Source organism: Physcomitrium patens, chromosome 16 (genome assembly GCF_059467195.1).
Source record: "Physcomitrium patens ecotype Gransden chromosome 16, ASM5946719v1, whole genome shotgun sequence".
Taxonomy (NCBI): Eukaryota; Viridiplantae; Streptophyta; class Bryopsida; order Funariales; family Funariaceae; genus Physcomitrium; species Physcomitrium patens.
In genome coordinates, this window is record NC_143425.1 from 5,372,902 (window position 1) to 5,443,918 (window position 71,017).

General features: G+C 35.3%; 5 protein-coding genes and 1 long non-coding RNA gene across 20 annotated transcripts; 5 read left to right on the plus strand and 1 right to left on the minus strand.

The window, feature by feature from the left end:
- The first annotated feature begins 24,870 nt into the window (after nt 1-24,870).
- Nucleotides 24,871-28,885, plus strand: LOC112293059 (omega-amidase, chloroplastic). Of its 4 annotated transcripts, none has more exons than XM_024542108.3 (11): nt 24,871-24,995; nt 25,682-26,015; nt 26,132-26,248; nt 26,566-26,790; nt 26,988-27,081; nt 27,220-27,294; nt 27,408-27,486; nt 27,638-27,653; nt 27,857-27,937; nt 28,144-28,226; nt 28,544-28,885. In XM_024542108.3, exons 2-11 carry the CDS (start codon nt 25,704-25,706, stop codon nt 28,629-28,631), a joined length of 1,170 nt encoding a protein of 389 aa, XP_024397876.1. In that variant the 5' UTR covers nt 24,871-24,995; nt 25,682-25,703; the 3' UTR covers nt 28,632-28,885. The 4 variants fall into 4 exon arrangements, with proteins under 4 accessions (XP_024397876.1, XP_024397875.1, XP_024397878.1 ...); XM_024542107.3 differs by lacking the exon at nt 24,871-24,995 and adding an exon at nt 25,028-25,252; XM_024542110.3 differs by lacking the exon at nt 24,871-24,995 and adding an exon at nt 25,037-25,224.
- Nucleotides 28,886-30,519: 1,634 nt separating this feature from the next.
- LOC112293289 (uncharacterized) lies at nt 30,520-33,918 on the plus strand. Of its 3 annotated transcripts, none has more exons than XM_090256778.1 (3): nt 30,520-30,759; nt 31,494-32,180; nt 32,438-33,918. In XM_090256778.1, exons 2-3 carry the CDS (start codon nt 31,736-31,738, stop codon nt 33,094-33,096), a joined length of 1,104 nt encoding a protein of 367 aa, XP_090112904.1. In that variant the 5' UTR covers nt 30,520-30,759; nt 31,494-31,735; the 3' UTR covers nt 33,097-33,918. The 3 variants fall into 3 exon arrangements, with proteins under 3 accessions (XP_090112904.1, XP_024398312.1, XP_090112903.1); XM_024542544.3 differs by having other exon boundaries at nt 31,503-32,180; XM_090256777.1 differs by lacking the exon at nt 30,520-30,759 and having other exon boundaries at nt 30,771-32,180.
- A 1,935-nt stretch (nt 33,919-35,853) lies between these two features.
- LOC112293759 (exosome complex exonuclease RRP44 homolog A) lies at nt 35,854-43,421 on the plus strand. Of its 3 annotated transcripts, none has more exons than XM_024543566.3 (24): nt 35,854-36,413; nt 36,689-36,826; nt 36,941-37,098; nt 37,243-37,298; nt 37,433-37,552; nt 37,910-38,031; nt 38,219-38,462; nt 38,546-38,693; nt 38,789-39,029; nt 39,165-39,321; nt 39,404-39,472; nt 39,614-39,739; nt 39,920-39,972; nt 40,164-40,270; nt 40,464-40,518; nt 40,818-40,917; nt 41,053-41,164; nt 41,424-41,544; nt 41,654-41,713; nt 41,900-42,005; nt 42,241-42,336; nt 42,507-42,588; nt 42,702-42,767; nt 43,024-43,421. In XM_024543566.3, the coding sequence occupies exons 1-24, from the start codon at nt 36,360-36,362 to the stop codon at nt 43,232-43,234; spliced, it is 2,802 nt and encodes a 933-aa protein (XP_024399334.1). In that variant the 5' UTR covers nt 35,854-36,359; the 3' UTR covers nt 43,235-43,421. The 3 variants fall into 3 exon arrangements, with proteins under 3 accessions (XP_024399334.1, XP_090112905.1, XP_090112907.1); XM_090256779.1 differs by having other exon boundaries at nt 36,108-36,417; XM_090256781.1 differs by having other exon boundaries at nt 36,149-36,579.
- A 554-nt stretch (nt 43,422-43,975) lies between these two features.
- Nucleotides 43,976-46,374, plus strand: LOC112293761 (uncharacterized). 2 transcript variants are annotated; one of them, XM_024543571.3, is made up of 2 exons: nt 43,976-45,644; nt 45,872-46,374. In XM_024543571.3, the coding sequence occupies exon 1, from the start codon at nt 44,242-44,244 to the stop codon at nt 45,511-45,513; it is 1,272 nt and encodes a 423-aa protein (XP_024399339.1). In that variant the 5' UTR covers nt 43,976-44,241; the 3' UTR covers nt 45,514-45,644; nt 45,872-46,374. The 2 variants fall into 2 exon arrangements, with proteins under 2 accessions (XP_024399339.1, XP_024399340.1); XM_024543572.3 differs by having other exon boundaries at nt 43,987-45,644; nt 45,881-46,374.
- Nucleotides 46,375-46,376: 2 nt separating this feature from the next.
- On the minus strand, nt 46,377-53,187 carry LOC112293760 (uncharacterized). Of its 2 annotated transcripts, XM_024543569.3 has the most exons (17): nt 52,422-53,187; nt 52,152-52,302; nt 51,629-51,700; nt 51,176-51,250; nt 50,973-51,041; nt 50,601-50,765; nt 50,301-50,369; nt 49,983-50,132; nt 49,765-49,836; nt 49,213-49,392; nt 48,872-48,960; nt 48,498-48,641; nt 48,077-48,195; nt 47,664-47,871; nt 47,275-47,524; nt 46,950-47,100; nt 46,377-46,813 (listed from the first exon to the last, which is right to left on the minus strand). In XM_024543569.3, exons 1-17 carry the CDS (start codon nt 52,618-52,620, stop codon nt 46,457-46,459), a joined length of 2,520 nt encoding a protein of 839 aa, XP_024399337.1. In that variant the 5' UTR covers nt 52,621-53,187; the 3' UTR covers nt 46,377-46,456. The 2 variants fall into 2 exon arrangements, with proteins under 2 accessions (XP_024399337.1, XP_090112908.1); XM_090256782.1 differs by lacking the exon at nt 49,765-49,836 and having other exon boundaries at nt 52,422-53,117.
- A 5,140-nt stretch (nt 53,188-58,327) lies between these two features.
- LOC149987613 (uncharacterized) lies at nt 58,328-59,384 on the plus strand. Of its 6 annotated transcripts, none has more exons than XR_016506949.1 (3): nt 58,328-58,479; nt 58,699-58,745; nt 58,877-59,384. It is a non-coding gene; the product is annotated as an uncharacterized LOC149987613 (long non-coding RNA). The 6 variants fall into 6 exon arrangements; XR_016506950.1 differs by having other exon boundaries at nt 58,880-59,384; XR_016506951.1 differs by having other exon boundaries at nt 58,328-58,471; nt 58,694-58,745.
- The last annotated feature ends 11,633 nt before the right edge of the window (nt 59,385-71,017 follow it).

A 71,017-nucleotide genomic window follows, 5' to 3' on the forward strand; every position in this document is an offset into this window, starting at 1 on the left:
TATCCATCTTTCAAATCTTAAAAAGGATTTTTTAAAACCTTGATATAAATTAAGTCTCTCTATCCAATATAATGTCTTTAGGCAATCTGTAATAGTGATAGATATTGTTAAAAAAACGTTTAGTCATTTCTTCATCTAAAATAGATTTTGTACATGATGCAAAATATGTGAGCTTTATAAAACAATTTATTACTACAAATATAGAATTACACAAATCTGAGAATATAAGATCTATCATAAAATTGATAGAAATGAAAGACCATGGTATTTTTAAATAGATAATGGCTAAAGAAGTCCATAAGGTTAATAGTAAGGAATTTTGGATCTTAAACAAATATTTCATGATTATACAGTCTTTCACTGCCTTCTATATTTGAAGCCACCAAAAATCTCTCTATATTAGCTCCAAATTCTTGTTATATCCAAAATTCCAGATTGCTGGAAAGTCATAACGAGTTTGAAGAACACATAAATGTGCTTCACCTTCTAAAATATATAATCATCCTTCAAAATAGAATAGATTGTTCTTGAATTCAAACTTGGAAGTATTATGAGACTTAGAAGAATTATTCTTGATATTATAGACAATAAGATTAAAAGATATATTTGATTGAATTTGCTTGACAAAAGTTGAGTCAAGAGTCAAAGTTGATTTTATTACTTGAATGTGAAAATATTTTGGCTTCAAAAAAATTGTTCTTTGTAGATTAAAAGATGTGTCTCCTTCTTTTGATTTAAGATAAGAACATCTTGAAAAGCTGTCCAATAAACCTTGTTGTTTTTTATGTCAATAAGTTATCTTGAAATCAAATCTTGATGAAAACTTGCTTCAACAAGCTTAGGGATAATTCAAAACATGTGTCGACATGAAATACTTGAGGTTCTTGTGATCTATATATATAGTGCCTTAACTCAAGGTGCCTTCTAAATAATGATGCCATTGTTGAAATAAATCCACAATTGCAAAGAACTCTTTGTGACAGATCTCATAATTAATCTTGATTGCTGAAAATTTTCTAGAATGAAAAGCTACATGATGGAATTTGTCATTTACTCCCATCTGTGATAACACTACATCTAAAGTAAAGTCATGTGGATCTGTTTCCATGAAAAATGCCTTGAAGAAGTCAATACAATATAAGATTGGTACAGAAATAAATTCTTTTTTTAAAGCATGAAACAATATTATAACTTCTTTAATCCACTCAAGTTTGTTTTTACAATTCAAATGTATAGATAAAGTTGCAACTTAAGAAACATTCTTAATAAAGATCCAATAGTAATTAATAAAGCCCAAAAAACATTGCAAATCTCTTATTGTTCTCAGAATCTTTTAATCCATAATAGTCTTGACTTTCTTTGGATCTATGATTAGTCCTTCGTTGAAAATGATGTAATCTAAGAAGTCAACTTGAATAATATAGAATATACACTTTATTAACTTGATATATAGTCGTGTATATCTAAGTTTTTATAATACATAATAAACATGAAGTTTATATTCTTTTTTGTTTTTAGAATAGATTAAAATATTTTTCAAATATTAGACAAAAAAATCATCAAGAAACTCACAAAAGACATCATTCATTAGATATTTAAAAGTAGTTGATGCATTTATCAATCCAAAGGTAAAAATTATTTTTAAAATGCCCATACTTGATTCAAAATTTAATTTTTTATTCATCTTCTTTTTTAATGTATACCAAATTATATACTCTTTATAGATCTATTTTTGTATAGATCTTTACTTTATTCAATTGATTAAAAAGTCTTGAAATCAAAGATAAAGAGACCTATTTTTTATGGTGATCTTATTGAGTCTTCAATAGTCCATACACGTCCGTAGAGTTCCATCTTTTTTCTTCACAAATAAGATAAGAGCTTCGACTAGAGATTTAGAATGATATTGTCATGATGTAATATAACTATTTGATAAAAATATAATCAAAAATAAATTTTTAATTAATATCTAATTATCTTAGTTCAATAATAATTTAAGATATTTAAACATAGCTTTTATAAAAGCCTCTTAGTTTATTTTCTTGTCTTTATAATTAGTAGATTAAAGATTGGATATTAATTTTACCTTCTAAGATGTAGAGACTCTTTTACTATCTTAGAAAGACCATAAATTGGTAAAATCAAATTAGAAGAGATAAATAATTAGTATAGTTAATACTAAGATTAAATTGAAAATATATTTGGACTAAAAAATCCCTATGATAGGTTAAATTGATATCCAGAGGTTGACTGTTTGTGAGATAGGATTGAAATCAGACCTCTAGCCACTAAAACAACAACTTAGGATAAAATAGGATTTTATTTGAAGATCAAAGATTAGTATTTTAGAGATAGCTAAGAACTTGTTCCAAAGTCATAAGGCTTGTTTTGGTGGAATTTTTTTGGACTTGACAATTCTTATTCAAAGTCAAGATTTATATTTGTAATTTGGAATTTATGCAATATAATTAGAGCTAGCATTCTTGGCTAGTTTGTGAAATTGGTGTCATATCCATAGTTTAAAATTTGAAAGTTCTTGATAAATCGGGTGTACTAAGTATTTGTAAATATTTGTAAAAATCTAAAAGTGTGGTCATAAGATATCTAGGTTTTGGTATAAGAAGGTATCAAAAGTTGACAGTTTGGAGTTGAGTAGCATTTATATGATATCTAAATATCTATTAATCAGATTAAGATGAAATTTGACATGGTATTAGAAGACTTGAAGATCAAGCTATAAACCAATTTTGAATTGAAGTTAATAGTTGAAAAAAGAGAAATTACTATTGGAACATTTGCATCAACTTTCAAGTTAGTTGCCAAGTAACATAAGTGTGGTTTTTGGATGTTTTTTCACAATCTATGAGTTGGATTGGAGTGAATTCTTTTTGAGCACATAGTAAATTTATAGTAGCATTTATATGAAAATTTTTGCTCTAAATGGATAATTAAATTAAGAGCTATAACTTACTAAAGCTTATTAATTAGGATTAAGGTTTGTAAAGAAAATTCAAAATTGCCTAATTATGAAAGTAATAAGGCAATTGGAGTTTATATATGGTTAAAATTATTCAAAAGAGTGTTTTTAAATATTTTATATTAGATTTAAGAACTCTTGAATTAAAATTCAAATTATATTTTTTTTATAAGAGTGAAATATATTATGATTCTTGGATATTTATAAAATACAATTCTACCTTCTTTAGCCATATGTCCGATATATTTTCAAATAGGACAACACATAATATGACAATTTATGAAATTTTTAATCAAATTCTCATCAATGTATTTCTTTTGTGCAACTAATTCATTTTATGAAAGGTTATAGATTGATCCAAATGGCAATTGAGATCTTTCATGAAGATTGGTGGAATCATCGTAAGGACAATGCTTTGGAAGAATATCTACATTCTTTTTTTCAAAAACATCTTAGAAATCTTAATACTGCCTAAGACTACCTCTTGATATTTCATCACCATCAAAAATGGACGTGGTATATAAAGTAAAAGATAATCCTTCTTATGTGACATGCTTAAAAGCTCTTACACCTATCAATAAGGATTTGGATGTATTTGACTTTTGTATTTCTACTTGACTAAGGAGATTTTGGATAAAACTATCAATAAAATTGAGTTGATAAGAAATTCAATCTATATGACAATTATACTTTTTTAATTAAGATAATTCTAGAATAATTGATTTGAATGGAGATCTAATTATATTAAATAATACTTTTTTATTATAATCTTTAATTAATACATCTAGAGGAACAATCTTATACATAACATCTTTAAAAGATAGCAAATGACCATCTATGACTTCTATATGTATAAATTTAGATTTTTTCACTAATGATATTTCTTTTTTTTTGACAAAATCTTTGTCTATAAAATAGGTTGAGGCTCCTAAATCTAACAAACTTAAGACTTTATAATTTTTTGGTTCTAAATAAACTTCTATTATAAAACAAGATGAGGAATCTGAGGAGAGAATAAGACCTTTAGTAGGAATTATACAAGCTTTCAGCCGCAAAGTCTCTATTGTAACTAGAGAATTTATTTTTTGACACCTTGTCTTCTTTGGCAACCATGCTTCTCATTTTGTGGTTGCGTTATTTCTTTGGACAATGTTGACTAATGTATTTAGCTTTTTCATAATATAAATATAAACCTTCTTGATGTTATCAAGTATTTTTTAACTCCATGAGGGATTTAAAACATAATGTATTAATTTGCATTAGTTTTGGCCTTTACAAATGAATTTTTGAAAACTTAAAAGCTATCATTATTATTTGATTTTTTCCTCAGTAATTAAGACTTTGTTGTTGATGTCTTTCAAATAATTGATTGTTGTATGCAATGGCTTGAATAATAAATTATTCTAAAGAATTTGCCTTTGGCATTGTCAATAATAAATCTTTGATATTATGCTTCAACCCATATTGAAATTGGTTGATAAGGGCTTCGTCATTCCAGTCCATTTCACAAACAAGATTTTAGAATTTAGCAGCATATATGGTGGCTAATTCTGATCTTTATTGTAAAGATAAGAGCTTAGTCTCTACTATTCTTTCTCAATTATTTTTACCAAATGTGACCGTAAATACTTTTTAGAATGAGTTTAAATCATAAAAGATTTGTGAATCTTTTTTCATTAAAGGTGCAAATCAAAAAAGAACACTTTTTGATAGATGTGCATCTATGAATCCGACTTGAATAAATCCATCAAAATATTGGAAAGGATACAACCTTAGATAGAACTTAACTTATTACAAAAATCTTCAAAATTTTGATCTTGTTCCATCAAACTTCTCATGCATATTAATCCTTATCTCTATCATACTTGTAGAAGCAAAACTTTTGGATTTGGTTGTGAGGTCAATCTACTTGTTTCTTTCAACTGCACAACTTCTTGATAAAGATTTTAAACTTCTTCCATAGGTGTAGAAATAGTACCTCTATGATTCATATTAGAAAGACGTAGTAATTCTATTCTTAGAATGTTGACAAATTCATGAAGGTCTGCAATAGTTATAAATTTATTTTCACTTTTGTTGAGAGTAGCATCTATAAACTTTCCTTCCATAGACAATTCAAAAAAATTTAAAAAGTTAAATTAGAGTAAAATAATCCACAACCTCTAATATCAAATAAAAATTTCCATAAAGAGAGGTAATCCACTTTCTTTAAAGAAAAGATTAGTATTAAAAAATAAGATTGGTTGTTTAAAGGTAGATAGTCTACAACTTTCAAAATATAATAATAGAAGTAGAATAATTTATTTACTTTTAAAACAAGATAGAAACACTAAATTAGCATTCTTGTCAAACTATCAAGGACATGAATTTCAAAAATAATATAGTTCCAATACACTCTTGTGATACTGAAAAGAACTAAAAAGTGACTCAAAGATGATATATTATTGAAGTAGAATGGCTATTGCCAAAAATCAGGAGATTAAAAAGTCTTGAAAGAAGATTAAGGACTAGAAAGGGATTGAAAAGAGTGAAGAAGGCTTCACTCTTGCCTCCATATATACTCTTAAGTAGAATCTATATGACAATATCTTAAACGACCTCCAAAATATGTTGATTTTGTAAGCTGCATGTCTTAACTTGCAAGGCAAGTTTTTTATATAAACACCATATAGTTAACTTATTTTCCAAGATATCAATATGTAACTAATTTTTTAATAAAGATTCTAGCTTATCAATGAATTACAAACACATGTTAAGTCAAAGCAGCATCTATAAAGATTCTAAAAAGCTTCTCTAGCAGTTATTATGATATTAACCTATTTTTATTTATTTTTACCTACTTCTATCTAAATATATAGATATTTTCTAGAAGATATATATATATTGATAATACATTCTTACATTGTAACAAAAAAAAGATGCATCTTTTGATCAACAAAGAATAATTTTCTTGAAAATAGAGCATTTTCATCTTTGAGCAATAAAATCAACATTGATTGTTGAATCAACCTTTATCAAATAAATTCAATCAAGTATGTCTTCTAATTGTATTATCCATGGTATCAAAAATCCTTCTTTTAAGTCTTATGATGCTTCAAAGTTTAAGTTTAAAAGCAACTTACTTAATTTCAAAGAACGCCTATATATTCCAAAAAGAAAAACATGTTTATGTATTCTTCAAGTATGTTATGACTTTCTAGCACTTGAACATTTTAAATACAATAAGACTTTAGAGCTTATATCTAGAGTTTTTTGGTGGCTATAAATTTAGAAGACAATGAAAAACTTTTTATAGTCATGAAACATTTATTTAAAGTCAAAAACTCCTTTTCATTGCCACTATGGATTTTTCTAACTATTGGCCATACTCATACAATCATGATCTTTTATTTCTAAAGATTTTATCACAAATCTTTTAGTCTCAGGTTTGTATAATTCTATATTTATGATAGTAGATTATTTTATTAAGATGGCATATTTTGTATCATATACAAAATCTATCACTAGTAAAAAAAAATAATTAAGTTTTTTTTTGAAAGTATCTATTACTATTATAGATTATCAAAATATATTATATCAAATAGGGAGACTTCAATTTGTATTAAGATTTTAAAGAATATTTTTAAGATTCTAAAGTTAAATATAAAGTTATCTTTAATCTTTTATCTTTAAATTGATAGACAGAAAAAGCGTATTAATCAAGTTTTGGAGTAGTATTTGAGGAGTACCATCAACTACCAATAAAATAATTGAATGATTCTTTTGATATTAGTACAGTTTGCTTATAATAATATAGTATACACTTCTATTTACTTAACACCTTTTTTTATTAATTATGGTTATCATCCAAAATTTTATGCTTTTGATTTTTTAAAAGTTGATAATCTTGTAGCAAAAGATTTGGCAAATCATTTTTCAAAGCTATATGCAATAATGAAGGCTTAATTAAAAGAAGCTCAAGAACAAAAAAAGTTAAATACAGTTGCCTATTGCAAGAAATAATCATATTTTAATATGGGTGATAGGATATGGTTACTTTATTATAATATCAAGATTATCTACTCTTGTAATAAGTTAGACTATCTTAAGCTTGAATCTGTTTTTATTTGTAAACAAATCAATTTAATCTCTTATTGATTACATCTACTAAAATCAATAAAGATCCATTCTATATTCCATGTATCTCTTCTTGAACCATACAAAATTATAAACATACCAAGAAGAAAATAGGTACCACTTTTTTATATAGAAGTGAAAAATAATCAAGAATTTGACATAGATGAAGTCTTAAATTCAAAGTAGCATCAAAATATCTTGTTCATTAACATGGATATGATATTAATGAATATATATAGAAGCTAAAAAAAATTCTTATAAATATAGCATAGAAGGTGGAGGCTTTTTATCAATGTCATCCACCAAAACTTAGATGAAGAATAAAATATCTTTGCTATTAAAGAAAAAAGATCAAGAGAAGATAACATTCTATCTTCTATCTTTATTTGTAGCTTTTGTATATATTATCGCATTAAAAAGATAGAAAATCAACAACTAGCAAATTCAACTCAAGAACTATCACTTGCTAATTTATTAGATGAGACATTATGATTATCTTAACTTTAAAGACGACGTATTTGAGATGAATATCTTCAAAAATGACATATTCTTCTATAAATAGATGGTAATATACAACATGTTTGGTATCACGACCCTGGAAGAGAGTCATAATGTTTGGTGATTTTATTAGAGATAAAAACAACTTCTGATGGTATTCTAAATATTTTATATGAAAGAGGTTATGAAGGCCTCAATAACAATGAAATAATAGGGCGATCTTTCTATCATGATGTGAAATATTATCGATAGCTAAAAGGACTTATGAACAATCTTCAAAAAAAAACAAGGATCAAAGTATGTAACTAATATAATTTATTACATCTTAGATTTCTTCAATATATAATAACCATGCCTTCTAGAACTCATCTCTAGAAGGCAAGGTAATGTGAAAAACATACATACTTACTCTAGCTATTACCTATATGATTAAATAGAAGTAATTAAAAGTAAATATAAATTAATTAATTTTATAATATCTTCTAGAAAAGCTTTTTAAAAGCTTTATGGATATGATTTTGACTTTATACATATTTATATTTGACTTTTAGATTAGAAACTTAGTCAATAAGTTAACTAAGTATCAAACATGTAGATAGCTTAAAGAACAAGTTAATTATATAGCATATACATAAAAAACTTATCTTTCAAGTCAAAACATATGATTTAGAAAGTCAACACATGTTTGAGGTCCTATAAAACATTGCTACATAGCTCTAAGATAGGTAATATATATATAGAAGAAAAAGTGAAGTCTTCTTCATTCTTGTTAATTCCTTTCTTACTATAGTCTAGATTCAAAAGTCTTTAGTTTTTTTGTCTTTTGGCAATAGTCATTTTTTTTTAATTTATATATTTATATAATTCTATTTTATCATGTTTCTTTGAAAAAAGTCTCACTTGGTTATTTACTTTTATAGAATTCTTATCTTTGATATGCATTTGCTAAGTTTCTATATGATCAAGATAAATTTGATATTTGATATCAGTGCCTTGGTCATTTAAATGCTAAAAATATTAAAAAACTCAAATTTATGATAAATAGCTTAGATCTTATGCAATCATGCAATAATGCCATAACTCTTACTCATAAAGGTTATATCCAAGGCAAACAACAAACGACCTCATTTCTAAGTAGAGTTCCTATAAGTACAAGCAAGTCATTGGAGATTGTGTATTTAGATGTTTGTAGATCAATGAAGATTCCATCAATTGTAGGAGCAATATACTTTATCACATTCATTGATGATTTTTCAAAAAAGATGTGGATTTCATCTTCAAATCTAAGAATGCATGATTTTTAAGATTTAAAGAATTTAAAGTATTTATGAAAAAGTAATGTGAATGTAAGATCAAGGTACTACATATAAACAATAGAGGTGAATATTTATTAAAATATTTTAATAACTTCTTGAAGATTCAAGGTATTACAAGACAAACCTCTACTCTTTACATTCTATAATAAAATGGAGTTACTGAATGAGCAAATCAAATCATTGTAGAGATGACAAAGGATATGCTATATACTCAATACTTTCGGCATGAATTTTGAAAAAAACCATAATAAATGTGGTATTTATAAGGAATAAGTGTCAAGTAAGTACACATACATTAATGATTCTAGAAGAAGCATGGAAAAGGAAGAAACCTTATGTTTTATACATAAAGAGTTTTGAATGGATTATTCATGCAAAAATATTAGATTGTATGAGATCCAAACTTGATACAAAAGATATAAAATGTATATTTGTTGGATATTGCAAAAATACTAAGGCATATAGGCTAATGTATTTGAATACCAAAAATATCATCAAAAGTTGTGATGTTAAGATTTTGGAGCATAAAAGTACTTGTGAGCACTTAAAAATATATTCAGATAGAAGTAATGGTATATTTATAGATACATCTTCAATTCCAATAAAGAAGAAAAAGAAGATGATGACAATGAAGATAGTCGAGGTGTAAAAGAAATTGAAGATGCAAATAAAATCAAAAAGAATGTCTCTATAATTTCTAGAACTAGCAATGAGGATTTTGAAGATGATAATGGTGATGAAAAGTATCAATCTTTGAGTGAAAAAAGACAAGTTTTAAAAAAGAAGAAGCTTGAAAGAAAGCATAGAATATAACAAGATGAATCTTCTTCAAATAAAAAAATATACCTTTTGAGAGAAAGAAGACCACGTGGTGAATGGTGGAAGAACTACATCTTTTCTCAAGTAAGTGAAGAACATGCCAATGTTATATTTTTTATTTATTTATTGAATTTATATAATACAATAAATTCTAAAGATACTATGAATAGAAGAAGGCTATTGAAAAAGAATACAAGTTATTCATAGACAACGGAATATGAGAATTGACTCGATTTCCATCAAATCGATCTTCAATTGATTATAAATAGGTATTTAGAACCAAAAATGATTTAATGGATAAAATTATGAGATATAAAGCAAGATTAGTTTTGAAAGGCTACTTACAAATTATTAATATTTATTTCAATGAGATATTTGCTCTCATAACCAAATTCTCTACCATTAAAACTATTGTAGCAATTGAGGAAATAATAGACTTTGAGATGCATCAAATAAATATAAAGACAACTTTTTGAATGAAAATTTGAAAGAAGATATCTACATGTATTAATCTCGAGGATTTATTGAAGAAGGTGAAATACACCTTATTTGTAAGTAGAAGAAATCCTTATATAGACTAAAAAAATCACCAAATGCATGGCACCAATATATTGATATATTTTTTGTGAATGAAGGATTTATAAAAAATGAAGCTAATCATTCTTTGTATGTGATGCAATCAAATAAGTTCATATTTATTGTCATCCTCTATGTTGTTGATTTAATCATATTTAATAATACTATGAAGAAGATAGATTGATTGAAGGCAAAGTTAGAAAAAGAATATGAAATGAGTAATTTGGAAGAGCTTCACTATTGTTTAGGAATGGAATCTATAAGAAATTGTAGTAATAAGACCATTACAATGAACAAAAGTAAGTACATTAAAGAAGTGTTGAAACGATTCAATATGAAGGAGTGCAAGCACATTGAAACACCTTTATAAGCTAATTTGAAGATGATAAAACTCACAGATGAAGAGTTTGTTAAAATTGAAGATGAAATGAAAGATGTTCTATACAAGGCAGTAATAAATTTACTTATATATAAAATAGTTGACATTAGGATGGATCTTGCACATGTGGTGAATGTTGGCAGTCAACACATGTTAAAGATTGAACCAATCCATTAGGCAACTATCAATAGGATGTCACGGACACCGAAATACAGACTTGAGATCTAACAAGAAGTTCAAGAAGAATTGATAAGAACTAGATTAATCAGATGAGAACAACACCAGAGATGTGAGCTAGAGCTCCAAGAGATGTGTTGTCAAGACTGAAGAACTCTTCAGCCTCGATTCCAATATATACTTCTATTTAGGAAGCTTCTCAAGCAACTTCTACCAAGTACGAAGCTTCTAGAAGGTTCCAGAGACTTGCTTCTAGAAGGTTCTAGAAATTTATCTCTAGAAGGTTCTAAGGACTATGTCCCTAATATCTTCTGCCAACTAAGAAGCTTCTAAAAAGTTCCAGAGACTTGCTTCTAGAAGATTCTAGAAACTTGTCTCTAAAAGGTTCTAAGGATTATGTCCCTAACATTGCCCCCTCCTTTAGCTTCGAGGTCTTTGACAAGCAATGTTGTTGATCAGTACCAACGCAAGAAAATGAAGATCTATCGTATAACGTCTGCTATGAACTCCAACTGTTGTTCACGAGGCAAGTGGTTCATCGACCCTTGAAGCCAACGGTAGTGGCTCACTCCTTCAACTTCTGACCAAGCATGAACTTCTGTGTCCTCATTGTAAAATTGTCCTACAAACACGCCTTCTGGCTGACCATTGTAAGCAGGCTCAAACTCAAATACAATCACCAATGATCGGTTACTCGGTATCCTTCGTCGTCGTCGTGGTGTAGGCAGTTCTTTATCTCGGGGTCGCCTTTGTGAGCTAGTTGGTTGAGATAATCTGACTGGCATAGTATCTATCTCTTGGCTATCCATATCAGAAGACCAAACTATGGCTACTAAAAAAATTCTATTTTATCTTGGAGAAAATAACTACATCAACTACAAATTTTGGTGGTGCTCTCCTCCTTTCTTATATTCTTGGGTAAACAAGCTTCAGAAAGAAGCTATCGTCGAACTAACTTAGGTTTATGAGGATGTTGTTGATGAAACTCCTGTACCTTTTGTGGCGCATTGGCGAGATTTTGAGTTGGCTCCCACGTTCGCTCATTTATGTCGTAGCCACACCAATGAACAAGATACTCCAACTTGTTCCACCTTCGCCATGAATCGAGTACCTTTTCAACCTCGTATTCCTCGTGGTTCTCGATCTCAATACTAGGTGGTGGACATTGTACTCTTCTAGGCAAAGACGACTCTCGATAAGGCTCTAACAGAGAAACATGAAAGACTGGATGTATCTTCATAGAAGCCGATAATTCCAGACGGTACGCCACTGGATTGATTTGCTTCTGGATGATAAATGGTCCCAATCTTCGATAGTCCAACTTATCACATGGTCGCTTGGTTTTGATATTCTGTCAAAGAAGCCATGCTTTATCTCCAATTTTGAAAGTAGCTGCTTGATTCCGAAATCTATCTGCAGACGCGTTGTAGGATTCTTGAGCGGATTGTAATTGAAGCTTCAACATATTTTGAAGCTCTGATAGTTGTTTCGCAAATCCTTCAGCTACTGGATTGTTATTTGTTGACGGACTCAATAAATCAAGCTTCGGATGATACCCATAGTTAAAAAGAATGGTATGTATTGAGTCGACGCATGAAGAGTGTTGTTATATGCAAACTCGGCTAGCGGGAGATATGTGGTCCAATCGTCTTGCTGGTAGTTGATGCTGCATCGTAAGTATTGTTCCAAGACTTGGTTCACCCGTTCCGTTTGGCCATCAGTTTGAGGATGAAAAGCCAAAGAAAGCTTGATATCCACCTTCAGTATCTCTAAGAGAGATCTCCAAAACTTTGATACGAACTGGGTTCCTCGATCTGATACGATATCATCTTATAGTCCATGATATCGATACACATTATTGAGAAAGAGCCTTGTTGTGACTTCACTGGATGATGTCTTCTTGCAAGGAACAAAGTGCGCCATCTTTGTAAGCCGATCTACTACAACAAAGATGTTGTCAAATGAGTTCGATGATGGAAGGTCCGTGATGAAGTCCATAAAAACTGAAGACCATGGTCGATGTGGAATTGGCAATGGCTGTAGGAGTCCATAAGGGCGATGCCGAGGATTCTTGGAACTTGAACAGATGTCGCAGGAGAGGACAAAATCTTTCACATCCTTCCACATTTGGGGCCACCAAAAATCTCGAGAAATAAGCTCCAAGGTCTTGTTGAATCCAAAATATCCCGCAGTTGGAAAATCGTGGCGAGATTGAAGAACTCGGAGTTGTGCTGGTCCTTTTGGGATATATAACCGCTCCTCAAAGTATAAAAGATCTCTCTCCACCTTGAATTTTTCATCATTAGCACGCTGCTTGATATCAATGGCTACTGAATCTTTAATGGTCGCGGCACGTACCTGATTCAAGAAGTCAGCATCAATTGGCACAATAATAGTGCAAAGCCAAAATTGCTCTGGCTTCAACAACGTCGTACATTGTTGATCAAATGCTGCTTCTCCAGCCTTTGGTACAAGATACAATCTCCTCGATAAGGCATCAGATAGTCCTTGTTGCTTTCCAGGTCGATAAGTGATAACAAAATCGAACCTAGATAGCAACATACTCCACCAAGCTTGACGTTGATTTAGAACTCGAGCCGACATGAAATACTCCAAATTCTTGTGATCTGTGTATACGGTCACTAGGTGTACAGCTCCTTCAAGAAAATGATGCCATTCTTGGAAAGAATCCACTATAGCAAGAAGTTTCTTATCGTGGATCTCATAATTGATTTCAATAGCAAAGAACTTTCGAGAATAGAATGCAACCAGATAGAGCTTCTTGTCTTCTCCCATTTGTGAAAGTACAGCTCCCAAAGCAAAATCCGAAGCATCAGTTTCTAAATAAAAGGCCTTTGTAAAGTCTGAGTGTACCAAGATTGAAGTTGTAGTAAATGCGATTTTTAGGTCTTAAAACGCCTTTTCCGCTAGAGGTCTCCATTCTAGCTTATCCTTGCATGTCAATCGAGTGAGAGGAGCAGCAACTTGATAGTAATTCTTAATGAAGATCTGATAGAAGTTGGCAAAGCCAAGAAAGCATTGTATGTCTCTCACCGTCTTCGGAACCTCCCAAGACATGATTGCTTCCACTTTCTTGGGGTCCATCTTCAAGCCTTCCGTAGTCACAACGAACTCCAAAAACTCCATCTCTATTTGATGAAATAAATACTTTTCCAACTTGGCATATAGTCCTCGCTTGAGTAATTTCTCCAAGACCAAACGAACGTGCTTTTCATGCTCTTCCTCATTTTTGGAGAATATCAGAATATCATCCAAATAGATGACAACAAAATTATCAAGGTACTCTCGAAAAATGTCATTCATCATATGTTGAAAGACCGTTGGAGCATTGGTAAGACCAAAGGGTATGACATTATACTCAAAATGGCCATATCTTGTACAGAACATTGTCTTCCACTCATCTCCTTCCTTGATTCGTATGAGGTAGTAAGCTCCCCTTAGATCAATTTTTGTAAAAATCCTTGCATGTCCAAGTTGTTCTAAGAGACCAGAAATCAAGGATAACAAGTAACGATTCTTCTTTATTACCTTGTTGAGGCCTCGATAGTCCATGCATATCTGCAATGAGCCATCTTTCTTCTTCACAAATAAGATGGGTGCTCCAGCCGATGATTTTGAATGACGGATGAAGTTCTTGGCTAGATTCTCGTCGATGTACTTCCGCAACTCCGCCAACTCTGTCTGCGATAGATTGTAGATTGGGCCAAAAGGTGGTTGTGCTCCTTCCTGTAAGTCTATGGCGTAATCATATGGTTTGTGTTCTGGTAGCATGTCGGCATTTTTTTTTTGAAACACGTCTTTAAAATCCTTATATTGCTCCGGTATATTTGTTGTCGAGATCTTCTCCCCGGTAGTTGGAGCCGCATAAATGACAAATGGTGTGCCTTCTTTGGACAATCTTATAAACGCTCTTGCTCCAATAAATAAGGATTTCTCTATTTGGGGTTTTCTACTAGGCTTGCTCTTGGATGGTTTTGTGGGAAAGGTCATCTTTTGCAACTTCCAATCTATGGATGGGTTATGCTTTTCCAACCAGGAAAGACCAAGAATAATAGGATTTGATGGAGTTCTAATAATATTGAAAATAATATGACTACTATGGCCCTTAAACATCACTTCTATAGGTTCTGATTCATGGGTGACACTACCAGACAATAAAGGTTGCCCATCTATGACCTCAACGTGAACAGGTTTGGATTCTTGTACTAAAGGGATCTTATGATGCTTCGCAAATTCTTCATCTAAGAAATAAGCAGATGCTCCTGAATCTAATAATGCTAAGGTTCTCAGTTTCTGAGGGCCAATAAGAAAAGGGATTGTAAAACAAAGGGCAGGTGGAGCGGAAAGAAAGGAACCTGGTTGTTGTTGCGATATTTCAGTGTCCAACCACACGGTTCCTATTGTGGCTGGGCATCCTCATTTTCTTGAATAAACGTGCCCCTAGTCTTAACAATATATTGATTTTGCTTCTTGGGGCAGTTTCCAACTTTGTGGCCTTCTTCATCGCAATACAAGCATAGAACTTCCTCCATACGTCGCTTTTTTTCTTCTAGAATAAGGGATTTGACACATACCGCATTAATTTGCATATCTTCTACCTCTGAATGCGAATTCATGCTGCTTGTCGGCATAGTTGGGGCATGGCAAATCGTATGTTGTCTTGAACGTTGATCTTGGCGGTATTGGAATAGGCGGTTATCGCACTTCATAACTTGGCTAATAGCTTCATTGAGCGTTTGTGGATCAAGAAGAGTTAACAGCAAATCCTTCACATTGTCCCTTAAACCCCAATAGAATTGATTCATCAACGCTTCTTCATCCCAATTGATGTCGCATGCTAATTGCCTAAAGTTCGATGCATAGACTCATGTAGAGCGCATCCCTTGTCGTAGTGACCGGATCTTTGTTGTAGCCCATCGAACCTTGTCGTGTTCACTAAATGCTTTTGCAAACGCCTCCAAAAAGGTTTCAAAGTTGTTTAGTATGGACGATCGTTTCTCAAACAAAGGAACAAACCATGATAGAGCTTGTCTTGTAAGTAAGGTTCCAACAAGCCCAACACGTGACTCCTCCGTTTGGGCTGTTGTCACGGACACAAAATACAGACTTGAAATCTAACAAGAAGTTCAAGAAGAAGTGGCAGAACTAGATTAAACAGATGAGTACAAGAACAACACCAGAAAGGTGAGCTAGAACTCCAAGAGATGTGTTGTCGAGACTGAAGAACCCTTCAGCCTCGACTCCTATATATACTACTGAATAGGAAGCTTCTCGAGCTACTTCCGCTAACTAGGACGCTTCTCCAACAACTTCTACTAATTAGGAAACTTCTCGAGCAACTTCCTAGAATCTATCAGAATATTCTAGAACCTTCTAAGAGAAGGGTTCTTCAGTCTCGACAACACATCTCTTGGAGTTCTAGCTCACCTTTCTGGTGTTGTTCTTGTACTCATCTGTTTAATCTAGTTCTGCCACTTCTTCTTGAACTTCTTGTTAGATTTCAAGTCTGTATTTTGTGTCCGTGACAGTTTGTCGAGACTACATTTTCACTGGTATCAGAGCTAGTTCCTTCTTGTTAGAGAGTGGATTACCCCTCTTCTTGAAGGTGTGCTAGTGTTTTAGAGGTTGCGGATTACCCTTCTCTAAACTGATATCTCTTCTTTCTCAATATTGGAGCCTTATTCTTCTTGGAGAGAGTGGATTACCTCTCATCTTGGAGTCTTAAGGCGTTTTAGAGGTTGCGGAGTACTCTCCTCTGAACCAATATTGTCCTCTTGTCAAAACTCTTTTTTCTTCTTTCTGAAGGTTAGCCGAAGGTTAAGACGTTAAAATGGCTGAAAGTTTGGAATCCAAACTAGACGCCATCATAAATGCTCTTGCCTCGTTGTCACATAGGACAACAGAGATCGAAGGAGTCATGGTAGGATTCCATAACAATGGAGCATCTGGGATAGCGCCATCTAAAGCATATCAGCCTCAAACTTCTGCGCCAGAAGAAGCAGTCCTACCTCCATTTCAACAAGATCGAGTAGTCCTACAACGAAAGGAGCCTCGAGTTAGTCTTCCGGATAAGTTTGATGGAACTCGTTCCAAGTTTCGAGGTTTTGTCAACCAAATCAGGTTGATAACAATTTTACAGCCCGAACGTTATCCGACGGAGGAAGCGCGTGTTGGGCTTGTTGGAACCTTGCTTACAGCACAAGCTCTGTCTTGGTTTACTCCCTTGTTTGAGAAGCGATCGCCAATCCTGAGCAACTTTGAAACGTTCTTGGAGGCGTTTGCAGAAGCATTTGGCGAGCATGATAAAGTTCGATGGGCTACAACAAAGATCCGATCGCTACGACAAGGAACACGCTCTGCATCAGTCTATGCCTCGGATTTCAGACAATTGGCAAGTGACATTAATTGGGGTGAAGAGGTGTTGGTGAGTCAGTTTTATTGGGGCTTGAAGGATGATGTGAAGGACTTGCTGTTATCTCTTCCTGATCCTCAAACGCTCAACGAAGCTATTAGCCAAGCTGTAAAGTGTGACAACCGCCTACTCCAGCGTCGCCAAGACCAACGTCCAAGACACCAAATGACTCGTTACGACGTGACTATGTCTGCAAATAGCTTAAACTCACATTCGGAGGCAACAGACATGCAAATCGACACGGCGCGTGTCCGATCTCTTACTCCAACAGAGAAGAAACGGCGTATGGAGGAAGGGTTATGTTTGTACTGTGGAGAAGAAGGTCACAAGGTTGGAAATTGCCCAAAGAAGCAAAATTGGCACCCTGTCAAGACTAGAAGTGCGATGATTCCGGAAAACGACGACGCCCAGCCATAGTATGAACCGTGCGGCTGGACAATCTAATATCACGACAACAATCAGGTTCCTCCTTCTCTGTCCAACCTGCCCGTTGTTTTACAATTCCTTTGTTTTTAGGCCCTCAAAAACAAAAAACTTTAGCTTTATTGGATTCGGGGGCATCTACTTGTTTTTTAGATGAAGAGTTTGCTAAACGCCACAAGATCCGTTTAGTACAGAAGTCCAAACCTGTTCACGTAGAGGTGATAGATGGACGACCCTTATTGTCAGGCAACGTTACCCACGAATCAGAACCTATAGAAGTGGTGTTTAAGGACCATAGTAGTCACGTTATTTTTAATATTATTAGAACCCCATCAAGCCCTGTTATCCTTGGTCTTTCTTGGTTAGAAGATCATAATCCGTCCATTGATTGGAGGCTACGAAGGATAACATTTCCTGAAAAAAATAATAATAAACCTGTTGGTAGAACCTACATGAAGAAATCCATGTTTATTGGAGCGAGAGCGTTCCTAAGATCGTCCAAGGAAGGCGCACCATTTGTCATTTATGCAGCTGCAACTAGCGGCGAGAATATCTCAACATCGAATATACCAGAGCAATATAGGGATTTTGAAGACGTGTTTCAGAAGAAGAACGCCGATATACTGCTGGAACATCGACCATATGATTGCGCCATAGACTTAGAGGAAGGAGCGCAACCACCTTTTGGTCCAATATACAACCTATCGCAGACGGAGTTGGCAGAATTGCGGAAGTACATCGATGAGAATCTAGCCAAGAATTTTATTCGACATTCAAAGTCGCCAGCTGGAGCACCAATCCTATTCGTGAAGAAAAAGGATGGCTCACTGTGGATGTGCGTGGACTACCGAGGACTCAACAAGGTGACCAAGAAAAATCGCTATCCCTTACCTTTGATCTCCGGCCTCTTAGATCAACTTCGACGTGCAAGAATTTTTACAAAGATTGATTTAAGAGGAGCCTACAACCTTGTGCGAATCAAAGAAGGAGATGAATGGAAGACAGCCTTTCGTACAAGGTATGGCCATTTTGAGTACAATGTCATGCCTTTTGGTCTTACCAATGCTCCAGCTGTCTTTCAGCATATGATGAACGACATCTTTCGGGAGTACCTCGATGACTTTGTTGTCATCTATCTGGATGATATTTTGATATTTTCCAAGAATGAAGAAGAACATGAGAAGCACGTTTGTTTGGTTCTTGAAAAACTACGCGAACGAGGACTCTACGCCAAGTTGGAGAAGTGTCAATTTCACCAGAATGAGATGGAATTTTTGGGCTTCATTGCGACTACAGAGGGCTTGAAGATGGATCCAAAAAAGGTAGAAGCAATTATATCTTGGGAAGTTCCGAAGACGGTTAGAGATGTTCAGTGTTTTCTTGGATTTGCTAACTTCTATCGGATCTTCATCAAGAATTATTCTCAAGTTGCTGCACCACTCACGCGTCTAACAAGCAAAGACAAGCTCGAATGGGGATCACAAGCAGCAAAAGCATTTCAAGATCTCAAGACGGCATTCACTACGGCTCCAATCTTGGTACACCCTGACTTTGCAAAGGCTTTCTATTTAGAGACCGATGCTTCAGATTTTGCTTTGGGAGCTGTGCTTTCACAGATGGGCATAGACAAGAAGCTTCACCCAATTGCGTTCTATTCACGAAAGTTCTCTGCTGCTGAGATCAACTACGAGATCCACGACAAAGAGCTGCTTGCTATAGTGGATGCCTTCCAAGAGTGGCGTCACTTCCTCGAAGGAGCTGCACATCCAGTGACTGTTTATACGGACCACAAGAATTTGGAGTACTTCATGACAGCTCGAATTTTGAATCGTCGTCAAGCTCGATGGAATATGTCTCTATCACGATTTGACTTTATTATCACCTACCGCCCTGGAAAACAGCAAGGATTATCTGACGCATTATCGAGGAGATCGTATCTTGCGCCAAAGGCTGGAGAAGCAGCGTTTGATCAACAATGTACAACATTGTTGAAACCAGAAAAATTCAGGATTTTTGCTACTGTTGCAACTATCGATGACGGCTTCCTCAGCGAGGTACGTACTGCGACCATTGAGGATTCTATAGCTCTTGACATCAAACAACGTATCGATAATGACAAGTTTAAGGTGGAGGGAGATCTTCTGTATTTTGAAGAGCGGTTGTATATCCCGAAAGGACCAACTCGACTCCGAGTACTTCAATCTCGCCACGACTTTCCAGCTGCGGGACATTTTGGATTCAACAAGACTTTGGAGCTCATTTCACGAGATTTTTGGTGGCCCCAAATGTGGAAGGATGTGAAGGAATTTGTCCTTTCTTATGATGTTTGTTCAAGATCCAAGATCCCTCGACATCGTCCATATGGACTTCTCCAGCCATTGCCTATTCCGCACCGACCATGGTCTTCAGTTTCTATGGACTTCATTACGGACCTACCGCCATTGAATTCATTTGACAGCATCTTTGTTGTGGTGGATCGATTTACAAAGATGGCACATTTCGTGCCTTGCAAGAAAACATCGTCAAGTGAAGACACCGCAAGACTCTTTCTTGATAACATATATCGTTATCATGGCCTACCAGATGATATCGTGTCGGATCGAGGTACTCAGTTTGTATCCAAGTTTTGGAGGTCCCTCTTTGAGATATTGAAGGTGGATATTAAGCTCTCTTCGGCTTTTCATCCTCAAACTGACGGTCAAACGGAGCGGGTGAATCAAGTTTTGGAGCAATATTTACGATGCACCATCAACTATCAACAAGATGATTGGACTGCATATCTACCGCTTGCTGAGTTCGCATACAACAACACTCTTCATGCGTCAACTCAACAAACACCATTCTTCTCCAACTACGGATACCACCCCAAGCTCGATTTATTGAGTTCTTCAGCAAATAACAACCCAGCAGCTGAAGGATTTGTGAAGCAACTATCGGAGCTTCAAGCGACGTTGAAGCTTCAATTGCAATCTGCCCAAGAGAGTTACAAGGCATCTGCAGATAAATATCGAAATGAGGCGCCTACTTTTAAAGTTGGAAGTAAAGTATGGCTTCTTCGAAGGAATATCAAGACCAAGCGACCATGTGACAAATTGGACTATCGGAGATTAGGGCCATTTGTTATCGGGAAGCAGATCAATCCTGTGGCATATCGTCTGGAGTTACCAGCTACTATGAAGGTACATCCAGTCTTTCACGTGTCTTTGTTGGAACCTTATCGAGAGTCAGCTTTTCTCCAAAGAGTACAAAGTCCGCCACCAAGTATCGAAATTGAAAACCATGAGGAATACGAGGTGGAAAAGGTACTAGATTCACGGCGTAATAGAAGAAAATTGGAGTATTTAGTGCATTGGAGTGGATACGACATCAATGAACGAACGTGGGAGCGTGCCGAAAATCTTGCCAATGCGCCAAAAAAGGTACAAGAATTTCATCAACGATATCCTCATAAACCTAAGCCGATTCAACGATAGCTTCTTGCTGAAGCTTGCTCATCAAGTAGCATAAAAAGGGAGGAGGGCACCTCCAAAACCCATAGTTCGATAGTGTAGAACTTTGTTAGCAACTATAGTTTGCTCTCATCATTTTAGCCTTTAGACATGGATAGTCAAGATACTACACTTGTTATGTCATCTCAAGCGACTAGCTCACGAAGACGACCGCGAGATGAAGAACCGCCTGCACCACGACGACGTCGGAGGATACCGAGCAATAGATCGCTAGTAATTGTATTTGAAGTCGAGCCTGCCTACGACGGTCAGCCAGAAGGTGTGTTTGGAGGACAGTTTCACAATGAAGACACAGAAGTCCACGCTTGGTCAGAGGTTGAAGGTGTTGGTCACTACCGTTGGCTCCAAGGGCCGATGAATCATTTGCCTCGCGAACAACAATTGGAATTCATAGCGGATGTGATGCGACAGATTTTCATTTACTTGCGTTGGTATTGATTGATAACAACATTGCTTCTCGGAGACCTCGAAGCTAGAAGAGGAGGTGATGTCATGGACATACATTGGAAGATTCTTCGAATATTCTTCTAGAATATTCTCTAAAGATTCTCTAAAGATTCCTTTAGAAGGTTCTAGAAGATTCTTAGAATATTCCCTAAAGATTCTCTTAGAAGGTTCTAGAATATTCTGATAGATTCTAGGAAGTTGCTCGAGAAGTTTCCTAATTAGTAGAAGTTGTTGGAGAAGCGTCCTAGTTAGCGGAAGTAGCTCGAGAAGCTTCCTATTCAGTAGTATATATAGGAGTCGAGGCTGAAGGGTTCTTCAGTCTCGACAACACATCTCTTGGAGTTCTAGCTCACCTTTCTGGTGTTGTTCTTGTACTCATCTGTTTAATCTAGTTCTGCCACTTCTTCTTGAACTTCTTGTTAGATTTCAAGTCTGTATTTTGTGTCCGTGACAGTTGTAAAATTGTTATCAACTTGATTTGGTTGACAAATCCTCGAAACTTGGAACGCGTACCATCAAACTTGTCCGGAAGGCTAACTCGGGGCTCTTTATGTTGTAGAACCAGCGGTGCTTCTCGAACTTGAGGCAAAGTTGCTTCTCCAAGTGCAAAAATTTGAGGTTGGTGCAACCTAGATTGTACCATCCCAGATGCTCCATCATTATGAAGCCTTACCACGACTCCTTCAATCTCTGCAGTTCTTTGCGATAACGTAGCGAGGGCATTCATGATAGCATCTAACTTGAACTCCAAATTTTTCGTCGTACTAATGTCTTGGCCCACGGCCATTCTAAAAAAAGGACAGAAATGACTCTACAAGAAGACAATATTGGTTTAGAGGAGGGTACTCCGCAACCTCTAAAATGCCTTAGGAGCTTCAAGAAAAGGGGTAATCCGCTCTCTCCAAGAAGAATAAGATTCCAATATTGTAACAAAAGAAGTATCAGTTTAGAGGAAGGTAATCTGCAACCTCTAAAATGCTAGTACACTTCCAAGTAGAGGGGTAATCCACACTCTAACAAAGAAGAAACTAGCTCTGATATCTGAGGTGAGTGCAATCTCGACAAACTGTCACAGACACAGAAATACAGACTCGAGATCTAACAAGAAGTTCAAGAAGAACTGGCAAGAATTAGATTAATTAGATGAGAACAACACCAGAGAGGTGAACTAGAGCTCCAAGAAATGTGTTGTCGAGATTGAAGAACTCTTCAGCCTCGATTCCAATATATACTTCTATTTAAGAAGCTTCTCAAGCAACTTCTACCAACTAGGAAGCTTCTAGAAGGTTCCAGAGACTTGTTTCTAGAAGGTTCTAGAAATTTATCTCTAGAAGGTTTTAAGGACTATATCCCTAATATCTACAGCCAACTAAGAAGCTTCTAGAAGATTCCAGAGAATTTCTTCTAGAAGGTTCTAGAAACTTGTCTCTAAAAGGTTCTAAGGATTATGTCCCTAATATAGCATTATGAAATACTTGAAAGGTAGATTGAACTTCAAATTATATTTTGGAGGAAAAAATATTGCATTACATAGTTATTGTGATGCAAATTAGATTGGAGATACAAATGATAGAAGATCAACAAGGGAATATATGTTCTTTGTTGGAATTGGAGCAATCTCATGAAATTGAAAGAGACAACCAACAATTATAAGGTCCACAATAGAGGTGGAATATATAGGAGCAAATCATGGTACAATGGAAGCAATTTGGTGAAGACAAATTTTTAAAGACATTTGATTTATCCAATTAGAAGCAAGTCTAATAAAGTATGATAATCAATGATGTCTTACTTTTGCAAAGAATTCAAAACATTACTCAAGTACCAAATACATTGATATTCAATATTACTATATAAGAGAGAAGATTAAAATGGGATTGATTGATATGAAGCATTGTACAACAAAAAACTTGCTTGTTGATTTACTAATAAAAGTACTAGTAAAGGATAGACATCAAAAGTTGACAAAAGTATTAAATTTCAAAGCCTTTGATCAATAACAAAATAGTAGTATTAAAGTAATAATAAGTTATTATTTAGAAGATATTACTTTAAGTAAGTTGCTAATAATTAAAAGATACTAAAAAGATGAAGATAAATTATTAATATGGTGGCTAGGATTTTAAGTGGCAGTTAAGTTAAGAGGAATCTAAAATTTAATTACATGAAGCAAAGAAGGATGAAGATGATTATAGATGAAGTTCAACTACAAAAGATATAAACTCCTCCTATAAATAAATGATGTTGGAAGTAAGAGGTATTTCATTCCACACTTCTTTTATGTGTAATATTTTTGATTTCTACTTACTTGTGTCTTGCTTGTTATATTTCTTCAATAGAAATTTGGATATCTTAGTAATAACATATATTTTCTAATAATAGAAATAAAATAATAACTTTATTATGTAGAATTTGATATTACGTTTCTATATTCAAAGAATGTTTGTTATACTTAAAGAAATATCAAAAGATATTCTATAAGTATAAATTTTAAAATTTAACAAATATTGACATTTAAACTAGTTGAGATTATATCATCTATAAATATTAGCAAAATCTTGTGATCTTATTTTTTACCACTTTAATCATTCAAATTCATTTTTTCTATATTACAATTAAATAAATAAACATACAAATTCCATTCAAGCTTTATTTGCAAATAAGTCATTCATCAGTAATTGTTTTGTACTTGCTAAATGTTTCATTTTAATTTTGATTATTATCTTAGCAACAAAATTACACATGGATGTTGAATGCAGCATACAAAAATTATTCAAATAAATAAATATTATTAAATGATAATATAAAACATTTTACTTGGCATCAAACCCAAGACAATAACAATAGTAATCTAGATATTTCATGTAGTGTTCAGCATATGTCCAATCACCAAGAATTAATTTTGAGAAAAAAACACACATCTGACAAGGAGAGAGAGTATACATTTAGAAGTTTGGATTAAGTTGGGTCTACACCAATAATGAATGAGAGGCAACGAACTTAAACTTATTTGGAAGGAAGTCCCACACCCACATGAGCCTCAGGCATTCCAGACTAGCTACCGCGTTCACACCGCACTTGAGAGTCACACATTCACACTGCAAGCTAGGCTACTCCGTTCACACCGCAGTGTAGGTTGACTCATTCACACTGCGGCGGAGCGGGCGAAAAGCTGCAGTGGAGAAGAAGAAGAAGAAAGGGAGACGCAGCCCAGACGTCATCAGCCACAGCTTTGAGAGCGAGAGCGAGGGATTTAACTATCATCGCATTGTTGCGCTGGGCAGGCAGGCAGGCAGGAAGTGTGACCCTGGGACCCATCAATCTAGTATACAACAATCCCTTCCTTCCTTTGTTCGTTCGTTGCCTTTTTTCAGTCCTGCTTTCACAGTTTTTTTTTTATTATTCTTCTCCTGCTACTCAGGGTTCTTGCGTCCCTCCCCAATCCTGGGCTCCTCTGCACACTGCATGCGTGACCTTTGGGTGCACTCTGTATTCACTTGTTGGGTCGTTTTGCTTTTCGAATTGTGGGTTGTAATCACCACTGCTGAATTGGTGTAAGGACACTCGTGCTCCGTGACTATGGTAAATTTTTGAGGGGTCGCCTTTGCTCTTTTCGCGTGACCTGGGATGTGTTTTTTATTCCCCTCCCCCGCAAGTGATTTTAGCTTGTGCGACACTGGAGCCGAAATTTGGGGATGGTTCGTATGTTTGTTGTTCATAACTGCATTGGTTACTTGCTGGGTTAGGACGAGTTGAATGTGACTTTTGCTTCCATGTAATTGTGCAAGTCCAGGTGCCAGTAGGTTTTGTGGATTGGTTGCTTTGTGATCGGCAGCAATGCGTTGGATGTGAGTGCTGAAGTTCGTCAAGAATAAAAAGTGGCGATGTTTCTTGTCTAATCGGCTACTTTCGAATTCTTAACAGCGTGGTGGATTTAGTAGTTCATATGTAACTTGGATACACTTCTCGATTGTGTGTAAGATTGTGTGAATTTTGGGGCTGAATGTGTAGGAGAATCTAAGCAGATCGTAAAATGAGGGCACGACTAATCGGCAACGTACCAGGCTACATCACATGCTGTTTACACCCCTGCCTACCGCAGAGCCTTCAACTTGCTGCTGCTAGTCCTGGTCGTCTTAGCAGAAGCTTACTTTGCAGTTCGGAACAAGCTTTGTCCTATTCTAGCTCCGGAATTCTTCAACATCTAACTGATTCCGTGTCCCGGACTTTGCACCTAAGAAAAGCTTATACCAGGTCTATCGTAGCCATGGCATCTGATTTTCAACCCCATATGGCAAGGCAACCACCTTCGGAGTCCCTACCCAATGCCCCAAATGGTGGAAAGGTATTTGTGCATTCAAATCGCTCAATGTGAATCTCATGTTGATGATGCATTCATGTTTAAATTTCTGCATTCAAACAAGCATGGGAGCTGAGTTAGTGTGGTTATGGTCGTCGCAGTACAAGCTTGCCGTGTGCCAGCTTTCTGTAACATCTGACAAAGCGGCAAACATAGCGCATGCCCGGCAGAAAATCGAGGCTGCAGCTGATAGCGGGGCTCAACTGATTGTCCTTCCTGTGAGTTCATCGCTTTTGAGGATGTTGTAAATTATGAGAAATACGCATGATCGACTTCTAGAATCAGAGTGCCGACTATATTACGTTCCGAGTATGGCTATATCATTAAGGAGTGTGCTGTAGAATATGTGGACTTGATTAGTATGGTCTATATGATATCATTTTTCTTTGCTGTATGGTGTATGCTTAGTTGACTTAAGTCGATTTGTTGTCATTTGCTTTGCGGATAATTAGGAGTGCATACTTTGTCGAATATGGGGCTTTCTACTGTATGTAACATTTTCTCGTATAAATTACCGTGTGCTGTGTGGTATCAGGAGATGTGGAACTGTCCATACTCGAATGATAGCTTCCCTACATATGCAGAAGACATCGATGCTGGACTCGAAGCATCTCCATCCTCGCACATGCTCTCCGAGGTGGCACGGAAGAAAAAAGTCACCATCGTGGGTGGATCGATTCCTGAGCGAAATGATGGAAAATTGTACAACACTTGTTGTGTTTTTGACAAGAACGGGGAATTGAAGGCCAAGTTTCGCAAGGTTTTGAAATCTCATGCAGCTTTCAACTCAATTTAGCTCATTCTTTTTAGAGAGCGCACATGACTAGAAGTAATCAAACTTGATGAGTAGAATCGAACTTTATCTAGCGTAGAGGCCTATCCAAATTCGTTCACGCTCCTAGCGGTTCAAGCTCTGGACCGAGAAATAACTTGATTGATTTGGTTGGTTGTGATCAGATTCATCTGTTTGATATTGACATACCCGGAAAAATTACATTCAAAGAATCTGATACGTTAACTCCTGGAGAAGGACTTTGTGTTGTTGACACGGGTGAGCATTTTCAGAGGATGATATAACAGCCATTAACATCCATTGCTTTGGGGTTATTGACTAGACGAGAACACATCCTAAGCCCGTTTTATCAGTTTTTTAGTTGATCTTACTACATTCCCATCTCCTTCTGTGCAGATGTAGGCCGAATTGCAGTTGGAATCTGCTATGATATTCGCTTTCCTGAGATGGCGATGCTATATTCTGCTCGTGGTACTCTTACTTCTTCATGCTCACTACCTCCTGTAGTTATTCTTCTACGCATTCCGGATCCTCTGTAGAGTGTTACGATCGCAGGTTCCTTCATTAAGTCCTTGGATGTACAGGGGCGCATATCATTTGCTATCCAGGAGCTTTCAACATGACTACCGGTCCTCTTCATTGGGAACTATTGCAGAAGGCTAGGTCTACTGCCAATTTCCTGTTCCATTTGTTATGCTCCTCCTTTGTTGCTTTTCCTCATTTAGTAATTACACACTTGTTTGTTTCTGTCTTGGCTGTAAGCTGATATCCTGTGGATCTGCTGATGCATGGATGTTGTTTTCTTGGGGCCCAGAGCTGTGGACAACCAGGTACAATTTCGTGCTTTCTTAAATGCATGCCCTTCTTTTTAAGATCAGATCTATGATACGATGCTTAGTAAAACAGGACCCTAGAAGGTGTCGTAGTCTCAATTTGTTTTGTTTGTTCTTAAGTTTTTAGTAGTTTCAGGAGGATCCTAGGTGTTGGTACTTTTGATTTGTTTTTATGACGATCATTGGCAATGTTGCCACAGATATTTGTTGTGACTTGTTCACCAGCCCGAGATACTGAAGCTGGGTATATCGCTTGGGGTCATTCTACTGTCGTTGGTCCCGTGAGTCTTTCCTTCACATTTGCAAATACACGACGATTGTGTTCTGATTCTTGCATTTTCATTAGTTGTATATGCCATGTTGGCATGTAGCGCGCTTTCAAACTCGTGATGTCCAAACATAAAACCGAACTACATTTTCGCCAGAGGTTGGACACAACTAAGCGATCAGAAAGCTGCTGACGTGTGTTAATCGTGTCATGTAACAGTTCGGTGAAATTCTGGCTACCACTGAGCACGAGGAAGCCACCATCTTTGCAGACATAGACTATTCTCAACTTGATACAAGAAGGTAGGACTCTTGTTCCACTATTTATTTCTCCCATATAGGAAATGGAACGTTTCCCTCCTAATGTGGTACGCACCTACTTGTATTTGGAGAAAACAAAATTGAGCATGTGTTCTAAGGCAGCCGTTGAATCAGCGTACTTTTTATTGCTCGGCTCTTGATCGACCAAGCGGTGACCTCGTGAATTCTGGACCACTCTATCTCGCAGGTCGCGTACCTTGACATCGGCACAAGTCTAGATGATCCAGTATTTCTTGTTTAGCATCACTGTGCCAGTGTCAAGGTGCTTACTTGGTTTCCTATTCCTCCTCCTTTTGCAGGCAAAATATGCCACTTGAGTCTCAAAGGCGTGGCGATCTCTACCACCTCATTGATGTCACGAGAAAGGACACGGTGAAATCCTCGTAAATCTTCAGAATTGTGTCATTTAGCAAGTACTTTAACCTTTTCATCTTGAGTTACAACTTGCTGCGTGGAACAGACAACAATCTTCATGCCTCTCGTAGGCCTAGTGGCTAGGTAGTGCCACAGCATCACAGCAGCACTAGTATTTGAGATGAGTGTTGGTTGCACAGGACCATCATCATTTCTTGCTGTGCTGATGGTTACAAAATGCTTTCATGTTCACATTTTGGGTGAATAAACTTGCAACTATCTTGAAACTTCCTTTTCATTGTGTATGTTGTTATTAGACATGACCAATATGACCTTTCAAGTTCTCAGTCGACAGGTGGGCACCAGGGCGTTTGAGAGATTGTAAGTGATAGAGTCCAGGAGAATTACAGTACATTTTTCGAGTAATCACTAGAGCGAGATCCTCGTGCGCTGGTATTGTATGCTGATGTATTTCAGACCTCAACACACAAGTTTGAAACCCTTAGGGTTGTGAGTTCAATTGGTGTGAATCAAAGTTTCTTTACCATGCATGGATTCCACTTGAAGACTGTAAATGAATGCGTCAAATGAATTTTGACTTCTGTATAGCGTTAAACTCCAAAACTAAAAAGACCTCGTACTTCACAATCATACAATAACAATAATAATGTTAACTATAAAAATATAACATTATCATTGTGGCATGAAATGTATGAAAATCCAACTTAATGCATAATCAGAACTTGAATGATTCTTTATTTTTATTTTATTTCCAAATGGAATTCACCACTGACTGGACCAAGCATTAACTTTACTTTGTATGCAAAATTCATTTGTTTCCAATTCCACTTAACTTGATCTAAATGCTATTCGTGGTGTTACAACTCAACCACTTGTAATTAATGATACATAATTTGTAGTAGCTGAAGCGCAATGGCTACTTCAAATGATATTATATGATTGAAAATGATGAAAATGTTTTGGTTTTTCAAACATCAAAATCCCATAATTCTTGAATATAGAGTAGGTATCATCCCTATTATTGTTTTAAGTAAATCTTGGGCCACTCTATGACTACATGTGTATACATTATATGTAATACATGCAACTATTATATCAACACTTGTCTTCAATACAGATCATAAATCTACAGTAAAATATAACCAAGGAAATCTATAAATTTTAAGAAATTTCCAAGTGAAACAATATATTGTTAATGTAAAGATTAAAATTAGAGTTCTGAGAGGCTTGCATGATACGATGGTTTTTCAAAGGACAAAAGAAAAAAGAAAAATAAAATAAAAAATCCAGTATACTATAATGTTATATATAAAAGAAAAAGATTTAACATAATGAATTTGAATATGTTATTAAATTTTATGCATATAAATGGTATATGTATAGATTTGCATGCAGTTGTTGCACGCATCAAAAGTCCCACCAAGCAAAGAGCAATCTGCATCACAACTCCACACCCAACACAACTCCAACAATCCCCCCCCCCCAAGGATTCTAACCTCACCCGAAAAACAAAAACAATTTAAAAAAAACTCACAAGTAACACACTAATTACACCCCTTGCAAAAACACTAAACACCCATAAAAAGGGGCAAAACCAGAATGAATCACAAGGGGGCAGGAGCAGAGGAAGACCAGCGCTGAGCAAGCAAAGGAAGAAAGTGGGGCTGACAAGGAAAGAAGGAAGGGCCTGAGAGAGTGTGAAGGGAGGTGAAGGAGGAGGTGGATGAAGCAACTTGGAACAACTGGCCCCCGTGGCCCAGAAAAAGAGATCCCGGTGCCGCCAACTGGCATGCCTGCGTGGCATTCTGTCCAGCTGGCGGGACCCCAGCGTCTTCCTCTTCTTCATCACCATAGCAACTGCGATCTGAGTCAAGGAAATTGAATCTCCATGTCACGCAATCACTTCCCCTTGCTTGCTTTGCTTGCTGGCTGGCTGGCTGCGTCCCTGCCCTGCTCTCTCCCTCTGGCGGGCGTTGTTAGCTCCGCGTGGAGCTTCACTAGATCACTGTGAGGATGCGAGGTTGGTGTCCTGCCCCACCACCACCACCTCCTCTTCTTCTCGTGGCCCCCTGATGGGTAATCAGTGTGTGTGTTCAATGCCAGGATCTCCGCTTCCCTTTCTTCCCTGATTAGAAACCAGGTGAGACTTCACTGCACTACGTCAGGTGTGTTGTCTCACGTGTTGCGTTGTTGCTGTTGGGGTGGGAGTGTGAGGCGATGGAAAGGCAGGAAAAATAGGGGCAAACTATTAAAGAAAAGAAAATAAATAAAACGGGAACTAGTGGTGTGGAGTGGCTTTGAGACCCCGCCTCATCATCCCCTCACCTCTTTCTTGGTGCCGAACTCTGGTTGCGACATGTCTTGATGAGATTAATTATTCTTGTCTCTTCCATGTCATGGTTTGATTTGTGGGTCATGTCCATGTCACGCCCTCCTTTGTCTCGCGCTCCTCTGCTCAGGACAGCTTGTAGCTCTCAGATGGGAAAAATCCGAGCAGGATCCACACGAGACTGACGTCGGGCTTCGGGATTCATGTGCTGGTTGCAGTCATGGACATGGTCGCCACGGTTGTGCTATATGCCCGTGTTGTGTGTTTAGTTGTTGATTGATCCTCGATTCCCTTGGTTTAGGAACTGACACGGACTTGGAATCAGTGGTAGCAGTAGGAGAGATGATGGATCGGGACATGGTTCCTTTCTCCATTTGTTTCCATTCGTGAAAGACTTGAAGTTGAAGCGAGAAAATAACGGCACTTCTCTGCATAATCCCGGTTTGGTATCCGTAGATGAGTAGTTTCAAGATGAGAGGGGGTTGTTTGAATTGAACAGAACTGCAGATGCGCTGAAGTTACTGACATTGTCACTTTTGCTTAAGTTACTCCAGGACACAGTTGCGGTTGATGATCGTTAGCTCTTGTCGTCAGAACAGTTCGTTCTTGGTTGTAATCTCAACGTCAGAAACAACCTGAGGAATACAACAACAGCGTTCTTGGACTGAGGAAGGTACGTTGGTGAATACTGGATTCTATAAAGTCGGACCCGTCGCAGCTTGCGCTGCGAAACATTACTATCACACGAGGACGGCGGCGCAAGCGCTCACACAACGTTCCGGCCAGTATGCAACATGGCAGCTCTGTAGCAGAAACGCTTGCGTGGTGGGCTAGCCGGAACAACGGCATTGGAGGGAAGGCAGGAGCGAACCAAGCTGATGACAGCAATGGACCCAGGAAAATAATTCGCAAGGCCCCCGCCAGAGGCTCCAAGAAAGGATGCATGAAGGGAAAGGGTGGGCCTGAGAATGCCATGTGTAACTACAGAGGTGTAAGGCAACGCACTTGGGGGAAGTGGGTGGCCGAAATCCGGGAGCCAAATCGTGGTTCACGGCTTTGGCTGGGGACATATCCTACAGCGGAAATTGCAGCTCTTGCCTATGACTCCGCTGCTAGGGTTCTCTACGGCTCTAATGCTCTTCTCAACCTTCCTGGTGAAACAGCCAGCCCTGTTGCAGGCACCGCGTCCACCTCGGCAACGTCAGCTTCCTCTGCTGAGATTGCAATTTCAGGTCAACAATTTTTTTCATCATACGATTCCTCGTCTTTCGATTGCTTTGTGTTCAGAAATGAAATGTGCTCTTTCTCTCACGTGTGGTCGAAGAAGATCTTTCCGACGACATGGGCATCGCTGTGATAGAATTCCTAGCTTGTTTTTTTATGGCCAATTGTCATCCAGGATTTCGCCTGGTTTATTTGTGGAAGACTGTAACAGCGTCTTTGAATGTTAAGTGTTGGTTATACATTTTCTATTTGTGTGTTTCGGCAGATGACCGAAGTTCTGCTAAAAGTGAGAGAGTGACGGCCAAACGAACTCCTGCCAAGCACACTGGGAAACCAAACAACAGTGCAGCGTCTTTTACCGACCCAGACCCATCCGCAACTTTGGACACTGCAACCTCGTTATCGCAGCATCAGGCTGCAGAGGTAGCGCTTTCTTACGACCTTCTCGAGCCTTTGCCACGACATCCAAAGCCGGAACCTGTTCAGGAACTGCAACTCTCAGCAGAACCCAGTTTCCCACCTCTTCTGCAGGAGCCTCAGGAACCTATGGACTGCAACGACCTATTAGGGAAAGAGTTCGACCTCTTCGACTTCAAAATGGACGAGGGTGACATGCAACTCCCTCCATCGCTGAAAACTAACAGCAATTCCAGCACCATGACCGACTCCAGCGCGTTTTCCAGGGATCTGTGGACAGAGCTGGCATGCCATGGGGACATCTCAGAGACAGTGCTGGATTCGGATCATTCCATTGCAAGCTCCACCACCTTGGGTGAAGACAAGCCCGAGGATGTGCATGTTCTGAGGAGCCTCACCGAAGACGATATGCAGAGGCTAACCATGCCGGAGTCACCAGAAGTGACACTTTTTGAGATTTCACCGTCGCTGAATCGGAAAGAAGCATGGACATCATTGTTGGAGTAAGAAATTATTCCCCTTGTAGAAAGATGAATCTACACACACTCTCACACACACCCCCACACATGGATCAATGTGGTAGAAAATCAGCAACCTGTGAAGCAATGTGGACACATGTGTTGTGTTTCCATTCTCGGCCTGTGCTCTAGGGGAATTAACCCGAATAGAAAGTCTTTTTGCGGCAGACTGGTCATTCCAGTCCAGATGTTGTAGATGGACTAAGGCCTTGAGAGATGGGTACATGCTTCTCCTCCCCCTTTTTGTTTTGTTTTGTTTTTTTCTTCGCCTCTCTTCCCTTGTAGGTACCTCTGTGATCTGATGCCACCATCTCCATGTGTAGTGCATTAGTATAGTGTAAAACAAAGCAATGTGTGTGTGTGTGTGTGGATTTTTTTTTTTTTTTTTTTTTTTTTCTATTTTTGTTGTTTATTGCTCTAATTACAACACGACCTCGACTTTGTTGCGGTTCATTGTTGCTCTTCCAGTGTGGGTGCACATCGGATTCCTGTGTACATTCAGGTTCTGTGTCAAGATTGGGGATGTGGTGGGCTTTGAGATTTTTAACTTTTCATGTTTTTTATTTTTTTTAAATCAAAAATCAATATGATGTCTCCACAATCTAATTTCTTAAATTTTATTGATATGATAAAGAATTTTTTGCACATTTCTATATTATAGATGGTACATTCATTGAGATACGATAGTTTCAAAAATATGTTTTAAATATGTTTGATTAATTATTCAAAAAATTAAATATTTTGTATTTATTTTCTTACCATGTAAAAATATAAATTTTAAATTATAAAATTCAAATATTTCCAAGAATAATTTGCAACAATCTTTTGTCCAAACTAATACATTTTTGGATTACATGTTGTTTTCTTAAAATTAACCACTATTATATTTTGTTGATTCTTTTTAAATTTCATAATAGCAGTATTTTTATATCTCTTGTAAACATATTTTAATGCTTTTGTGTCATCCTATACTTTTAATTGATATTACACAAATATAGTAATAGGTATTTATTTTAATTAATTAACTAATCAAATCTAAAAATTATATTTTTTGTTTGTGATAACTCAATCTAATTCACTTGTTAAAAACTTTCAATATTCTTGGTAGTTTGATATTGAAGTATAATGCTTTTGATATATCTTATTTTAATTTTAAATAGTGCAATTCTTAAATGAATATATGTATGTATGAATATATATATATATATATATATAAAGGAGAATGTTAAACAGACCTAAGTTTTTACTAAATTTACCTACATATAATGATGAATATTGCAATTATAATTAATGTGGTTGGTTTTCATTGGTTTTAGATCTAGTAGTAGAGAAATGAATCTAGAAGTCTTTTTTTTTTTCTTTTTTTTTTTTTTCTCTCTCTTTCTTCATGATAGTTGAGATGGAAGGGTCAATTTAGTAAAAACCTAGGTCTATTTAACATTCTCCTTTATATATATATATATATATATGTGCATACTTATGAAAACTTGAATTGTTATTTTTTAAATCTATATTTTCCAATATGAAAAGTAAATTGATGCCATCTAAATAATATCACATACAATTTTTCATTCATGGTTTTTATTTGATTCATTAAATTTCCTAAATATTTACATGTAAAGATATTATAACTCTTAGAAATACTACTAATAAAACTTATGTACATTTATGTATCTATAAACTTTCACATATTACAAATAAAAACATATTAGCACCAAATTAGTATCATAATCATATGTTTTTTTAATTCAAAATATAATAGAAAAATATCATTATCTAACACCATGAGGTACAATATTCAAGTTCACAAATTAGTTTCTATTCGCATTGAAGTTTTCAAGATGTCACTGTTTCATTCTATAAATTAAGTACATTTAATAGAATTATTATTCATTTAATCACCATCCAAATTAATCTTCCATTTTTTTGTTGTTATCTCATGGATATTTTTAGTATGGTGGTAGCAATATATAAACATTCCTTTGATGACATCATTCTTTCTTAATTGATAAATCACACATTTTTACATAAACATTGTTATTCTACTAGATTGCATATATGCAAATGTCACTATTAGTGAGGTCCATACTTCAACTACATTATTTTGTGATTTTCATCCATATTGTAGCAATCCACAAAAATCACAAGGAAATAATAATGTGTATACAATGTGTTCTAAAATCTTAGTAACTTATTTTTTTTAATTCTTAAAAGAAAAGATCCTCTGATTCATATTTTTACATGTTAAAAATTTCTAACATGTTTTATTTTTATAATTTACTTATGTGATTTTTTATTTTTTTAAAAGTAGTAAGAGTGTTATTTTAAAGTAGTAAGAGTGTTCTAAAAACCTTTTGTACAAACATAATTATTTTAAATTAAATTTTATTAAAATATATAACAAGTTTTAATAGAAATTTAAAAATAAATATGAAGTCTTGTAATTAAGATTCATATAAACATACAACTAAAATTACAATTATTCTTGTATACTTACTCATTGTTATCTTGTAACTTTTACATTTTTTTTTTTTTTTTTTTTTGAAAAATCCAATAATTTCAATGATTTTTGTAGACTTTGAATTATGAAATTTTACTACATACAACAATTGAAGTGTGTATTTGGGTAGCCAAAAGCAATGCAAATATTAGACAACAATGTTTGAAAGCAAAGGCCATATAACCAACAACCACATGGTGACATAAATAAATAAGAAGAGACATGACTGAATTAGGGTTTTGCAATTCCTCAGAATCTCCTTCTCTCTCGCGGGGTTTGTGAGGATTAGTGTATCCTCCCTCGCTCCCTCGCTCGCTCCATTCCATTCCATTAGCTGCAAGCTCTTTTACTTTACTGACTGTGCTTGACTGAGGCTGAATTTGTCCGCAACAATAGCCGCTCAACATTCTCGCACAGCAGCTTTCATCCTGGAAACGTTGAGCAAATGCTCTCTGTCGTAGAAGTCAAGTATTGAACGAACGAGTCATGAAACCTTCTGTTGCAAACTCTCTTCTCCGAAGTGTGTCAGAGCCCTTTCACTCTTGAACGCCGTCCCAACAGAGAGCTATAGAGTTTGTTCGAGAATCACATGATTCGAAGGCTTGATTTAAATTCTATCTATCGCGTGGAGTTCGTTTGAGCTCCTTTGTTGGACCTTTGTCCCCGAATCGTGTAGTGGCGTGTATTTGCGCATTTTCTTCGGGTTTTTGTGATTAGGTTTCTGGTGCTTAGTGTAGCGCTCTGCTGTTACAATGCTATCCAACAAGTCTTTCGTTCGGAAAACTCGTCATGGCAAAGTTGTGAAGGCAGGTTTGCTGATGAAGCAACGATTTCTTTCTCTTGGGCGTAGTGTTTGGGGATTTTTGGCTTTTAGGGTTTCGGGATTACTCAGCTGCTGAGTGAAAGTTGAGCATACTTTCAGATTTTCTCTTGAACGATTTATTGCAATTGGAAGGCTAGAAAAATGATGAGGTACAGCAGCTGGTCGATGTAGTTTAGGTTGAGGGACTGATTGCTGTGTTTTACGATTGAAGGGTTTTAGTCGATAAGTTTAATGTAGTGAATTTTAATTTACATGCAGGTGGTTCGGGAGCACTATTTACGAGATGATATAGCGTGCGGAGCCCTGTTCTGCGCAACGTGTGATAAATCCAGGGCGAAGTTGAGAGAGACTGCCCGCAACATAATTGTGATTGATACCAATGTTGCTCTTCATCAGGTCCTCTTCAAGGAGAATACCTCGTTCTAACATTGATGAGAATGACAGAAAACTGTATAGTTTCGAAATTAGATTAAAATTGCCCAAACTTATTTTCTTTCGTACTTGCATCAGATGGATTTGTTGGAGAATGAAATCATGAATGATGTAGTGGTCCTTTCGGTGGTCTTGGAAGAAGTGAAGAATAAAAACCTGAGTACATATAATCGCCTCCGAGCTGTTATCGACAACCCACTGCGTCACTTTTTTGTGTTTTCCAACGAAAATCACAAGTATGATTCCTGAAACCGTAATTGTACACTTGCGTATGCTATCCAGATTCATGAAAGCTACGTACTTCTGCTCCAACGACCCGAAAACTACATTTTTTGATTATGATTATGGTCGTACTGACCATCTCTTTTGCATGCCTGTAGAGATACCTACGTAAAATCCTTGGCTAACGAGACGCCAAACGATCGAAATGATCGTGGTATGATATTTTGAACACTCTTTTTCCATTATCGTTTTTGAGCTTGCATGGAGCTCGAGTTTGTTCGAGTTGTTAGGTGCGTATGCTGAGGTTTTAGAAGTATTACTAATTCTTGGCTTAACATTAATTTGTAGCCATTAGAGTGGCGAGTCAATGGTACCAGCATCACCTTGGAGCTGCGAAGGTAGTATTGATTACAAATGATAATGACAACAGAAGAAAAGCGCGTGAGGATGGTATTGTGGCTGAGACAGGTAAATTGACTTCTATTTTAATAACTGCTTTATCAGCTTCTTGTGTTGGGAAGTGATAAGTACGTTTGGCTTTGTCTCCACTCAATATTCTAGGTGCCGTTATACAGGATCACCTCATCTGTTCTTGAGTCGATAAGTACAGTTGAATACGTGAATATCACTACTTCCGACTTATTTTGGCTTCCAAGATCATAGCGACCGAAGGAGCCTGTTCTGATGCTTGGCTTTTTCCCTTTTTTTTATTGTACGACTGTTTACCGAAAGTAAGTTTGACCGATCGCTTAACAAGTGTAGATGACCCTAGTGTCATACTTCTAAGCGAGGATGGACTACCTCATTGGGTGTTTTATTCTGCAGTTGATTCATATGTCCAGTCATTAGGGAAACCTGAATTGTTGGACCTGGTCGCACGAAATGATGCCATGGATGTTGACACGGACGACATACGCCCGAACAAGAAGGCAGTTGTTTATGGAGAGGTACATTTAAACATTTTAAGGGGTACTCTTTTAAAAAGTACGATCGAATAATAATTAAAATTAGTACCAAATACAAAGGTGTTTGTATCTCGTTCCTAATGGTTGTGTATTAATTGGCTGGAAGCATTGATTATGTATCACCTAATCTTTTTTTATACTGATGTTAATTTGCATGGGTCGATGACAGCACAAAGTTATGTCAGAGATTGCAGCTGGTCTACACAACGGAAGATTCCACCAGGGAAAGTTACGGGTAAATCGTTACAATCCTTTCGAAGCGTATGTTGGAAGTGAAAGTGTTGGGAGCGAGATTTTGATTCTAGGCAGACAAGATATGAATCGTGCCTTTGATGGTGACGTTGTTGCCGTTGAGCTATTGCCCCAATCTTCCTGGGCTGGAAGTGAAGCAGGGAAGATCGCAGATAGAGACGGTAAGTACATATCTGTTTTGGTTGTGATGGTTGATGTTTATGAATTGATAATTGGAGTTTAACTGAGAATAATCATTCTGCAGACGAGGAAGAAGAAGAGCCGGTCGGCTTGGTCCCCGCAAGTGCTGATGATGCTCCTAGAAATCTAAGGGTTGACGCCGTGGATGGCAAGTCTGCTCCAAGTCGACCCACTGGACGAGTTGTTGGTATCATCAAGCGCAACTGGCGTCAGTAAGGATCCTTAAATTTTTTCTTCCTACGGTCGAAGTTAAAAGAATCCACGCGTGTTTGATCGCATCTAATCACTGTACTTCTTTATTTGCCAGATATTGTGGCTCTATAGAACCAATGAAGATGCCTGGAGGTAGTGGAGGCACTGTGCAAGCATTGTTTGTTTCGGCTGACCGTAGGATCCCGAAAATTCGCATTCAGACCCGTCAGCTGGCCAATCTCATTGACAAGCGTATTATGGTATCAGTGGATTCCTGGGAGCCCACATCAAGGTATCCTAATGGACATTATGTGCGGACTATTGGAGAAATTGGAGACCGTGCAACAGAAAGTGATGTAAGTCTGCAATGTTTCTCTTGAAGTGTATGAACCTCTTTTTGGTGTATTGGGGCCTTGCTTAGAGATCATGGTCATTTCTGATGGATAAGGAAGTTGAATCGTGTCGATCATGACATCATTTGGTTCCTGCAGGTACTTCTCTTAGAAAATGACATTAATAGTCGACCCTTCTCCGAAGCAGTGTTGGCATGCCTTCCACCACTTCCGTGGTCCTTCTCAGAACAGGAGCACTTGAATAACCAGCGCCAAGATTTGCGTCATATACGTGTTTTCAGCGTCGATCCTCTTGGTAAGAATGTTTTCCTTGTGATTAGTTGTTCAATTATTTACAAAGCAGCACAATGTATCTTATATTATTTACCGTTTTGCAGGCTGCAGGGATATTGATGATGCGCTTCACTGTACACTACTGCCTGATGGTCATTACGAAGTTGGAGTCCGTATCTCCATATGATTGGTTTTTCATTGATTTTTGTTATACTTTCTTTGCCTTTGCCCTCTCCTTTTCTGTTACATTTTCAGGGATTGATAGGGACATAAATAATAGGAACTTCCTTGATCAAAAAGTCGGCGCATCACAGACATCGCAGACGTCACCAATTTTGTGCTCCCAAACTTGCCACTGGATGAGGAAGCATCACAGCGGGGCACATCAGTATACTTGGTGGAAAGGCGCATTGATATGCTCCCAAAACCTTTGACTGAAGGTTTTATCACGAAGCAGAAATACCAGCAACCATTTTGTTGCAACCTCCATTTTCAGCGTGATATGCATAGTTTTTTTCTGGGAAAATATATATATATATATATATATATATATATATATACACACACATAAAAATAAAAACTAGCTCACATTCTAGATGGTATGGTGTTGTTCTTTGCAGATATATGTTCTCTTCGAGCTGATGTCGAAAGGCTCGCCTTTTCTTGTATTTGGGTTTGTTTTAAATCCTACTGTGACATCCTAGGAGCAATGTTTTGTCAAATTTGTGATTGATGAGCTGGATTGATGAGCTGGAACTCGCTGCTTTATTTTCAATTTTCAAATTCCTGACTCTTTATCTGTCCTTGTTGTAGTGTCCGAAATCTGTACCTAAGGATATTAATTGTTTTTTGTGCAACTACTAGGTGATGAACTCGGAAGCAGAAATCGAGTCTGTGAGGTTTACGAAGAGTGTGATCAAGTCATGCGCTGCTATGTCGTACCTCGAAGCTCAAACTCGCATGGATGACAGGTAACTTTTGCTTACTTATCTTTCTTTATGCTTTGGATTTTGACGCACATTAACACAAACCTCCTTGTATCGCTAATTTGGAGATCATATGAAATTTTAAAATGAGTTCGGTTGCACTTAGCTTCCATCTCACAAGATTCTCAGCGTGACCACAATGACGATTATTGATCTTTTTCCTTGTGGCATGTGGCAGTCGTCTTACAGATGGATTAACTACGGATCTTCGAAACATGAATAGATTAGCCAAGGCACGTATCAATATTGATTAGTAGTGAATTATTTTTTGTTTATAAAATTATTTGGTTTTGTACATCTGGTTTTGTAGATTTTGGCGTTTTTCTGAGGAAATTTCAATCACCTCGACATCACGGTTAACGTTTCTCTTGCTCCAGCATGTGGTTGAATAGTAGGGATATAGTAGTAGATCCTTCATATAGTATTCAGAAGTTAGTGTGACATTGGATACGCCTTGTTTAAGAGGGTGGTGCACTAGCATTATTTAAGCACTATTACTAAAGTGTATTTGACATGCATTGTGGTTTAACAGATCATGAGATTAAGACGTATTGAGCGTGGAGCTTTAACCCTCGCATCGCCTGAAGTCAAGTTTGAAATCGATACAGAAACACATGACCCACTTGATGTTGGTAAGGGTTTCTCGTTCCTTTCCAAAATGGTTTAGCCGATAGTACTTGACTGGTCATTTAGCTTGTGGGAACATTATTAGTGTACTTTTTCCTCTAAAGCACTTTGGTAAAATTAACTTGCAATCCGATATCCAGGTATGTATCAAGTCCGAGAAGCCAATCAGATGGTCGAGGAGTTTATGCTTGCTGCCAACATGTCTGTAGCTGCAAAGATATTGGAGCATTTTCCCTCTTGCTCTCTGCTAAGGTATGTGGCAACGAGTAGTTCATCAGATATTGATTACAATTACTCCGGGACATCTTTGATATTTTCCGTAGTAAGTATGCACTTCATTAAGTTGCTAAAATCTTTGATGTTGCATTAAAGTATGTAAAGAAAACACCGTAAGGATGTATTTGTATCTTAGTGAATCAGTCTTTTCTGTTCCACACTACTCCTGGATATGTTTGCCGGCAGCACTGCGAATAGCGCAAGCGACGTTGATCAATGAGTATTGAATTTACAGGCGGCATCCAGAGCCCACTCCTCAGATGTTCGAACCCTTGTTACGGACAGCAGCCGCTGTTGGAGTGACTTTGGACATATCGTCATCCAAGGCACTTGCTGATGCCTTAGATCATGCTGTGGTAAGTCTGGATTATTTTTACTCATGTCCTGTTGCTTTGTAGTAGACCTTGCGAAGAGCCAATAAATTTATTCGATGTTTTCTGATATTGATCTTTTTCCTACATGCAGGGTGACGACCCTTACTTCAACAAGCTCATTCGAATCATGGCAACTCGGTGTATGACACAGGTTAGTGCCTTTGACCTTGTTCATAGTTCTGGATTGTTATGAAGGGGTGGACGTGTGTTTTTGCAGAGTAGAAAATTGACCTTCTTTAAAAACTTGTTCAAGACGGGCTTGAAACCTTTCTGCTCCGTTATCCTTCGATCCAGTATTATCTTTTGACTATGTTTCATTTCGATACCTCTCGAACAGGCTGTGTACTTCTGCAGTGGAGAACTGAGCTATCCGGAATATCTTCATTATGGACTTGCTGCACCCTTGTATACACATTTTACTTCTCCGATTCGTAGATATGCCGGTACTCTAGCTCTGCATTTTATTCTTTTCTTCAGGAAATTGATTGGAGGTTTGTGCTCATTGACGGTTTACTGCAAGAGACACAGCCGAAGGTGAATCGTAGGCAGTCTAGTATATTGCTGCAACTCGAGTGGGTCAAACGTCGTATTTTTCTTTGAGTTACATGGTGTGTTCGTACATCTAAATGCTTTCTGCAGGTTGTAAAACCAATTAACCATGTGAATATTCACTTGCAGATGTAATAGTTCACAGACTGCTTGCTGCAGCTTTGGGTTTGAACACCCTACCAGAAAAATTAAGAGATGCTTCAGCTCTTACAAGCCTTTCTGATAGTATGGACTTCATTCCTCTTGCGTGATATCTTTTTGCATTTGTTTTTGTTCCATTTTTCAAGAATGTGTTGTGCACCTTATTGTGTAGTTTTTGTAAGAACATTGTGCAACATTCTGACTGGCTGCAGTTGGCTGTTTTAACTGATGGACTTTCCTACTGATTTGTACAGATTTAAACTACCGGCACCGCAATGCTCAAATGGCAGGTCGGGCATCTGTTGAGCTTCACACAGTTATCTTTTTCAAAAAGCGGTGAGTTTTTCTGTCATCAGACATTAGTGGTTTATCTGCAATTTGATTTTCAGATTGCGAGTCGTGAATCTTCCCCTTTTTTTCACCGATTGGGTACATGTTGATATCTCCAGGCCAACTGATGAGGAGGCCAGAATCGTAAAAATACGATCAAACGGTTTCATAGTTTTTGTCCCCAAGTAAGATTCTTCTCGCTCAAGCTTGTTTGCTTTTCGTGCTTAATTATTTGGAGCGGTTCGCCTTTTGTAATATGTATACGTTCTGGAGTATAATGATCGTTTTCTGGATAATGATCTGCATTTGAAGTTTGGGGTTGTTCTAAGTTGTTTCCAGTTCGTTGATAAATGTTTTTGAGATAGTAGTACACGCATAGTGTACTGAAAATGTTGTCTGTTTATATCTCGACGCTCACCGATCATCGAAATAATGTTGCAGGTACGGAATCGAAGGGCCAGTATACCTTGTTGGGAAAGAAGCCAAGCAAACCGCAGTCGATGGAATGTGGGTAGTAGATGATGAGAACCAGATAATACGCTCTAGTGATGGAAGTCGGACGTTCAAAGTATTGAGTTCTGTTCGTGTGCACATTGAAGTAGTTGAACCTCAACCGAATCGTCCTAAACTACAACTTTCCCTTACAATGTAATTGTGGTTTACATGTTCACATGTAAAGATTCGAGTTTTCAATTTTTCCTTATAGTTATGCTCCCAAATTAGGGTTATCTGTAATGTAGGACAAGGAGTTTTACATTTATAAAGGAAAGAAACTATCTGGATCATGGTCGCATGATAATGTATCTTGGAGTTTACCAGTAATCAAATTTTTAAGTCTCTGTTGGTATCGTAGTATGTTGATGAGTTTTGATCTGAGAAGTCATTTAATCCGAATAGGTCTAGTGCAAAGCAGTGACACTTTAATTAACGGAAGGAATTTATTACATATTATTAATTGAATTTTTATGGGATGAATCCATGCAATTTCGCAATCTATCGCCTTGTTTAGCAGCTTATGCGTTGTGAAGAAGCTCATTGACAGACCTTGGAATGTTAAACTATTGGATACATGAAACGTTTCTCCGATAAATTAGTTCTTTATGTAGTAAATCAATTTTCGGGGATTAACAACGTTCTACTAAAATGTGCATTTGGAACTTCTTTGAAGTCAATTAAATTGTTGGCTTATGGATCAGCTGATTTTGAATGATGGCTTTTCCATGAGCGAAGTTATCTATTATCCTTGATTTTATCCACAGGTCCCCGAATTTTCAAGTGCTGACGGGTTATCCAAATGCTACATTGTCACCTTTTCTGTGCTTTTTACCATAATCTTTGCAGGACATGCTTTACCTTACGAATGATTCAAGTTTTGAGTACCTACTCTTCCATCCTTCGAGGATTGGGTGTTGCAGTCACCTTTGTTGCCATCGCTACGAGGTCGAGTCATGGCTGCCACGCTACTCATCGTGTGTCATGGGGCAATTTGAGGGCAGTTTCCAGGGTTTTGGGTCTATGGGAATGAGTTCAATAAGTACAGGAGCAATCCTTATTCGAAGATTAGGTTTAAGATTTTCAGCCTACAGTGGTTACGAGGATTGCAGCAATGGCACAATTTGTAGTTGAGAGGCGTCGCCGCTAGCGAAGGAGACCAGAACAATGGCCATGTGGAGGATGACCTCGCTGCCATGGTCGACCGTGTCGCTCATCTCCTGGCACAGGCCCTCCTTCGCCGAGAAAGCATCATCATCTGCTAGATATGTCCGCTTGTTCAAGCAACCAAGCACCGAGTTCACGCAGCCGACGCGGACATCATCGCCACAAGTAAGACAAACTTCCCCAACTCCGCAGCATGTCTCGTTGCAACCCATTGTAGCGTCTAAAAAAGTTTCGACGCATGTACTGCCGGACGACAAACCCTTGAACATCGAGACGCCCAGCGATTCCAGTTTTCCATGGGATGGGGGAGAATCTCAGCGGAGTCTCCTCCTCCTCGACGGCAACGCCATTCTTTACCGCGCGTACTTCAAGATTATGGCGAAGGTCCAATACGGGAGCCTCAAGGACATGGGCTCAGAGGCCGACTGGGTGTTGACAGTCTTCACCGCGCTCTCCACCATGATTCGCTTGCTGGACACCAAGCCAACTCACGTCGCTGCTGCATTCGATTACAAGGGCTTGACATTCCGCCACGAGCTATACCCAGCTTACAAAAGCGGCAGGGCCCCAACTCCAGATACTGTGTGCCAAGCGCTCTCGTGCTTGAAACCCGCTCTTCTCTCTCTCGGGATCTCTGTTGTTGAAGTTGCAGGCGTCGAAGCTGACGATGCCATTGCAGCTTTTGCTGTACGAGCTGTCGATGCCGGCATGCATGTCAGTATTGCTTCCCCTGATAAAGACTTCTTTCAGATCATCTCGCCTCGCCTTCGTCTCCTAAGATTCGTCCCACGGGGTTCAGGGATTGTCCCATTTGGCGTGAAGGAATTTCAGAAACGGTTTGGGGATATCCAACCCTGGCAGTACCTCGAGGTTCTGGCTCTTATGGGCGACAAGGTAGACAACATCCCGGGCTTGCCTGGAGTCGGAGAGGTCACAGCTTTAAAACTCGTGAAAGAGTATGGAACAGTGGAGAATCTTTTGGAGAATCGAGACAAGGTGAAGCTCAAGCGTCCGAGAGAGAGCTTGATGGCAGATGACGGCGGCATTCTCATGAGCAAGAAATTGCTCTCTCTGAGGCTGGATTTACCCAACCACATGCTACCTTACAGTCTAGGTGATCTTCGGTGTCAGAGTCCGAAGGATAATGGCGACCAGTTCATCAAGCTCATAAAAGCGATGTCGGCGTATGTGGATCCCTCCATCTCAGAGGAGCTTCTTGATCGTGCGTCTCAGCTCTGGGAGAAATGGAATTCATTGAATAGCATTCTGTAGAGTAGACATGGCACTAGTTGTTTTGGTTTTCTACTGCGACTGAGCTCCGAGGCATTGTTGTTCTCATTGAGTGCTCCAGACCTTCGTCATTCGAGTAATTTGAATAGGTTGCGTTGGAGGCAAGGGTCACAGTAAGTTTCTCAGCTTGTCAACTTTGAATGTTCACTGTTGAAAGTAACGTAGTTTTTATCCTTTGATGGGTTGCAACTTTGATGTTTTCAAATCTCTGGAAGTTTTGGAGCAGCATGACTCTTCATTTCTATTTAGATTTTCTGATTTTTACAGTTATTGGTAGGCTATACCAGAGATTCATAACTCTACAGGTGGTCAAGGCAACGTTTTAACGTGGTATCATTAGGTTTTGCAGCGTAAAAAACATTCATGGATTTTGCAACGTGGAACTTTTATTCGAGATTGCAAAATTCAAGTGTTGCAAGTTCGCAAGAACTAGGGGCGGAAGATCTTGTTACTTTAAGATACATGATCACTTACATTTTGACGTTGATGATGTGAACAATCGTGCCATCCTCTATGTATTAGAGTTGAACAGTAAAGTGTGGCCAACCTTACCTCCAATTAAGGAGAATTGTAGTTAGCACCTTTTATTGTTTTCAAGGTGGAGGCCAGTAGAGTATTTGTTATCATGATCACCATGGCCAAGTTGCTATGATTAAACTATATCTTTAGTTTGTCATTTTGAACAAACCAAAATGGGCTTTATAGGTTTGAGTTACCATTTGATTTTACTGTAATCACAAACTGTTCACTCCGAACGGTTTGTTACGTAGGTAGAGACATTTATTGTATGTTCAATTACAAAAAAAAGTAGAGAAAGGATTAAACATCCGTCAATCACTACCATATTTTTGTGGACGAGAAGTGGATGCTGATGGCATGCAGTGTTATAATCTTTTGTGCAACGGACAATTACAAGAGTTCATCTCTACCTGGGTTTCAGTTTCCCAAGTTCAATGAAGGCCCCACTTGCGCTTGCTGTAGGCAACCCAACAAGTAGAGGACTATCTTCGTCTACCGGAGTGAGGGAACTCGTTTGTAGTGTAGCAAACATGGCTTCCATTTGCCCTTTTGAAAATTCAGATTCTCTGTTAATGTTATCTATTGGCTGGTGGCCTAATAAGATGGACACTACACTCGACATCGTTGGCCGTCTTGCAGCTGTGTATTGTGCACAAGCTAATCCTAATTTCACTACATGCTTAATATCCTCCACTCTGGACTTATCCACGAGTTTGGCGTCAATGAAATCCTGTAACGTCTCTGCTTCGTACATTTTCCACGCCTGCAAAATAATACAACATTACAATTACCATGTTAATACCGGCATTGGTGTGCATGGAAAAATAAACGTCTTTTCCATTTAAGAAAATGTGGGAGCAACTTGACACTGGGAAGTACCACAAACTTCCATTACTCACCCATTCTAGGATATATCGTTGTTCTGCTGGGAGTCTCAAATTGATATTCTTCCTTCCACTGACGATTTCAAGAACCAAGATTCCAAAGCTGAATACATCAACTTTCTCCGATACTTGACCGAAACTTGCATACTCTGGTGACAGATAACCCCTACATAGCACAAAATTTCGCTTAGAATGCAAGTCTCCGCGCAATGACCATCACCGCTCTAACCGGTAAGCTCATAATTTTCCTTTCACGAGAAAAGCCCTAAAATGACCAGGCTATACGATAATACAATAGAATACATCGAAGATTTTGCGTTTAGGGTACTAGGTGACTCACTTGGTTCCCGCAATGTTAACGCTAAGGTGAGTGCGATCGTCATCAAGAGCTGGAAAGAGGAGTGCCAAGCCAAAATCTCCAATTTTTGGGTCAAGACTTTTGTCGAGAAGGATGTTGGCAGCTTTAATGTCTCGATGTATTATTGGTGGAGTTACTTCTTCGTGCAAATATGCAAGTCCACGTGCAACCCCTAAAATAATATTGAACCGTGTCGGCCAGTCCAAGTCTCGGCCACCTTTTGAAGGAGCATCTGTTGATTGCAGGAAGGTTAAATTACAGCTAGTTTCAAGGATTTTCAGGTGTAAAATATAATCTCAGCTGCATTTATTTCCAGAAGCATAGTCAGGTGACACTGTCACTAGGTGCCACGCAGGGATGTTGATACATACCCCACAAAGCTTCCGCAAGGTTTTTGTTCTCCACATACTCATATACAAGCAGTCGTTGGTCTCCTTTAACGCAACATCCTTTCAACTTGACTAAATTCTTATGCCGCACGTTGGTGATTGTGACAATCTCGTTCAAAAACTCAACAAGTACTTGATTTGAGTTATTTAATAGTTTGACAGCCAATTCTGTGCCATCAGAAAGAACGCCCTGCATAACCACCCCATTCCAAAAAATAGAATATAGACAAAAGTCAGACGGAAGATGCAATAAATCAGCAGTACTAAAATTTCTCGAGATTTGTTTTCCCATTTGTAATATAAATAAGATTTTGTGGCATAATTCAGATTTCTATTAACAATGAAAATGTATCACAGATCCGACTAATTGCTGAAATTATTGCATGACTCCTTACCTTGTAAACAACACCAAATCCACCTTGACCTAGTCTCCTATTCGGAGAGAAATCTTCGGTCGCTGCTTTCAGTTCGGTATATGAATACAAGTTAGGTTGAACTTCGTTTTTCGCAAATTCTGCAATCAAAAAGAAAAAATTGATGTAAAGTTAACATCATAGCAGGTATTCCAAAAATTTAATGCTTTTGGCAGTCAAAATACGGGAGACAAAAACCTATAATTATCGAGATGTCAGATTCAACTACTGCTTAAAGCTTCAGGTCAATTAAGTCAAACGTGATACTGGTTTCAGTTAGTGGCAGACATTAGAATCGAAATACAACAGGAGATATTCGCAAGTTTCATAATGCATATTCCACAACAAACTATCCATGAAAGTGCTGAAGAGATGTTAAACTCCAAAAATGGAAGAGACATACCACGTTGGATATCTCGGAGGACAATGATCCTTTTCCATAGTCTCCGAATAATGACCAAAGCAATTATAGCAGCCACCAACACAATAAATCCGGCAATGACACCAATAGTTATCAGCATCTTGTTGTTGGTGCCATTGCGAACTACTGCTTCCACAATAGCATCCCATGAAAGAAGAGTTAGTGGTTACTAAGATTTGATCTTTTCAAACTTAAACTACAGCACTAAGTAGGACTGATAACCATCAGGATCTTTTTAAATTTGAAAAAAAATCTAGGCTTGTTTGTAAGAAATGGGTAGTGAAAGCACTCACATTGAGACACATTACAACTAATTCCGAAGGAGAGCAGAAGAATCAAGTTCTGATATTACTAACCTCTTGTCAGGATCTCGTTCGCATTTGAACGACATATTTGCAGCATTAAATCTGTCTGAGGATCATTACAGTAGGGATTTTGACCAAGGCTGCAAATAAGATTCCCACAAAGGCAGCAATCAATCACTTGAGTTGGAGACTTGAGTTGGAGACTTGAGTTGGAGATCTTCTCATCTGGTGAGTTTACAACGGCGGAGTTCATGATCACAAAATACATCTAAATTATAATTATCTAATAACAACATAACACAAAGCAAAACATAACAAACAAAAATAGCTAGGATTCATTGAGTAGATACTGGATATGTATCAACAATGGCAAGGAAAATGAAAATGCTTACAAAGTATTGCTGAGCAAATTTGTACTGGATATATTTTGAGCTAAATGTTGAGATGCCACAGTCCACCAACTTTGTGGGAATTGAAAATCTTGAATGTTGTTATCGACCAACGACATATACTGCAAATTGGAAGTGTTCGATAGAGTCAAACTTCCAGATATATTGTTGCGATCCAGATTCCTGTGCATTCACAACAACACCCACTTAAATCTCTGACCAACCATTACTGTTGGCGATCAACTACCATGTCGGAATATGGTGTCCTGAACTTAAAACAACTTGAAGCAAAAGTATCTGATGCAATTTGTCTAGAACTTCATGAGCTGATTTCTTGCGCTGACAACCTAAGTGTTCTGAAAACCGGTCATATTTAGCACAAGAGTCCAACTGCAATAGATTGCTAAGTTCCTTTTTATGAATGACCGAAGCTCAGAGATTATAAACATAAGAACACAAATGACGGACGTTCTTTAGTTAGAAGGGTCAACAAGAATCATAAGAACGGACGGAGGAATGCACCAAAACAAATTGATGCAAATAGTTGCCACTTACAATCTGCGTAAATCATAGCTTTCTAAGAAACTGGGCGAAAGAATGCCACTCAAGTTATTATTTGACATATATCTGGATAAGGAAAATCAGGAAACATTAGTAGAAAGAATTGATGCGGTGTCCATGCGATGAGTATTCAAAAAAGAATAATAATAATAATAATAATAATAGTTTGATATTTAGTTTTCAGGCTGAAGAAGTAGGAGCAACAGAAGTACATTTCTTGAAGACCTTGAACTCTCACAGTTGGCAACGATCCAGAGATATTATTGTTCGAAAGGTCCAACACAACAAGCTTTGTCAAGTTCCCATCCCCGTTGAGAAGATTAACAGGGAATGTCCCATTGAACTGATTATCGCTGCCATTCCTGATCCAGAATGCAATGAATTAAGTAAATCTTCTGGGGCCCCCATATTGATTGTAAGCTGGCATGTGTGCATTATTGTATGCCTAGAATAGAATGACGTGGAGATCAGCAAATGGTTTACTTGTGAAAATAAACAAGAGATGCACAAGGTTTTCTGAAGATCCTCACAAAAATCTAATCCTCGGAAGGCTGGCCAGACTATCCAATGGGCCACTCAAGTAATTATTACTAAAGGACCTGCAAACATGTAACAAACAACAAATAAATTAGACATTAAACTAGGTTTACCCCACCTACTACAAATTTAATGCAGAAAAGTCTGCACTTAGTCCCATTCCAGATATAAGATTTTCAAATGTGCTCTAGTTCAGGTAGTTGTACTGTTCTAGATGTGCAAAAGCTGTGTAGTCTAATTTGAACAGTGATTGTTCTGTAATTGACAAGATGGTTTACTCGGATTCAACTCACATTTGAACAGCAAAAGTCAGGTTATCCAGACCAGTGTTGTTGTTAGGTGCTGCGAATGGAAGGAAACCACGGAGCTGATTATTTGATAATTCCAGCCGTTGGATCTGACCCAGAGAACCTAACCAACGAGGAATTGGACCAGTCAGCTGGTTTCCGCTCAAGTCTCTGAATGATGACAAATTCGTAGTCAGTTCCTCAAACGTTCAGTGATTCGAATACGGAACTAATATAAAATCGTTATCTTCATACGCAATGATCGTCATCTGGCCTTTATAAGTTCTCATTGACATGCTATTGCCATGATTCAATATCACCAACAGTACGTTCAGATAGCATGACCTATTAGCTGAGATGGGTGAACGGTAAACTCACAGAAACTGCAGTTTTGTAAGATTTTTTAAAACTGGTATATTTTCGTTGAAGCAATTGCTGTGCAAATCTCTGCGAAACGAGAAAACGCACGAGATCAAACAGCTTGACCTGGGAATGGCTTAATAGATACCTTTAACTGCAACATTGTCAAAATGTTGACTAGATAAGCACAATAACCACCGCACAAGCGCTTTGAAACTTACAGAATGACTAATTCGGGCAGGTTTCCAAGTTCGGAAGGTATACGGCCATTCAGTTTTGGATTTCCAATTATATTTCTGCACTTTGAAAAGAGAATCTTATGTAAGCATTTTCTTTTTACGAACGAGAATAGGATTGCTGTTCAATAGTAATAATTAATAGCTAGCAGCTGCTGACGTATACCCAGATACAAATCGCAAATCAGGTCTCGAAACTTCAGAAAGGGAACGTTTTGATTCATCCAATCGATCTCATTACCCTCAGTACTATCTCTACTAAGGTGTTCGAAATTCTATACCAATAACACGAATTTAAGATGAAATGCAGCTTACTTCTCCACTTTCCTTAAAATGAATACCACTCCACTTCACTTCACTGAACAAACCTCTCAATACAATGAGGGTATGCGATGATCGAAAAACCGAGCACATGCAGGATTCTTAGAATTCACTTACAGAAATGTCAAATTAGCCAGATGTTGGATCGCAGATGAGAGCGTGCCTTCAATATTTAGATTCGTCAATTGCCTGCATAAATTACTCGGGAAGTTCAGCAAATAAATTATCCTCCTACTTAGGTAACATATTCAGTCATATTCAACCAGCAATTACAAATGGGAAAAAGAGTCATCAGCCCAACCACAAGGTTGCTAAATTTGGAATTTGGAAATTTTATCAATCCTAAGCCCTAGAAATGTAGGTAGTCATGACTGGGCTACAAAATGAACCTCAACTTCATCTTGGTCACAACCCCGCATGCAATGATCACAGCAAGTCTAGATGCCTAGCTCAATTCAGCAGAGACAAATTCTCATTTTCTATCAGAACGAGGTTCTGGGTGCTGACTAGCTATGTGTGCCAATGCTATCCTACGCCATTAGTACTGTATCAAGAGTGCCGTTGCCAATCTCTAGACCTGTTTAGAGACGAATATGCAGCTGTTTGTTATTCCTGTGCTTTGAGGGCAAAAGGTCCTTACAGTCCCGAGATGGTTGTGTTGCAATTTAAACCCATAAATCTTTGACAAACGACACCTCCCCATTTGTTCTGACAAGGATCTCCATTCCTCCAGTTGAAAAACCCTGAGTTATTGACTCCAAAACCTTGGTAGAGAGTAATGAGTGCATCCACTGTACACCACACACAAACACAACGAAGTCTCTCAAATCAATCCCAAGTGCGACTGAAAAATAAAAGAACCTTCTCTACTCAACAATCAACTCCCAATTGGTTGAGAAACTCGGTCTACCTTCAACTTTAGGAGTGGTGAAGCCGTTTCTCCCATCACACTGAGCAGCTGCAGAATCTGAGAGGAGGCCAAGGGCTACAACGTACAACCAGAGCAGTAATGCCAGCGCCCTCCTGTGAACACCAAAGATTAATTGTGAACCGACACCCTCCCGTCGGAGTCTCTGAGCAGGAGGATCGATCATCAGTATCCCATCCATCGAAACAGACTAACAAGGCCTTCTTCTACTCCACAGCTTCATTGGCTGGTCCCCAAAGCTCCTGCTCCTGCTCCTGCTCTCTTGCTTCTCTCCAAATATTCAACTCAATCCTGACTTAAGGCCTCAAATCGACCGTCTCCAACTCCCAAGCATTGCACGCCCACACGGCGATCCTGTGCCGTCTACAAAAATCTCGAAAATTCTTGATTTCCCTGCGCTTATGCAGACGCCGAGCTAACTAGTCGAGGAACTCTGTCGTATCTTGCTTGCCATTCACCAACAGGCCATCACCCCGCTCTCCTGCTACAGTCGTTTTGAGCAGCAACATCAAAGACAAACGTTCTCCAGACTCCGCAACAACCCCACACTGCTCCGATGATGCTATCTGTTCGCGTACCAAACAATCAAGAGCGTTGTATGCGATAGTCCACACGGTTTCCAAACGAATCGGCACCTCAACCGCCACGGCTGGCTTCTCTCCACACCAAGCGAGGAAAAGTAACGAGCCTCGTCCCTTAGTCTTCGTCAGCCGTTGTGTTCAGACAGTCACTCTCCTCCCCCTGCTCCCAGTTACGAAAACAAGTGCAAGACTTTCCCAACCAGCCCGCTTCCAGCTCTCCAAATGTGGACCCCGCACTACCAAAATTGGATCACCACTTGGAAATATCGGTACGAAGTTGGGTTTTCAACGGGTAACACCATGTCTCCAAACTCATTCTACTTGTCTAGCAGATACTTCCGAGTGAGGGAAACCAAATTTTCGCAGCATTCTTATCTTTGTTCTTGCCCTATGTCACAATCAGTGAGAAATCTCCTTCTCCATGTGGCATCATCACAAGGCACGGGCTAAGTGGACGAACTCGACATCCTCTCATGCAAAGTTTATTTCACAGGCCGAGTTCCGGCGATAACGAACTCCAGTGCTCTCAACTTGCCTTCAAGCGTCTCCATTACCAAAAAACAAAAAATAATAGTAATAATAACGGAAGAAAAAGGAGGAGGACGAATTCAAGGAAGGGATAAATTAGGGTGGCGACTCTGGGCAAATGCCGACAAACACAAGCTCCGTTTCAATTCCCGTTCCAGTGATCGTAGGAATCCAATCCTTGCCACGAATTTTTGCGATTGCAGCTTTGCCATCCTTCCTCAATTAAGCTACACGTCACCACCACAACAACATCACAACGAAGACTTTTAGGGACCTAGCGGAGGCGGAAGAAGCTTCGTTGGAATAATCAGTACTCCCTTCCATTCCTTCCACCGAAGCACCGATTTGCTACCTCTGATAAGGTCCCCCCCCCCCCCACCTCGCACCAATCCCCTTTCACACCTCCGAATATGATCACGGGTGTGTCTGCTCTTGACCGGGCCGGCTAGCTTATACGCTGGGAAAATTCAGCGCCCCCGTGCAATTACAGCCTCGCTCGCTGGGTCCTCTAGAAGAAGGATGACTGAATGCCTGACTGGCAGACAATTCCGGTCCTTATGCCCGTGCTATTTGGAGGGGTGGATGAATGAGAACCTAGATGGGGGGGTATCCTCTCCTCCACATTCATTCATCACCAGTGCGTGCGAACCCTTTCCGCCTGAGATTCTGTAAACACCTTTTCGCCGAGGGGAATTGTATCTATGCGCTGTGTGAAAAAGAAAAGCGCATAGTGCAAATATATATATATATATATATATATATTATATGAAAATTTGTTTTTACTTACAAAATATAATGTGGAAATTGCACGTGTTTATTGAGGGGAACTGTAGAAAGGAAAGCAAAGCGAAGGGAGCAAGAGTGGACTCCGCTCGGTGCCACTCCTCCGCACGAGAACCTCCTCGAAGCACAACGAACGGGTTGCGATGTGGTGCAGCTCGGCAAAGCCGATGCCGCATCGAGGAAGGAGAGACCACGAGGGCTACAGAAGCTCGCAGCATTCGGGGTGGGCCCTGCCACCGTGCTTGGTGCCTGCCTGCCTGTGCTCATTTGACGGGGTATGCCGAAGAAAGCCATATGGATAGCTTCCACGCAAAAGAGGCTCCCGAAGTACTGCGACCGCAGCCGTGACACGGGGGGACTCCTTCACCGGCTGGCCAGGTCTTCCGGTCACTAGACCTTATCCATCTGTCAATCCACGAATTCATCCATTCACTGTCTTTTATTTATAATTTTATTAAATCATATGTAATGAATAATTATATTTTTTTTTAAGAAAGCTATCTCCTCTTTATTATAATATGTTAAAGTATTATTGGTATAAATTTACTTTTTTATTACCATATAAAGATGTATTATTAGTATAAATTAACTTGTTTAGTGCCATATAAAGATTGTTTGGTACCATATATAATATAATAAGGTCTAGAAGTAATTTAAAAATCCTATAATACTTAATTTATTTTTTATATTATTTACAAACATATGATTGAGTTTTATATTATTTACAAACATATGTCTCTCTAAAATATTTCTTATTAAAAAAAAATTAATAATTTAAATATTTTTTAATTTCTTTGCTGACTATAATAGAATGATTTATTATTGGTCTTAATCTTATATACAAAGAATTATACACAATATTTTTAATTGATTTTGATCTTGTTTAAATGATATAAAATAATTACTTATATATATAGTAATAAAAATTTGAATAATTTATAAATTATTAAAGTAATGAGTAATTTGGTTTAATCATTTTTCTATTTGATTGAAATGAATATACATATATTTATCCTTTTTTCAATGATAACCTATTAATTTTTTTTAAATTAAATTACTTTAATTTAAGATGATTGGTTTTGAGTAAATTATCCTAGATTTTCTATATGAACACTCACACACAATATATATATATATATATATATATATAATTTTATTTTGCATATGTTTTAATTTCATAATATTTATGAATTTATTTTACTATAAAGTCAAAGCTGGAAAAAATGATATTGAGACCCAATACTGAAGCTTTACATTGGAAATTTTTATTTTTATTAATAACACAACTACTTGGTATAAAGATATGTAATAACTCCAAATCTATTATTTTATCACTGTAGATTGATAACGATTAATGATATACAAAGATAATTCAAAAACTAGTTTTATAGACTTTTTCATATCTGAATAGTTAATAGATTAAAATTAGTTGATATGTTTTTACTTCAAGATACCCTTCATAACAAATTTGAACTATATAAAAATAAAAAATAAAAACTACCTTGTTAAGGCCATTATTTGATAGGGATAATATGGAAGATTTAAAAATTAAAGAAAATAAAAAGTACAATAAATTACTTCTAAAACAAACCAAGATTAGGATTGTACAAAATACTATATAAAAATAGTAAGGTTGGTAGAGGATAGATGTTTGCATTGTGAGATATAGTCATAAATTTGACTCCAAATACAAAAACAATTATATATAGCAAATCAAGATTATTTTAAAAATTTGTAGATATGGTTAGAATTTTAGTTCTAAGAAGATTTTAGAAGTATAAGACTTGCAAGATTATAGCTTTAGAAGGATGTAAAAATGACGAACTATTTTAAGATTTGTTTTGCAACATTAGATTAAAGATAATAAAGATTTAAAATCAATTTTGGATCCAATTCTTGCATTTGTTTTCTTAACCTATGGTTTATTATTGGCAAAAATATAGATTTATGTAGATTCTAAGTGCTTATTTATCTTCTCAATATTCAATTTGTTAAATAAAAAATATTTAACCATACCTATTTTTAAAAATAAAATTTAGTTAAAAGTTTTAAAATATTTAAAATCTAAATATATATATATATATATATATATATATTTTTAATTAGTGGTGGTGAACAAGGTGTAATTTACATAACATATTTGCTTTGAGAGAGGTACAAAAACATGTATTGCCAGCATTGACATTACCTTGATAGATCCTGATATTTTGTTTAAGTAAAGCATATGTAAATATGGGCACAAATGGAATATAAGATATTCTCATGCTAAACGTATTAAATTGTATATGACATGTGAGTACAAATGTATTTTCTGCACAAATCCATGTGTTAAGAATGTGTTGGAGTTGTGGGTATTACTACAAGACCTATGCAAACAACTTTTGAAGTTGCTTCAATTGGCATGCAAGTAGCAACACCAGACTTGATAGACCCATAATTTTAAAATACGTTTTTAATAATACGATGTACAATTTTATTTTTTATTTTTTATTTTTTTTTAAATGCATCACAGTTGTAATAAACATTTTCTTGCACTACTTAGCATCTAAACTACGCTCATAGTTTTTAGAAGTACTTTAATGTATGCAATATACTTGGATTTTTATCTTATTCAGTTTTATGAAGACGTTTCAAAAAAATGCTACTAGAATCTTCAAAAATAAATTATAAATATATATATATATATATATATATATGAAGTATTCATGTAGTTCAAGTTTATCAAAATGCCAATCTAATGTTATATGATCTATATAATCGACACAAAAGCACTTTATTTTGTAAATTTTGTATGTTATATTTAAACAGAGTCCACTCAAATGTTTTACATCAATTATTGAACTTGGTTTTGCTAAAATATCCTTTAGATATAAACAAAAAAATTAATTCAAGTGAAAACTTGTTAAAAAAAAAAAAAAAACAAAACAAAACAAAACAAAACAAAATAATTATGTAAGTAGGAAATAAATGAACTACACTTTATATTTTATAATTATGTTGGTTACAACACCAGAGTGTCTTCCCACTTCAAATTGCAAACCAAGCATTGGAAAGTGAACATAATCAACTGCAGACCAAAAACACATTGCTAACATGTTTTATCAGACTATCCTTGACACTAATTAGTCAATAAACACTACTTATCAAGGATAGTCCACAATGATAACACAACCATTTACTTAAAAAGCAAACTATACAAAAGCTGTAAATGAAAGTATCGAATGAATCATACAACAAAATTGAATCTCAAATAAAACCCATTTGTATTCAAAGAGAATTTATCAAAGGCTGGTTACAGCTCGTGTCCAACACCACACATCCATTGCAAAACCCAATTACTAGAACATAACAGGAACCCATCATCTGACATCATCTAGAGAAGTAAAGCCAAACAATAGAAAAAGGAGTCTAAAAGCAAGAATGGAACTGACAAAGGCTAGACTAAGTTACTGCACATGAAGCAGCAGCAACACTGTCACTCACTCATCCATATCAGTCTGATAAGACCACCGTTGAACTAGAAAAAATAACATACAAAAAACGAACGCTAGACCTGTGGTTAGCAATAGTCCGAGCTCCAAAGCATTGACTGCGATAGAAAGCAAGCAAATAGGCGGAAGAAGAAATCGAGACACCAGTTGCAGCGAAGACGAGCAAGCAAGCAACGCCACACTTTAAAAAAAGAAAAAGAAAAAGAAAAAAGTGAACCCCATAATAAGAATTTATCGACGCATTGAAGTAAAGCTAAGTTCTTACCATCGGCAAATAACAATTGCCCGAAAAGCCTCCTCCTCGTCCTCGTCCTGCTCCACTTGGCCCCTTGCATTGCATGTGTGCCCCACTGCAATCCACCGTCTGAATCGGTGGACGGGTCCCAAGACCACCATTGAGAATGAGTCCGTCCGGCATTCGTCCCCGACCACCATGAGCAGCAGCAGCAGCAGCAGCAACTATATTGCTTGCTTGCACTGGCTTGGTTCCGGGCCGCATCCAGGTGAGTAAGTGGCGATGTGGGAGCGCGGCGCTAGTGTGGCAGCAGCATGCCACATGTTGAGTGTTGAGGTGTTGTTTCTCGATCTAGTGTCCAGTGTTCACGAGTGCCGGCGGAGCTCGGTGGTGTGCGTGAGCTGCGACTTGTGTGTGAGTGTGTAAGTGTGAGTGAGTGAGTGAGTGAGTGTGCGTGTGTTGTGTAAGTGTGTGTGTGTGTGTGTGTGTGTGTGTGACTGACTTCGAGTGAATGAGCGTGTGCTTACAAGTGTGTGCGAGAGCATGGTTGCGTGTGCGTATGGAGATGTGAGTGAGTGAGTGAGGTGGGGTGGTGCTGCTGCTGATGATGAAGATGCGTTGTATTTGTGGTGTCAGAGCAGAGGAGAGTTTGGTTGCGTTGGGGGATTGTGTGATGAGGAGGTGAAGAGTAAGCTCAGCCCCCCTCCCTTCCCTTTGAAGCTTTGATTGTTGGTTGGAATGAATGAATGCATGAGTGTGAGAGATGAGTGTGGGAGATGGCACGAAGTTGTTGATGATGTTTGGTATGGTGATGGAAAGAAGGAAGGAAGCAGACTAGGGAGGGAAGGGAAGGTGTTGCTGAGGAGGCTAAAGCATGAAGAAGGAAGGAAGGAGTGCAGAATACTACACTGGGTTCCATCAAGGCTGGCTTGGTTGCTTGGTTAGTTAGTGCAGAGGGGGCGCTTTGGTTTGATGGTGGTGTGGCATGGTGTAATGAAAGTGGACAAGAACTGTGGTGGTAGAGTGTGTAATGGATGGTGAGATTGAGGAATCCTATTGGGTAGCAATGTAATGTGAGTATAAAGAGGAGGACGGTGATGGTGGTGTACAATGGGCATTGGATCATCAAATTTTCATGGGTGTAAGAAGTAAAGATCAAAGAAGCAAGAGACAAGGAAGGAAGTGGTGCAATTGCAAAAGAGGTGGTGAAGATGTAAGACAAGGAAGCAAGTTCAGAGGAGTGGAGCATGGAAGTATGAGTACAATGGGTTGTGGGTGTTTGTACAAGAGATATGAATGAATGAGTTGAAATTGATTGGAATTGGAATGCAATGTGTCATAATTATATTGGTGTTGATGATTACAAGCATATTCCGTTTTGAATATAATTCTATGTATTTTAGACCTACAAATACTTTATTATGTAATAAATAATATAATTTTTATAAAATTTAGATAAGTTTTTCATAAATTGTTTAAAAATATACTCTTCTCTGTTCAAAGTTTACAAAAGAATATAGACTATGTTTGTCTTGTATCATAAAAACTTCAACATGTAAGATTATATGTTAAGTTAAAAAAAACATATATTTTTCAGAATTCAAGTGCAACTTTTGGAATATATTATTTCAAAGGATGGTTTAAAGACGAATTCTTAGAAAGTATATATTATTATAGATCCATGAATTTTAGGTGTTGGATGTTATGTTTTATATTACTTTTAAAGTTATAAACTATCATTAAATATTTATTAAGAATTTTTTTTCAAGTCTTTTTTTTTTTTTTTTTTTTTTTTTTGCTTATACAAGTATTTCTTTTTAAAAAAAAAAACTGAAGATGTAAAAGTAACGTTCTAAGACTTGAAAACAACTTATATTTCAATTCCAATTTCATTTTGTTCAAAATTTTAAAGATTTTTCTTTAAAACAATTAAAAATTAAAAATTAAATGTATTAAACTTTGCATTAGGTGTAATTTTATAAAAAATATATACAAATAGACTTCATTGTATTTCTTTTTATTTGAAAATTGTCAATAGCCAATTTTTAATTATAAAATCTACAAAAAAAAAAAAAAAAAAAAAAAAAAAAAACTTTTTGCTTTTCTAGATTTCTTATAAACATAGAATTGTTATTTGGAATATATATTTGATCTATTTAAAATTAATGTTAAATACAAGAATATCAAGTATTTTCTTTCAATATATATCTTAAATTATTTTCAAATCAATTAGAGGATGTTTTTGTTACAATTTATATTAAATGTTATATATTGTCTTATTAAACAACAAATCTTGTTGGATTCTATGTATAAATGTTCTTATCTTATATTAGAAGAGATATTAGAAGAGATGTTGTGTATGATTAACTATAAACTGTCTTTTTGAAATTGAAGCAATTTCTCCTTTAAATTATAGAGTCGAAAATTCTAATTGATATTAATTTTTTTATAATTTATTTAAAAATAGAATAATAATTTGTATATTTTTGGATGTTAAAAATAAAAATGATTAGGTAGACAACCTTTTAATATTATTATTATATAACACCTCTTCCTTTTTCTTATGTCATACACCTTTACATATATATAGTAATATTATTTTTACTTGAATATTTTTTGATGATGTTATTATTATTAAAAAATATTATGAAAATAAATAAATAAATGAAATTGTGTCTTCTTTTTGTACTTGAATGATTGATATCACATGTTAAAATTTAGATGTATGTTCCATGTTAAATAAAATTATGCAATAAACTTCCACAAATGATTGAAAATATAACAACATTTTTAAAAAAAATGATATTTAGGATAAATTAAAACAAAAAACCACATGGAAGGTGTTTATGTAGTAAAAAGAAGGTATCCAATAAGTTTTTTTTCAAAAAATTCAATGGATTTTAAATTATTATAATAAATTAGTTATTATTATTATTTTTTAATAAGAATTTATATTTTTTATAAGACTAATTATAATTTTATGTCTTTTAATGAATATATAACTTTCTAGCAATAAAATATTTAAAACACAAAAAAAAATTTAGAACCTATTTCACAAAAAAAAATAGTGACTTTAAATATAAAAATCACAACTATTATTATTAGAATGTTATAACATTTGATTCACATGTTCTTTTTGTCTATCAATTCAAGAATCAATATAAAAAAATATCTTGATATTAATCTTTAATATTTCATAAAATGTTCCAAAACCTTGACAAAAATTGAGACTCTTGACCAATATGTTATCAATTATAAGTTTGTAATATCAATGGTTGTTATTAAAGATTTTTTTAAATATATATATAGATTTCATATATAAATAAAAAAAATTCATTTAGATGATCAATATTTTTAAAAATAAAATTTAAAAATATTAAATTAGAAAATTTATAAAAAGATTCATGAAAATAGATAATTGTAGTTTTTTTTAGTATATATAAAGATCAAAAAAATCTTTGTATATACTATACAATTAATAGTATGTTGTCTTTACTTAAAAAAATATCAAAAGATTAAATATCAAAAATATATCATCATTTAATTACAACAATATATATATGAATTCAAAATTAGTAAATAAATTATCAAAGTGTAACAAGTCACTTTAAACATCATTAAAAGATTTATTGGATTAATCATAAGCACTTGACTTTGGATACTTTACCGAAGATGTTTTACTAATGCCTTGTGCATTGTTTGTTGCAACATTGCTGGCAATAGAAGCAACACTATTGTGCAATAACACAACCATTAGGTAAAAAAAGAAAGTAAATATTTTATTATAAAACAGCTTAAATAAATATATTTTAGCAAATTATCTTAGAAATATAGATAATAGACAAGGAGGTAATAAAAATTAATAAGTGCTAATACTATCTTTTTATAAAAGATACTTCTATTTATTTATAGGAACATAAATGAACCAAATAAAAATAAATGAGATAAATAGTTAATACAGGCATCTTTATGAAGGGATTAAAAATAGATTTTAGCAAAAATTACCTCAAAGTACCAAGAATTGATACTTGAAGAGGACAAATTGTTAAGCAAGGTCGAAATCAAACCCCAAGGCCCAAAATCACACACCTACATTGATTTTGGGACTCTTTGGTTGATTAGAGAGTGGAATTTGAGAGCAGACTTATGAGAGAATTTTTGAGAGATGATTTTATGTGATTTACAAGTATATAAGGTTTTGAGGGCTTTTCAAAACGAGATATGTATTCAAAGGATTTGGATTTTGAAAATTAAGAAGAAGTTCAAAAATTTGAGGGTTTTGTGAATGTTGTAGCCTATTTATAAATGAATTGTTGTTGAACTATCATTATAATTGTTTTAAATGTGTTTGTGAAATTTGATATTAATTAAACGGTTGGATTGACAATTATGAGAGTTTTTGTGGATTATAGTCTCAAATAATTGAAATTTAGGATTAGTGAGGGTTTTTGTAATCTTTCAATATTTTCGAGTTCAATTGAAGCAAAAATTGGTGATAGCTATTAGGACTTAGAATTCTACACACCAACTAATTATTAAAGAAATTGAATGGTTTAGCAAGAAAAAATTGCTATTAGAATATCAACATATGGATTAAAAAAGAAAGATGGCTGATATCTAAGTTTTTTAGGAGCTTTTTCTTTTGAATTGGTTTAATGATTTTTTTCAAATTTTATATGCTTATTAATTTTTTGTGGATTAAAATGTGAATAAAATTTTATATAAGATCAAAAATTTAATTAATATTTATTGAGGTTTTAAAATAGCTAAGTAATTAATTAAGATTTATTTAGAATTTTCTTGAGATTTTTAAAATTTATTTAAGATTTAGTTAGGATTTTATTAAGATTTGATTAGAATTTGGTCTAAGATTTGTATATAATTTGATTAAGATTTTATTAAGATTTGGTTTAGGATTTAAAATTTAATTAGGATTTAATTAAGATTTGATTAAAATTATATTAAGATTTTATTAGGATTTTCTTAAGATTTATTTAAGATTTTTATTTTTAGAATTAAAAAATTTTATTTCTTCATTTCTTTAAAGATTTATATTTTTTATATTTTAAAATTATTATTTTTTTCTTTAATATTTTTATTTTAATATTTTTTTAGGATTTAAAAAAAATTAATTTATGGCTTTTTATATTTCTTTTAAAATTTTAATAATTTTTTTGAATTGATTATAATTTAATTAGTATTTTTAAGGATTAATTAGATTTTTTTAAAAAATATATTAGATTTAATAGGATCTTGTTGTAGCATTTTTTATTTGCCTTTCATAATTAGGTGCCTGATGCATTCTTAAGCCACAATTCATATTATATAATAATACTTGATGAGATCAAATGCAATCCAAATGTGCCTCAAAACAAAGTATTCAATATTCAAATGATTACTTTAAATTATTGCAGTACTATTGAGCTTCCAATACATGACAACAAGATGTCTTATTATGAGATCTTCTAATATTTTAAAAAAAAATTGTTAATTTTTTAAGCACAACTTAGAAGCATATCATAATTCAACCTTACTACTTGTTTCTTATTTTTATTCAGTTTGGATTTTCACTTTGCGAAGCTAAATGTAGTAGGTGGTTGTAACATAGATATTTGAAATCAAATTTTGTATGAGGAGGCTTCTTCTTCAAACCTTACAAATCTCAATAGTTTTTTTCAATAAAAAAAATTATGTTTTAATTATTATATTTTTTAAATTCTCAAAGACTACGAAAAGATCATAATTTAAAAAGTCAAGATTCACAAAATATTATTAAACTTTTACCTTACCAACTTGTTGCTTAAATACCAATAGTCAATCAGCTTTCTATCATCAATTATTTTAAGCATGCAATTCTCCTCTTTAATCTTATACTTACATGTCTTGAATTCACAAGAGCATCATTTTGAATAAGCCATGCTATAAAATTTGTTACACATGGAGTAATTAACTAAGTGTACAAAGAAAATGTAACTATTATAGATGCTCTTAAATTAAATCAGACTTCCAAATTAAATCATAATCTTAAACTAGCATTGAACCAAGCTACACATAACATTAGTCTAACATCATAAACCACAATTTCATTCAAAGTTTTATATAAATTTAAAAAATGATAAAATATTGAAGCAAATATCAGTGACCATGACTTAATCAAAGTGATTTAATTTTGATGTTTTCAACTCAACTAATATCTATGATGTCCACTTATCAATTGATGTCTATAATGTCTATAATCTAAACAATTTAATGTGACTAAAAAGTTTAGAATTTAGCTAAATGAAAAGATGGAAGAAGAATGGAGAAAAATTAAGAGTATTTTTTTTTCTATTTTTTTTTAAAAATTCTAAATCCTAATTTTAGATATAAGAATGAACATGAGAAACCATTTCCAATATATTTAAGTGGATATGACATAGTGAATGTGATGAGCAAGTTTTTGAGATTCTTTCTAAAATTTTAGTTGTTACTTTCATTATTTGTTATGCCATTCTTGTTATCTCTTGTTTTTTTATTTTTTATTTTTATTTTTTTTATAATTAACTTGAATTTACAATCTTTGAATTTACAATATTTATAATTTTTAGTAGCCAAATAATAGAAGAACCTTGATATTGCACATTACCATGGTAAGTGATATAACTCAGTGCTAACATAATCAACAAGTTTGAAGATGGAGTTTAGCGATGTATTTAAATAAAAATAGATTGTGTATCAAGGATATGAATTTTAAAGAATCAAATATTTGATACACACTTGTATCAATCAAAATGACTAAATAATCACTCAAAGATAATATAATATTGAACTAAAATGAGTATTTCCAAAAAAAATAAATTAGAGGTCCTTAAAATAAGACTAAAGACAAAAAAGATTTTTGACAAGAGTGAAGAAGTTGTCATTTTTGCTTCTATATATATTATCTAATTATGAGCTATATGACAACATTCTATAAGACCTCTAATATGTATCCAACTTATAAGACACATGTCTAACTTGTAGGACAAGTTTTTTAAATATGCACCACATGATCAATTTATATTGCAAGTCATCAATGTGTACAATATATAGTCAACTTGTTGGTATAGTTTTCAACTTACTAATCAAATAAAAATTCATATAAAGTCAAGTTTGCCTCCATGAGGCTTCTAAGGAATTTTTTCACAAAATATTATGAAATATACTTACATCTACTTTCTATCTAATATTTCTTATTTAAATAATTATTTATGATACTGATACTACACCAACTCAACAAGTGTGAGGAGATGTATTTTATGTATATGCATAAGATGATGTTATATAAGATCTTGCTATTAAAAAGGTCCATTTGAATCAACTGAGTAGACAATGCAATAAGCGTACAAATCTGTATGAGTGAAATTAAAGGTGTGCATGTATTATATAGTTTGTATGATATTATAAGTAGAAATAGTTCTTTTTTATGTAATAAGTTCACTTATAAAGTCCAAATTTATAAATTTGAAAGAGTGTATCAATAAAATATATTATTATAGTTATTAGATTTTTTTTAGTCATTTAAAATTATTTTTTGTATAATACCATTATTATCTAATTTAATTTATTTAGATAAAATAATTTATAAGAATTAATAAATAAAATCAAGCCTTGTAATATGCATGTAAAAATTTCTTTAAATCATAAAATTCTTGTATCAAGGATATGAATCTTGAAAAAAGAAATACTCAATATATTCTTGTGTCACTAAAAAGAACTAAAAAGTCACTCAAAGATGATATTATATTGAACTAGAATAGCTATTGTCAAAAACAAGATGACTAGAAAGTCTCGAAACAAGACTAAGGACTAAAAAGACATTGATAAGAGTGAAAAAAGCTTCACTCTCACTTCTATATATACTCTTAAGTAGGAGCTAAGTGGCAATGTCATATATGACCTCCAAAATGTGTTGACTTTGTAAGACATCTATCTTAACTTACAAGGCAAATTGTCTATGTGATTGCCATATAGTTAGCTTATTTTGTAAGCTACCAATACGTGGTTAATTTGTTGAGCAAGTTTCTAACCTACTAATCAATTATAAATATATATAAAGACAAAGCAATATCTATGGAGCTTCTAAGAAGCTTCTTTAGAAGGTATTATAAAATTGACATATTTTTATCTATTTTTATATATTTCTATCTAATTATATAAGTATTTATTAGAGTACCTATATATATATCCGTGACATTACCTCCCCCTTGTAGAAATGGATTCTATAAAGAGCGGTCTTCACAATGTGAGAAAATCCAAATTGTATTTGCGATATTTTTTGATCTTTGTTCTTTGTAAAGATGATTGATACGTCCTCTTTGCCATTGAAAGTGTTCCATATTAGGAAAGAAAGACCACCCTATTATTTGATTATTTTTTAGGCCTTTGTAACTTCCTTCAAATAAAATATTTGAAACACTATCAAGAATTGTTCCTACCTCTAATAAATTCACCAAACATTGGGAGTCTCTTCGAAGGTCGTGATATCAAATTTATTATATCTTGCCATCTATTCAAAGAATGATATGTTATTCTTGGGGATCTTCATCTCAATTTTGTCATCTTGAAGGTTGTGACAATCGTAATATCTTATCTGATAAGTTCATAAATGAAAGCTCTTGAGTGGAATTTACTCGTTGATGGTTCTCTATCTTCTTAAGATTACAAATACACAAAAGCTACAAAGATGAATAGAAGGTAGAGTGTTATTGTCCTTTGATTTTTTTTCTTTTATAACAAAGATTTTATATTCTTCATCTTAATTTTGATCAATGTTGTTGATGAAAAGTTTCAATACTCTTTGCTATATTTGCAAGATTTTTTGTTAGCTCTCATGTATATGCACTATTATTATATCTATGCTAATAAAGAAGATAATCTAACCTATTTTGGTGCCACCTTGAATATAAGACGTTTTCCACCTCAAATCCTTTATTATTATCCACTTCTATAGGAAGAGGTGGCATTTGTTTTCTTCCTAAGATATTCATTGTCTTACATGGCTCGAGAAAAAATACGTAAAATATGAGATGGATCTTCATAGATTAAGGTAGATATAATCGATAAGCAACAAGATTGACTTGTTCATTAATACAAAAAGATCTAAGCCTACGCTAGTTCAATTTATCATAAGAATGAATTGTCTTGATATTGTGACAAAATAACCATATCTTGTCACCTACATTGAATTATAATTGTTTCTTGTGATAAATATTTACACTGATTTTTTTGTCGTTTTTGAATTCTTTTTAATTACGCCTTTATTGTTGCATATAGCTTTGATAAATGATTTGCCAAATCTTCCACCACAAGATTATTAACTTTTGAAAAGTCAAAAGTATTAAGTTGTGGATGATAACCATAGTTGGTAAAAAAAGGTATTTATTGAGTAGAAGAATGTACCAAATTATTATAAGCAAACTTTGCCAATGTTAAAGAGTTGTCCAATCATCTTGATGATAGTTGATGGTAAATCTTAAGTACTAATCCAAAACTTGATTCACTTGTTCTATTTGCCTATAAAAAAAAAATTGGATGAAAAGTTGAAGAGAGCTATATATCCACCTTTAAAATCTTGAAAGGGATTTTTCAAAATCTTGATATAAATTGAGTCTTCTTATCCGATATAATATCTTTAGATAATCCATAATAATAATAGATGTTAAGAAAAAACTTAATCATTTCTTCACTTGTGATAGAATTTGTATATGATAAAAAATATACCATCTTAATAAAATAATCTACTACCACAAATATAAAATCATATAAACTTGAGACTAGAAGATTCATGATAAAATCCATAGAAATAGAAGACCACAATTGTTATGGAATTTGTAAAGGCTGAAAAAGTCCATAAGATCAATGACAAAGAGTTTTGGATCTTGAACAAATACCACATGATTGTACAAAATCTTTGACTACCTTCTATATTTGACACTATTAAAAATATCTTCATATTAATTACAAAATCTTGTTATATCCAAAATATCAGGCTACTAAAAAGTCATGACGAGTTTAAAAAACACGTAATCATGCTCCATCCTTCTGGAATGTATAATTGTCCCTTGAAATATAATAGATTGTTCTTAAACTCGAACTTAAAAATATCATGAGACTTAGAAGAATTATTTTTGATATTATGGACAAAAGGATCAAAGTACATATTTGATTGAATTTTCTTTACAAACATTGAATTAATGATTAATATTGATTTTATTGATTAAAAGTGAAAATATTTTGGCTTTAAGAAAAATCGTTCTTTGTTGATGAAAAGATATATTTTTTACTTCAGGTGCAAGATAAGAATGTCTAAAAATAGTGTCCAACAAACCTTATTGTTTTTCAGATTGATAAATGATCTTAAAATCAAATCTTCATAAAGACATGCTCCAATAAGTTTGGCATCGATTTAAAATATGTGTTGACTTAAAATACTCAAGGTTCTTGTGATTTGTATACATTGTGACTAGACTTTAGGCACCTTCTAAATAATGATGCTATTCTTGAAATGAAACCATGATTGCAAGAAGCCTTTTGTTGTAGATTTCATAATTAATCTTAGCTGCTAAATTTTTTTTGGAATAGAAAGCTACTAAATGGAGTTTGTCATTTACACCCATTTATAATAATACTACACTTAATACAAATTTTGATGCATTTATTTTGATAAAAAAATACCTTGAAGAAGTCAACATGATATAAGATTGGTACAAAAATAAATTCCTTTTTTAAAGCATCAAACAATGATTTAGTTTTTTTACTCCAGTTAAGTTTGTTTTTACAAATCAAATGTATAAGTAGAACTACAACTTGAGAAAAATTCTTGATGAAGATCTCATAGTAATTGGCAAAGTCTAAAAATCATTGCATGTTTGTTATTATTCTTAAAATCTTCCAATCTGTAATAGTTTGGACCTTCTTTGGATCCATTATTAATCTTTCATTGGAAATGATGTATCATAGGAAGTCAACTTGAGTAGTATTGAATATATACTTATCTAACTTGGCATATAATCTTACCTTTCAAAGTTTTTATCACACATGACAAACGTGAGTTTCATGCTTTTTTTTGTTCTTAGAATAGATTAAAATGTTATCCAAATAATAGACAACAAAATCATCAAAAAAACTCATAAAAGACATCATTCATTAAATCTTGAAAAGCAATTGGTACATTTGTGAATTCAAAAGGCATGACACCATATTCATTTCTTTATTTAATACGTACCAAATTATATGTTCTTCATAGATCTATTTTTGTATAGATCTTTTCTTGATTGAATTGATTAAGAATCCTTAAAATCAAAAGTAGAAGATACATATTCTTGATGGTGATCTTGTTGAATCCTCGATAGTCAACATATATCTGCAAAGATCCATCTTTTTTCTTCTTAAATAAAATAAAAGACTTGACTAGAGATTTAGAATGATGTATGAAATTCTTAGCCAAATTTTCATCAATATATTCCTTCAATGCAACCAACTTATTTTGTGATAGGCTATAGATTGGTCCAAATGGTGGTTGAGTTCCTTCATAAAGATCAATAGAACAATCATAAGATCAATGCTTTGAAAAAATATTTATATTTTTCTTTTCAAAAATCTCTAGAAATCTTGATATTAGTAGAAATACCACTTGATGTCTTTTTGCCATCAAAAATAAGCATGGAATATAAAGCAAAAGATAATTTTTTTTTTTGGAGCATGCATAAAAGCTTTCACACCTGCTAATAAGGGTTTGGATGCATTTTAATTATTTATTTTTACTTAACTAATGGATTTTGAATTAAACTATCAAAAAAATTAAGGTTCAAAAAATCCAATTTATTTGAGGATTATATTTTTCTAATCAAGATAATCATAAAATAATTGGATTGGATAGAGATCTTATTACATTAAATATTATTATACTATTATGATCTTTAATTACTATATTTAAAGGAAAAATCTTATATATAATATTTCTAAAAGATAGCAAATAATTATCTATGAATTCTACATGCATAGATTTAGTTTTTTTAATTAATGATATCTTTTATTATTTGATAAAATCTTTGTCTATAAAACAAGCCGAGGCTCTTGAATCTAATAAAATTAAGACTTTGTGATTTTTTGATCCTAAATAAACTTCTATTATAAAAGAAGGTGAGAGATTTGAGAAGAGAATAGAATCTTTATTAAGAGTCACACAAGATTTTAGTCACACGATCTTATTATAGCTAAAAAAACTTATTTTTTAATAAATTATTTTCTTTGGCAACCATATTTATCACTTTTAAGTTGTGTTCTTTCTTTGGACAATGTTGAACAATGTATTTAGTTTTTTTACAATATAAGCATAAGCCGTCTTGAAGTCGTCAAGTCTTTTTGTGCTCTGTGGGGGATTTAAAACTTATTATATCAATTTGCATTAGTTCTTGCTTTAATGAATAAATTTTTGAAAACTTGGAAGCTACCATCATTGTTTGATTTGTTTCTCTCCAATCAAATCTTTGTTATTTACGTCTTTCAAATAATCAATTGTCATATACAATGGCTTAAGCAATAAATTATTCTAAAGATTCTACTTTTTATATTGTGAATAATAAATCTTTGAAATTATCCTTCAACTCATATCGAAATTGATTGATAAGGGCTTTGTCATTCTAATCTACGTTGCAAGCAAGGTTTTGGAATTTAGCAACATATATGGTGGTTGACTGTGATCCTTACCATAAAGATCTATTACTTTTAGAAGTAAGTGGATTACTTGTATAAGAAAAACTTCCTAGATTTGGTTACGAGATTGATCTACTTGTTTCTTTCAATTGCACAACTTATTGCCATAGACTCTCAACTTCTTTTACAGGCGTAGGCATTGTACTTCCATGATTCAAGTTAGAAATATGTGAGATTTTTACTCTTACAGTGTTAATAAGTTCATGAAGATTTGCAATAGTTGAA

Bases quoted from the DNA above. Each gene is read 5' to 3' on its own strand.
- LOC112293059 (XM_024542108.3), top strand. From the start codon at position 25,704: ATGAGGGCACGACTAATCGGCAACGTACCAGGCTACATCACATGCTGT. The intron at 26,249-26,565 runs GTGAGTTCATCG...GTGTGGTATCAG, and splicing joins CTCAACTGATTGTCCTTCCT to GAGATGTGGAACTGTCCATA. The intron at 27,082-27,219 runs GTGAGCATTTTC...CCTTCTGTGCAG, and splicing joins ACTTTGTGTTGTTGACACGG to ATGTAGGCCGAATTGCAGTT.
- LOC112293289 (XM_090256778.1), top strand. From the start codon at position 31,736: ATGCAACATGGCAGCTCTGTAGCAGAAACGCTTGCGTGGTGGGCTAGC. The intron at 32,181-32,437 runs GTCAACAATTTT...GTGTTTCGGCAG, and splicing joins TGCTGAGATTGCAATTTCAG to ATGACCGAAGTTCTGCTAAA.
- LOC112293759 (XM_024543566.3), top strand. From the start codon at position 36,360: ATGCTATCCAACAAGTCTTTCGTTCGGAAAACTCGTCATGGCAAAGTT. The intron at 38,463-38,545 runs GTAAGTACATAT...ATCATTCTGCAG, and splicing joins GAAGATCGCAGATAGAGACG to ACGAGGAAGAAGAAGAGCCG. The intron at 39,973-40,163 runs GTTTGTTTTAAA...TGCAACTACTAG, and splicing joins TCGCCTTTTCTTGTATTTGG to GTGATGAACTCGGAAGCAGA.
- LOC112293761 (XM_024543571.3), top strand. From the start codon at position 44,242: ATGGCCATGTGGAGGATGACCTCGCTGCCATGGTCGACCGTGTCGCTC.
- LOC112293760 (XM_024543569.3), bottom strand. From the start codon at position 52,620: ATGGATGGGATACTGATGATCGATCCTCCTGCTCAGAGACTCCGACGG. The intron at 50,370-50,600 runs GTGAGTTGAATC...ACATGTTTGCAG, and splicing joins CTGACTTTTGCTGTTCAAAT to GTCCTTTAGTAATAATTACT. The intron at 48,196-48,497 runs GTATGTCTCTTC...TTTTGATTGCAG, and splicing joins CCTCCGAGATATCCAACGTG to AATTTGCGAAAAACGAAGTT.